Genomic DNA, 72,089 nt, shown 5'->3' with positions numbered 1-72,089 from the left:
CAATATGAATTTACTGTTGTGGATTTCACTGTGGTAAAAGTGACAGACTACATCTGAATGTAAATGATCTCAATATTTTTTTTTAAATTTTTTTATTACTAGTATCCCTCTGATATTTTCTGCCATTGGCAAGCAGAGTTATACAATTTTAGGAATTCAGAAACGCACTAAATCAACTTTCTTCCCTACTATGAAATTTCCACCGCCATAACTTCCTCCTCGTGGCGATGCCAGAATCCCGCTGGACACCCGTTGTGGAGGTGGGCGTATTTTGGGCAGAAAAACAGGGCAATGCAAACTGCTTTGGCTCGCATTGCTGTTGCTGCTGGGGGAGTAGAGCTGATATCTCTGTGCGATGTTTAGTAATGGGAATCAAGGAGGCACTACTTCAAGTATTTCTGAAAGTTCCGCATTGCAAAACAGCGAAACTTAATTTCAGCACCGCTAGTTTCTGTCATAAAATATACATTTAAAAAAAAAAAAAGAAAAAGAAAAGAAGAACAGCGCCTACACCTGCAGTGCTGCCAGTGTCTTTTCCAAGATGTTGAGGTGAGAGAATCGTAATGGATAGGTTAGAACATGCACAAATTATATACCGCTCTGCTCTAAAAGAAATTGTTTCCAGTTATCACCTTCACAGTTCAATCACGCTCACATTCCTCTCAGATGCCTCAACAGCAACGACGATGAACCTTTTTAGTGTTACAGTAGTGACCTATGTCAGGAATGTGATTAGGCAAGTTTGGATAGGCTGTTGAATGTCAAACAGGTTGTGTGGTAATCTCATAATTATCTGTAGAGAACCAAATTATGTTCCAATCACAAAAATAAAATGTAGTGGGAGATTTCAACTCTAAATACAAAATGACAAAAATTCTTTACTATGTCTTATTTATTTCTGAATGCAAGAAACCACCTCCAGAGACCATAAATTCTTTTCACAAGACTGGTTAACTCTTATGAATAAAGTGATGCTTAAAAACATTATTGCACATATATTTTGTATTATTTTAATGAAATTATTGATTTTAAACAATTATTTCTGAAGTATCTGGAAAAGCAGAATGCTCAAATCCCCCCCTGAGTTGAATGTTCTGTATACATAATCAATAGGATGCATTATAAGCGGATGCATCCTGTTCTGTTTTGATTTTCTTAATGAATAAATCAGAATAAATCAAAACGGTATTTCCCCTTTGACATTCAGATCCCATGACCAGTCCAGTGGATGGATTCTTTCCTAGGTATAAATCTTTAAGAAACATACGCATCTCATGTTTACTTTAAATCCAGTGTAAACACAAATGATGTACTTTCACATTACGCAACCATTTCCATACGTTTTGGATCATGCCCAAAGCATAGAGCAAGAGGTGCCCTGGTGTTTCTATATTTACCTTGGTCTGCCTACATTTGTCACTTTTAAATGGTGCTGCCACAAGGAATTGTGGGACAGCGTTATCTGCCTCCCTTTCGAACAGGGAGATCCAGTACATCCTACTCTAAAGAAGAAAACATAGGAAGCGTTGAAGCTCCTTTTCCTCAGCATTTAGAAAATTCAAGCTGCTCTTATCGTGACATTTCACTCAGTTAGGAACCTTCCTAAGCCAAAAAAGACTTTTCAACTGCAACCTGGCTCCAATGTAGTCCACTTTAGGTGATGTGGAGCACTGATTGGCTCAAAGACATTTGGGTGGAGTCAGATGACTAACTAATTGTACATCTAGACATCCTAGAAAAGCTGCATCCATTGGAATGGTTGGGGGACCTGAACAGGTTTGCAGACGAATGAGTTATATTTTTCCCTGTGGCGCTGCTTTGCAACAGCTGTTATGTTGTTGAGCTTGTGCTCCGAACGTGGGGCTGACATCAGATTCAATACCAGAAATATGAATCTGATTAGATATGAAGATTAGGTTGTAAAAATAAGTATTTGCCCGAGTTGTAGTTTAGTGGAGAGGCTAAACAATGCAGTGAGGTCAGCCGCGTTTTACAAACAACATTATAGAAAATATATATTTATATCAACAGTGTTGTAAATCATATGCTCACGAGTGGTGTGGCTGTTTGAGGGCTTTCTGTGGCGGTTACTGGGGTTTAGGTATTAAAACAGTCTGAAGTCTGAAAAAGCTTAGAGGTTGTGCCCAACATAGCACTTTGCCATAATACAGAGAGGTGGTGACTCTGATACAGACACATTCTTTCACTGGTATTACTTCTATTGTGACCACATGTACAGTATGTGTGTTTTTGATGCAGTGTCCACGGTCGGAAATAAAATAAACAATTTAAAAAAAAAAAAAAAGTTAAATCCTGCTCCGCCCCACATTTTTTTTCTGTCCAGCCTCCCCTAAACTCTAAACAAATGTTTAGTCACAAAAACAAAACAAAACATACATTGTTCGGGAAACTACCGTGATATAGAACAAACCGTGGCGTCAGATGCCGCTACAAAGCTAACCTGCAGAGAGGATGACACCGTTTCCCAAAGCTAGCACACCAGCTCCAGAGAGTGGTAATCGCAACTCTCCAGCTACCGTCGCTAACATCACACCAGCGACATGTCTCGGCAAACGAGAAAGTAAGCCGAAAGTCCATGGGCTATTCATTTAACGCTACCGGATGCAAATGTGGCACTGGTACCTGCTTGCCCTCACAAACAAAAGAGCAAATGGGACAAAACAATACTGACCTATTGGTTCTGTGAAACAAAACTAATATGACCCACCAGTCAGAGCAACCTCCACATGCGCTTGCTGCTGCCATTCCAGGTGTTGTTGTTGTTGTTGTTGTTGTTGTTGTTGTTGTTGTTGTTGTTGTTTACTTTGCCTGCCTCGTCAGTCCCAGAAGAATCGCAGCTCCAGTACCGACTTCTACTGTACTGTGGAAAAACAAGCACTGTCACATTTTCAGAATTTTGACACCAGGTTCTCGTGACATCCTTACCGCTTATACAGTCCACCCCTACTCAGACCTGAAGGTTCGCAGCTTGTGTGAAATGTAAACAACTTCCCGAGTACCCGTGTGTGTGTATATATATATATATATATATATATATACTATATTTTCAACCAGCCACTTCAACTAGCCGCACAGCAGATGTCAGGACTGGTGTTTTCTCTGACTGCCTAAGATGACATACAGCTTCATTCCATTGAACATAAATCTGTGTGTGTGTGTGTGTGTGTGTATGTGTGTTCCCGTAAATGTCTGTATGTATACACAGCTGCTGAAACCAGAAAAGAATGGTTTTGTTTTCCAAAGATGTATGCTAGTTTACCCAGAGAGGAAAAACCAAGCAACAAACAACAGCCACAACAAGTCTAAACAGAGGTAATGATTTGTACTCCCTCAGTGCCCCCCTCTCCTCCCGTCTTCTCCCCTCCCGTCTTCTCCCCACTTGCTCTCTGCTCCATATGCTGTCGGCTGGTTGTGGTATTTGTATACTGCAACTCTGTGTTGTTGTTTTTTTTTTTTTTTGAAGCAATTTTTTGAAGCCCTCATGCCTGGCTGGGAAATGCAGAGCATTCATCTTCTGTGGTACATGTAACGTAGACATGCATGTGATTACACACACACAAATCCATTAATTCAGGCACATTTGCAGAAGTAAACAGATGAAAGCACGACTGAACGTCTGCGTGCACACACTCTGCGCCGCCCGATCCCTCCCTTATTCCACTTGTTTACAGTTGTGCTGGTCACCGCAGAGTTGAAGCTGTCACTCAGAATCAGATCCTGCTTTCACATGTGGTGATTCAGACCGCCTGTTTAAAAAACAACCATCATGACTGACAGACTTGGACTTTATGGCTTCACCAGAGGCTTGATTCTCCAGTCCTATTTTGACAGTTGCTTGTACTTCTGATTGTGTGTTTGTGTTCTAATAGTGAAAATGTGACGGTTTTGGTCGGCGGGGCTCTTGTGTGTGACTCTTAAGGGTGTGTCATTGTCTCCAAAGCCATAATTTTCCCTCTACCCCTTTTTTTTTTTTTTTGTTTTGCTCTCCTTGGTCTGCTTTTCAAGTGCGGCAGAAATGCCAAGGAAAATAATCCATAAAAGCGGTGGTAGACAGGACCGCTTCAATGACATCTCTTGAAGAGAAATTGTTTTCAAGAAAGGAATTGGTTCTTCACTAGAAGGAATGTCATCCTGAAGATCAAAACAGATTCCAGTCACCAGTTATTTCTAGGAAGTCTGGATTTTAACCAGTTCATAATAAATTACAGATTTTGAGTCAAAATAGAGACAAATGTTCACTTTTCATTGATGTTGAATGTTTGGGCTGGTTAGCAAAGCATTGTGGGTAGAGTTTACTGATATCACAGCATAGGATCTCTACATTTTCTTTTTTTTAATTCAGATACTTCTGTTGCTGCTGGGACATGGTAAAATTGCAGCTGCAGGGGACAGTGTTGTCTGAAAGCTGAATGTAGTTTCTGGTGTAGGTCTTCTTGAAGTAATGCCAGCCCACACTGCATAAAATTGTAGTTTCCAGTATTATTTCTGACTGAATCACATCATATACATTGTGTAAATGATTCATATATTAAGACGTGACCTCTGAGAAAGCTGGATTCTGATTGGTTGGAAGGTGCGGGTTAACTTTTAGTATTCAGATGGTTTAACCGGCCGTTCAATATTAACGTGCAAGTATGAAACTGTTGGTAAAGACGGCAACAGCTGAGCTTCTACTAAAGTGACTGCAGTTAACTGTCAATAAGCAAACAAAGGGATAAAGAGCTTCTTAGTCTAAACCTCACAAATGTAATTATTTGTTTTTTAGGAGGAGGGGGGAGGCATTTTTGCCCCTATTATGAAAGGAACAGTGAGAGAGAACTCAGGTGTATTACATCGGCGTGAATCTGGAATTCCACGTCGACCAACAACAGGATAAAGAAGAACTAAACAGAAAAATGTGTAATCATAAATGGTGTTGGCTGCGCTGAAGCTGGTAGCCTGAGGGGCAGCTGCAGGGGTAATGATGTGTGAGAGACCTTCAGCATTTACATTTCAGCAATTCGCTATTTGCTGCTAATTGACTGCAAGCTAGTACAGTGCATAATGTATACCTGGACAAGTGTATTATTAAATACTGAAAGACGTTGCTGTTAGAATAGTCAAAATTTGCAGGTCTCTATTCCCTGTTTGACAGATGCCAGAATTAGGCATGTGCTTTTATTATGAAGAACAGCTCTTGTCTTTTTCCTGTTTGTCCTATTTGAATTGAGAAACGGTCCTGTGACTGAAAAACCTGTGTCTTTAAATCCACGTAACTTGTTCCCTCCCTGCTCTGTTTTACAGCTTGTTTAAATCTTCACACAATGACGACAATCCGTTTTTCTCTTTCTCGAACCAAAAAACTTGCCTGTTAGTTGGGCAACGGACGAGGCTGCTGACAAGGACAAACCAGGAGTTATCAAGCCAGCTGAGGCTGTAGTCGTGTTGCTGAGCAGCTTTCTCTGCAGGAGCCGCTCGCACACACTGTGCATGCGCTTGTAAACACACACACTCTTACTCAAAGACGCCCTGCTGTTTGCAGCCTGCAGGAACTCCTCTAATCTAAGTGATGTATCAAGAGAAACAAGCATCTCTAACGTGTTCTTTGCACACACACGTGGATGCACACGTACCCTCACACTGTATACTTTTTTTATTCTGTCCATTCCCCCATATTATGTTACATCTTGTATTGAAAATACAGAAAATACTGCTTTTGAACCAGGGTTATTATTTTAATTTAATACCAAAAAATGTAAGAAAGTAAAACCTTATTAGATCTTCTCAACTTGGTAGACGGAGTTTACAAGGAGAAATTGAATACGGCATTAGGCAATGGCTTATGTAAAGGAAGCTTAACAGGAAGTTTGCTCTTCATGTGTGACTGTCCTCAGATCTGTAACCACTCTGGTACCGACAGAGATATTATAGATATAGATATATGACTACATGTACCAGCATGCATTGAGCGAGGGGTTCCTGCGTGTTTCTGCTGATGAGTCCAGTGTGTTTGCCTAGTTACCCCTGAGCTCTTATCTCATCACTATAAAACAGAGAAAGATAATAAACAATGCAATAAATACAGGCATTACAAAACATCACTCGCTACAAGTCGGCTACTTGTGGTGTTGTTGAAATAGTCAGATAAAAAAGTGTAATGTCTCCATTCCATATAGACACTTTGACCAATCATAACCACAGCAGACGATTTAGAGAAACATCTACTCTGTGGTCATGTGACCTGTTTTACCAGTTTGTTTCTCCCACATTATCATTTAAGACAGAGTCGAGCCTCCGACCGTTACTCACACTGACTTGCCCTCAGCAAAACAAAACAACAAAACCTACTAAATCTCCCCTGTGAAATTCACTGTAGCTTAGTATTAGAATTGGCGCTCAGGCTTTATTACCCTGGCGAGGTTGGCTGGAGCAGCCTGAGCCTCCCTCTGCTGCAATTCCTGAGTAATCAACTGACTACATGTTATGAAATTTGTCTTTACTCTCTGCAGATTCTGCATATATACTTTCTCTTTTTTCAAACTGCATGTGAACTTTTAAAATAGCAGACTGAGTTACGAGAATGTGGACCACAAGGCTCAAGGCTTATCTTACTCAAATTCTCCCCGTAGTTCTTCCATCATCCATTATTGACGTCAGTATACATCAGTCCACGGTGGAAGCAAAACTTGCCACGGCCACATAGACAACCCCGGCAAGTAATGTGGGCATTATGGACATCCCACCCCCGTGACTAATGCATGGAAATAAGGTTTAAAATTGGTTTCCTTTTAATTTTTCTTTCTGTGCTCATCTTTTCCCCTTTTGTTCATTTTCCAATTTAAAAAACAAAAAAAAAACAAAACAAAAAGAAAAACCCAATTTAAAACTGGCTGTACATGCACCGTATATTATCTCTCATTCGGACACTGTTTATTTCTTTAACTTTTTTGTCAGTCTTCGGCTCAGTTCTTGGAACAGAGGGTGAGTGTGTTGTCCACGGTATATTGGTGTTTATGTTCTCTCATTCAAGTTCAGCTATGTTTTTATGTACAGGATGTGCCGGAGCTGGTAACTAGAAAAGAGGAAGAGAGAGAACGAGAGATGGAGGGATGGAGCGAGAGATGAGTCATTTTCTCTGTCAGACACTGTTGTTTTCCACTAAGCCCTGTTATTTTCGCTCATAAAAATCGATGCCAGGTAGTGGGTGGAAAAAGACTCCCTTTTTTTGTTTTCACATTTGGTGTAATTTTATAATGGGGGCAGACTGTGGTTAAACTTGAAACATTTGCATGGACTTGTCCCTACGTAACCCTCCTCTCCCTCTTTATATACACTAAAACATGCATTGTGAGAATACTTGGCATAAGATTCAAATATGTGGTTTGTTGCATTGAAATAGAAATCATAATTATTATAATGCTTCAGTATATTTTGAGCTCCTAAACGACTCCTTCCTTATACCCATAATAATAATAATAATGATAATAATTTTGGCCACTTGGGGCAGTGGAAATACAATGCTGACATATTATCACCGCATAAGGTTGATATGGCGAAGAGTTGTCATTAACATTCATTTGTTGCTGTGTTTCTGGCCACATGAGCGAAATACCTGGCTGCTAAATGCACCGCCATGTTCACAGGAAGTTGCTCATTTTGTCTGTTTGCGGAAGAAGATTGTGCTCCCTGAGCAGGGAGAGCGAACAGCAACGGCAACCCTTTTCACATACAAGCAGCCGTGTGATCCACTGCTAAAATAACAATATTGATTAGAGCAGTCTAAGTGTTATTCTCTTAGCACTTGACTCATGCTTATGGTTAGCACCTTGTCCTTGGATCTAAGATTGATAGTTGGTTGCTAGTTGACAATGGAGGTTGTAGCGGTAGGTTAAATGTTGATCGGATGATCATATGACCTACTTTTCAGATGAATTGTACAGATCGCATCATTCTACTACTACTAAATGTACATATTTAATTTTTTAAATGGGATTTTTTTAAGTTCTATCGCTGCTAACCAGACCATTGCTAACTGTTGAACAGCTAGCCCGCTAACTGCAGCTGGTGACGGTAGTCCTTGTTCTTCTCTGCAGCCACATGTACCGGTTCTCCAACAGAGCAGCAACACGAAGTTACAGTCCGTCCGCGGGACGAAAGACCTCAAACACCGAGTACTACATATGAACTCAACAAAAAGTGGGATTGGCTGTGACACAATTTGTAAACAGAAGACAGCACTGTGGGTGAAGAATAGAGGCGAGGGGGACAAACATCAGGAAGAAGTGTGAAAATCAGAGTAGAAAGAGGATGCAGAGATTTGTGAGTTAGGCCTTTAGCTTTGAGTTGAATAAACAGGTTTTGTGTCCAGGCACCCATATGCACAACCAATCATGTGACTGCATGTTCATCTACATCTGTGGGTACAGGTGTTTTGTTAGTTATTCAGGCTAATTCACCCTGTATGCTATGCTGGTGTGCTGCTTGTTACGTAGCATGAGGTGGTGGCATGACGGGTATGGATCTCTACAGGCTGATAACCAAACGGCAGCAGTATAGTACTTTTTCCTCTTTGGATTCAGTCATGCCAAGCCAAGCACAAATATGCAGTTGTTAGTTTGAAGCATTTGCTATTTTGTGTGCCAAATTAACAAAGGGTAAAAACTGCGCCGACCGAGCTCAAACCAGCACTGCGCCCCTACAGGTCCAACAGGATCAACAGCACACACACCCACACAGTCCAGGGGGAGAAGTGTAATCAGCCAAAATGCATGAAAACTCTTGTGTGGGCTGACCGTGTGTGCAAGGGACTTTAACTGAGTTCATTTGGAGACGTAGCAATCTTTGTTTGTGAAAATACAGAGTAAGGAAGTACAGATTAGCAGTCAGTGTTAGCAGTGTCGATGAGAACGTCATTATCATGTCGTAACTGTACGTTTTGGAGTTAAAACCCCTGGAGTCTGTAAAACCCATTCATACTCTATGACATTTTGAAAAGTAATGCCCCTCAGTCACAGACATGGTGTGACATGTCTCCTCACAGGATGCTGTAAGATTGTAATCTCACGGTAATTAGTTAAAACTGAGCTCAGAAAAGTAAACTTTATGATGATCTCATGGAAGCAGTGAATATTTCATTTGCAGGAGCGCCACCGACTTTGTGCTTGATTGACGGACTCTGGTGGCGAAGAAGCCAGCCTCAGAAAACCTCCTCTGAATAGTTCTCTATGACAGTGAATAGGAAAGAAGTAGTAGTATTAGATTAGTGGCATGAATGTATTGAACTGAGTCAAAATACAGATGGAACAGAACCGAATTAGATAATAGGGGTTTGAATGGAAGCTTATGTCTGTTTTTGGGTCTGAAGGAGCTCTTTCAAGAGGCCATTTGCACTCCGTTAAGCTTTCTGTGAGGGTTTCTTCTTTTAACACAGTGGCTAATCTCTTGCCTGGCTGCTGCTGCTGCTGCTGCTGCTGCACTGTAACAACTTCTTTCCCGCCATAACTCCTCTAAGATTATGTGCTGGCCTCACAATGGCCTCACAGTGGAAGCCATTGTGGAGAATTCATTGGTAATTGTCATCTTTATTTATCGCGCTATATTTCAGGAGACCACACACACACACACACACACACACTTTTTGAAGCCTACACGAAAATGTTCAGGCTCACATTCATTATGAATGCCATGCTGTCATTGGTATAAATGCATACATGTGTACATTACTTCTCTTCTCATCAAGTGAAGGTTTTGTGAACACTGTAAATAGCGGCAACATCCCCAACATCTAAACACGCTGTGAAATCTGCGGATCAAATGGTATGGCTTGGCAAATCGCCCACCAGCTGATTCTTTGTTTAATGATCATCCTTCACATGAGACACACACACACACACACACACACACACACACACACACACACACACACACACGCCTTTATTTGACATGACCTCTACTGAGAAACATAAACATGTTTATCTCTAATAGCGGATATTATATAACCGTATCCTCAGCTAATAGTAAACGGTGGTTTGATGTAAACAAGATGGCGTTTCATCTAAGACGACATTCATTTTTGATCTCAATCCACCACATTACTCTTGATGTTTGTTTTTTCACTTTTACCTTCTCTAAAGAAACATTATTGTTTTTATTCGTTATTCAGCTGACAGCCTTAGCTGTGTATCCTATCTGGATGCAGTTACCTTAACTCCTTCTTTTATGTTCTTTTTTTCTTTCTTTCTTTCTTTATAGAAGTCAGATTTCTCGACTGCTGCTTTTGATTTCTGTGGCACTTACTTACTTCAGATAAATGAAAACACCAAACCAAGTGGAAGAATATACAACAGAACAATGAAAATATTTTTTTTTACCATATATATAAATTATTTGATTATTTTTTACAGTTTTGTACAGTGGAAAGTGTGTAATTTGTTTTTCTTTTTTCTTTCCGCCTCTTTCTCTTATTAACTTACCTTGGAACCAGAGATTTAAAGTGTGGCTGGTTGATCCTCAGTCCCCGTGGACCTATATATATGTGTGTCAGCGTGTGTGTGAATGATCAGGTATCCCTGTGGCTAGCTGCGATACCTTTGCTTGGATTAGAGTCATTAAAAATTGAGGCGTGTGTGTGATTACACCTTCAGGTTGTTGTGAGAAATCTCAAAGTGACACGTGATTTCGGCCTTTTCCAAACACACAAAGCTTCTTTTTCTTATTTCTGAAAGGCAGTGAAGAAGCTTCATTGTATACGGTGCCAAGTGTACCAATGATTACATGTCATTAGAGCAGATAACCCTCTATAGTAGAGAGCCCTAGATTTGCAGTGCTCCTCTATCTGAACTGCATCATAAAATCCATACTCTGTGTCCTAGATCCCTCACGCCGCTGTCCGTCTCATTTATAGCACCCATTATCCGTGCATGCCTGTATTTTTTTGTTTCAAGCTTTATTATGTAATACAGTCTTCAATATGTGTTAGTGTACAGTTGACCTTTTTATAACCTGTCATGCAAGATGGAATTTCTCTTCAAAATATTAATTTACAGACAAGCATATTATTTTTTTTATTTTTAGTGATTTTTGTCACAGCACCTAAAACAATTAATAGATCAACCTCAGTTTTTCTTTCACCCTGCAAAAAGTTCTACATTTTTTTTCTTCCCGGCGACTGTTATTTATCCGTCTTTATCACCCACTGCGTGGTTATTTCGTCAGTGATGATAAAACCTGAAATAAATTATAGCTGATACTGGCAAAAAAAACTCTAGTCTGGTTCTGCAGTTTGAGCTGAAATTATGAGGAACGGTGTCTGGACATTTAACACTCCCTATTATCTCGAAGTCAGGCTCTTCTCCTTCAGTAAGAGGCCCTTCTGCTTCACTGAGTGCCAGGCCCTTCTCCTCCAGAGCTCCTCTCCTTTTAACAGCTTGCCAAGCCACATCAGGGAATGTGAAAGAGTCTGTTTTCAAGCGCAGACTCAAGTTCCATCACTTCAGCTTATTATATGCTAACCCCTTGCCCTGACCCTGAACCATGTCCGCTATCGCAACCTGTTTTTTTTTTTTTTTTTTTTTCTTTTTTACGAGGCGCTGCGCTCACGTCTGATGGGTTTCTGTCTGTCCTGTGTTATCTGTTTGTTTATTTTCTTGTCTAACTGTTGTAAAGCTCGCTGAGAGCACGCTGCTAAATACACTTCAAATTCCAGTGGAGTTTAAATGTGATCTTTGAGTGTGTGTGTGTGTGTGTGTGTGTGTGTGTGTTGTTGCTGAGTGGATGAAGGGGAGGGTGTGTGTGTATTGATTTCACCCTGCATACTTGGCAGTCTAGACAAGCTGGGAGGAGCCCCCCCCCTCCCCCCCCCCCCCCCCTCCCCCCACTCCATCCCCTCCACAATACTGCAGTGGAAGATAAAGTGGTCTTATGTTGCCATTATAACGATTATTACCTGCTCAACAACGATGCTGGCAGCTGCACACAGGGGCCATTTCTGTGCCCAGTGTGTCAAGTCCCAGAATGACAGGAAACTAGAATCGGAAGAGGAAAACATGGGAGGTTTTGGTTTAGCATGCTCGTGTGTGTGTGTGTGTGTGTGTGTGTGCGTGCAGATGAATGTGTGTTGAGTTGTATGTCTCTTTGGGAGGACGGTATTTTAATATACGGCTCTGACATAATACAGAGTTTTAGACTTTGATTTGACGCATTAGTGGTGCAAATTATACCTGTGTCTTTTTTAATAGCGACGCGTGGGTGTGTTTACTGTTCGTTTGTGTCTCTTTCGCCTCAATCCGACGCCCCCACACCCATTAACACGTGGAAAAAAGTACACAGAGGAATTCACCTTTCCACCTTCAGAGAGGATAAAGGGCACTATGGACTGGAGTTGCATACCGGGTGGGCTTATCCTCTGCTTTTGGCTCTTATTGGTTCCTACACAAACGTCCTCCCCACACACAAAGCGCAGCACACAAGGCTTTCAGGTTAGGAGCGAACAGGGTTTGATTTTTTTAAATTTATTTTTTAACATTACAAAGAAAATAGTGATTAATTTTTAGAAAAATGAAATATAGCTTGAGGTTCTTTTTTTTTTTTCTTCTTTTTTAACTCCATTTTACATCTTAACAGTCTTGACCATGTTTTATAATAAACAATCTCAACACGTCTTAACAATTGAAAAGTAAACTTCCTTTCCCTCTTACATCCGACTCCCCCACTTTTCCCACTCATTTCTCTATTGTCTCTCTCGTCTCCTCTCTCTCCTGTGTGTATCTCACTCACTGACTCGAGTCGCAGTGATTGGCCGTGTGGGATCACGTGACCAGTGTCGTAAGGGCTAGAAAAGCTGTGCCGGAAAAGATTTAATCGCTTCTCAATAATTTATAGGTTGTAGGTGCCGCTCCAGATAGGACGGCGTCTGGGTCCGCCTTTTAGTGACCTTGATTTTTGGGTCTCTGTCTGTCGACTGGTCAGTCCACCACTTTGATCTAGACAGAAATATCACAACAGCTATGAGATGGACTGACTGAAACGGTGTACGGTGCAGACATATCCCTGTCGGGGGTGAATTGGAATAACTGAGGTGATCCCCTTGACTCGTTATCGAGCAGCACCATTGGGTCACAATTTTTACTTGTCCTGTTCTTTGTTTTATGACCCAAACAGCTGCAGAAGTAATGACGTTCCCATCATCCTCAGCTGTCATTTTTGTGTAGTGCTAATTAGCAAATTTTTAGCAATGCTGACACGCTAAACTGAGATGGTGAACACGGTAAACATCTGCAAACACATTATCACTGAATGCTGAAAACTCTACAGTCATCAAGTTAAAATGAGCTCGTATGTATGACATCTGTGTAACATCTGTTCATGCGGAAGATGCTCGTGCTTCGTACAGGAGCTGTTCTCATTAGTTTGCGTTGCTTTGCATTGATGCCACATCTCTGTTAACAAACAACAGGCTGTAATTCACTGAACTATCTAACACAAGTAAAGCTTCTTCGGGTTTCTTCCTAAATGGAAGTGAACAGCAAGAGATGGCCTCAGGGAGGAGATGTCTGGTCCATGTGTCATGTGCTTCGTAGGTTTTTTTTTTTTTTTTGTTTTAGCGGAGCAACAAACTGCAATTTCAGATATTTCAGATATGCCACACCAGCCACAGTTAATGGAGCAATTGTCCAATAACTATTTGATATTACTGAAAGGAAACTATTTTCTGACGAGTTTGTTTTGGACACTAAAAAGAATGTGAAATGAATGTAAAGTGAGAAACAGAGTGCTGCCCGGCCACATCCAGCACCTTACATTTCACTGAGCTAATATGTTAGTTTTGGACTGTTGCCTTCCTTTTTTTTTTACTTTGACATGGAGATTTTGGCAGAGCAAAGCCTCTCTCTCTTTTTTTTTTTTCTTTTTAAATATGTGACTGCGACAATGTCATGAAACCACAAGGACTCTGCTTTTTGGACTTTTCTGCAAGTTTTATCTGTAGATTGTTTTAGTTTCACGATAGGATAATGGTAAATGTGGGTTGGAAGAATTGTTACTTTAAGTTTATGCCACAGTATTTTCAATAATTTGCAAAGTAAAGTTGTTAAAAAGTCAAGAAATGAGACTGAAGGTATCAGCGTTTCTTTAATGAAACTTTAAATCTCACATGCTCTCTCCCTCTCTCCCTCTTCCTCTCCCTCCCTCTCTCTCTGCCCAAAGACACTTTGATGTATAATATATATTACATTAGATTTCTTTAAAAAAAAAAAAGCAACATGCTCAAGTTCCCTACTGACTTTCCCGTCATGTCAGTTGTTATCATGTCAGGCTTTGGAATATTTAACCCTTCCAGTAACTGAATTGGACATCAATCAATATGAATCAGTGTGAATCGACATGGCGTTGTTCACTTGGAGACGCTGTGATCCTGCCCGGTCTGAAAAGGTAACGTAGTTTACATTCCTGTTTAATTGAGGCGTTCACAGCATCCCCGGTATGTACACAGTAGAATACTATAATGCCATATATTGCTTTATTTCTCGTAGAATAATTTCTTATGGTTCATGATTCACAAGAAATATCAGGTTGACCGTTAGCTTGGTTTGGTGCATCCACTTTGGATCAATGCTCTAATTCACTGTGGCGGGTCTTGGGTGAGCTGTCCAAATATTAACATCCGTATGGGAAACACTGATAATATGCTGTTTAAAAGTGGTTGGACCGCACGCTACAGATACATTAAACTGTTCTCTTACAAAAATGATGAGTCTGGTTCAACCAGAGTGAATTGTGGGAGTCGCTGAATTATTCAGCCCTTGTTCCTCTTCAGTAAGGGAAGATGCATGAGAGCGGTGTGGTGGAATTTATCCGTATGCCATCAGCGGTGTGTGTACGTCCAGAGGTACAGCTCTCAGCCGTGTCAATCCTCCACATGCCCTCTCATTTTCTCTGTGTCTTAATTTAAAATGGCTAATCTCGGTATGAACTTCCTCAGGCTATTTGAGGCTTAGGGAATTCTCAGTACCATAAGTTCACTGCTCTGCCGCATTCCAGTGTCATGCGGTTCGCACCATTGGCTTATAAGGCCAATTTTAATAACATAAAGGAGTCAGCAGACCTGTCATCCACCTTGTTATTTAGGTCATACGGCTCCAAAGAAGACTGTGGGTATCTTCGGCTTATCAGTGGTTGGATGTCTGATCATTTCGTTGGTATTGTTGTTGTTTGAAGATTATCGCTCATTATCAGACTGATGATAAGCGATAAAATGATAATAAGAGAGTTCAGTGAGGCTGGGAGTGGTTTAGAGATGACCGAACTATACTGGTGCTCTAATCAATATTTCATATTAACAGTGCGTCAAATGCATAACGTGAGAGGTGTTGCTTCACGGGTGATATCTTGCGGCTTAAACAATTCCCTTCAGCTCTACAGAGCGTTTCAATTCTTTCAGCTCAATGTTTTCAGTATTTCCTGCTCATAACTTTACTGTTAACACCTCCGATAAAGCTGCTGTACGCTACCTGTCAGGTGACAAACGGCAGACAAAGGTAAAATGGTGAGGATCAACAAAGATTGGTGCTATTCTGGATTGAAACTTGATTTGGGTATTATTAAAGTTGCTTTGTTTATTGTCAGTTTAGATCAAAACAAAAAGATGAGTCTGCTGTTAATGACCCCTCTCACTACAAACTGGCACGTAGTTCTGGCTTCTATAAAAGGGTGTGTGTGTGTGTGTGTGCGTGTGCATGTGCGTGCACGTGCGTGCGTGCTGCCAAGATGCAGCATTTGTTTGCTCATTTATCTCAAAAAATTCAAAATAGCTGTAATAAATGCTACATCAAAGAGCTCCATCTGCATCTGAAACAAGCCATTGTGTTGATGTCTAACACATTTTTCTCATTTTACATTCTCGGAGAATTAACCGAATTATGGGTCGTAAAACTAAGAGTTGCCGAGTTGCAGAATCGTATTGAACTTTTATAACCTTTTATCACACTCCCTTCGTTTCATGACATCATGTAAGTGTTGTTGTGGTGTGTTCGCTGAGATCGTTGCGCAAGTCCAAGTGTAGAAATGTTTGCCCAGAGGTTCCCTTTGAGTTCAGGGAATCCTTCTTCTTTCTTTTACGTTCTCATTTCTCATTTCTGCTTTCTCTTTTCTTTCCTTGTTCCCTTTAAGTGCTTCTTTATTTTTGAATTTAATCCACATCTTTCACTGCTTAGTACTTTCTCAACCTTCGATATATTTGCTCCCCCCCCCACCCCCCCACTCCTCTCATACCCTTCCCTTAACTCCTTGATGGCTTGTGCTATATTTGTGGAGTTTGCCCTCACCCCGCTGACCCTAATTATCAGGTTAACCATTAACCTTCAGGTTTCACCTTGCCGGCCCTTTGGCCCTCACTCACATTACAGACGTAGCTACAGGCTGCGTTAGTTTGTGCTGCATCAAGTGTGCGAGGGGAGAGGGGCAGAGAGGACTGAAGGGAAGTATCTGGTGTGATGGGAGTGAGTGGGAGGAAATAGTCAAGGTGTTGAAGAACAGGCGAGGTATGGGAGTGTAGGGAGTATGAATGGATATCTGAATCAAGCAGCTTAAAGCGGAGGAAGAGCGTGAAGCAGGGTTTATACGTTTGGACCCAGAGGGATTTTTTTTTTTTTTTTTTTTTTCTGGAGTGTGTCGGTTTGTAAGCTGCTGCTGCTGCTGCTGCTGCTGCTGCTGCAGGGAGGAAAATGAGGGAAGCTCTTGCATAGTAGTGAAAGGTCAGTTGTAGCTGCCAGCGCTGCTGGGTTGTGTTAAATGTGGTGTTATATGTTTTATATAAGATATCATTTGACTTTTGATTATTTATTTCTGTTTATTCCTCTGGGTTTTGCACATGAAGGCAGCTGAAGGTTTCATCTCAGTCAGTGTTATTTTAGCATTAAGCAGAAATCATGATTCATTGTTTGGTTATAATACAAATACACACACACACACACACATTAATACAGTACATACAGCATAGTTTTCACTCTAGGAAGAACACTAGGATGTCACCTGCAAGATACAAATATACAGAAATGTCAAAATAAAGAGGTTATGATATGGAAAGAATATATAAAAATGTATTGTTGCTTTGTTTTTACTGATTTAAGTCATAAACCTGCCTTTAATGAGCAACGTACGAGTCATGTCAGGATGAACCAGAAAGTGAAATTACTGTACTTTTAATGGCAGGTTATTATAACTGTATTACTGGCAATTAAATCAGCATGCATGATGGAGAGACAAACAGAAACCAGACAGGAAGTAAACCACCGAACCAACAGAGAACACTTCATTTACTTTCATGCTGGCAGTATTGACTAAGCCATTCACCTTTATGTCAAAAATGATCGTAAAAACCGTTAAAAAAAAAAAAAAGAAAAAAAAAAAGAAGTGATTTTATCCGGTTATACACAATATAAGTTAAAGATATCCGAGCGTGGGATAGCAGCCAAACGGTTCATGGTCTCTCCGGCAAGCTGCTCAAGATGAGGCACTCTTACGTACGTGGGGAATATGAGAGGGGGGATATGCGCCACTATAATCGTTATGATTGTTTTCATAATGATTGGAAGCCAAAATCGTAATAAAAATAAAAATAGATTAATTGCCCAGCCCTACTTTCCTCTAACTTGATGGAATAGTTTTAATATTGTACGTGCAAATAAAAAAATACCAGTTTGATCCATGACTTATATTATATATTATCTATTATATATTATATATTGGCTGTGCTGGTCAGATTTACTTCTTACTTCTCCCAAATCATCACCTGTTTGGACTTTCTGTCACTCCATCTGCCAACTGGACCATAGTAACATTATATGTGAATGGGGGAAATAAGCTACTTAACACTGTTATGTGTTGCAGTGTGTGTGTGTGTGTGTGTGTGTATAAGGTATTAAAGTATGTTGTGTAATGCTTTCACAGGCTTCATCGGGTCCAGATCTGATGGTAATAGGCAGCATTTTCTGTGTGTTTATCCTTAAATAGCTCAGAGATTATGGCTGTGAGATTGTAGAAAATAAGCTTTTCTATTTTCCTCATTAGATTTTCATTGAATGTAATTAGAGTAATAGAGTGTAGTTAGAGTAATATCCATTACTCTGGGTGGTTTGGTATTGGTGGTTTGGTTGTTCCTCGTGAAAAAAGGCGAATACGCACATCCAGACGCTTTTGCCGCGCTGGTCTTTGCAGGCTGCTGTTGTAACACACACACGCACGCACGCACACACACACACACACACACATACACACACACACAGAAAAACGCTCTGTCTTGACAGCTTCGCTGGATGAACGCTCAGACAGCTTCTTCTCCTGCCGCGACCTTCGCCTTTCCTCCGGTTGTTAACAAGCTGAAGTGAGAAATGGTGAAACTGGAGGCAGATACTGATCCTCAGAGAAAACAACCGATAATTTATCTTTGTGTTGTTCAAAAATATTTAGCTTGGAGTTTGACTTATGAATCAGTTAAGAGCGTGCGCCATATTTTATGCGATGGAAATGTTTCTCAGTGGAATTAGTGGGTGGGCTTTTTTTTTTTTTTTTTTTTAGGACATAGGTCATATATGATGTTATTTACGTTCCACAGTTTTAACTGGAAACAGAAAATGAATTAATTGAATGTGGAGCTTTTAATGCTTGTGTAATTTGTCTTATTTGTATTACCTCAGACACATTTTTCATCTATGTGGACATCTTACAAAAAAACCCCAAAAAATTCCCACTCTCCTCTCTGTGTCTCCGGTGCTCCACCAGCACCTCTCTCTGCTGTCCACCAGATCACACTTTACGTCATCAGAGATCTGGTCTGAATTACTGGCCTGTTTTAATTTGTTATTTGTTTAACTTGGCTCACCTCTGAGGGAAGGCAGAGGCATCTTCAGAGTCACACAGCCATTGTTTCTATGGCTAACATCTAACATAGAAACAATGGCGTTGCACAAAATTTAAATAACATAATGCCTGTGTTGGTATTAAATGTTCAGGCCGACTCAACCACTAGACAATGGCTCCTCTGTGTGGTTTGCAAGTAAAACAATGACCATTTAGAATATTAGCTTTGTGAATTAGCAGCGTGGCATTAACATGAGATACTTTAACAAACCTTAAAATTATAGGAAAATTAGATATTTTTGCATTGCTGGATATGCAGCATTAGGTTTGAGAAACAGTCAGTCCCTCCGCTGGAAGAAGGGAGAGTGGGACTGTGACAGAAGTGGTGAGACGTGACCGAGTGAAGCTTCAGCAGGGAACATGGAAGTACAGCTGAAAACAAGTCAGACCGTGGCTGTAAAACCGAAGACCATTGCATTTCGTTGCTGGAATTTCATTTATTTGAGAAATGTTTTAGTCATTAAATTCAGCTTCAGTCACAGCCATGCGTGGCGAAGACGGTCCGGTCGCCCTTTGTTTTTTTTTTTTAAGCCTATTTTAACATTGCATCGGTTTCCCGTCTTGCGTCATTATCCGCCTGAGGGGCTCACTCGTACACGATGTGGCTGCAGCGTTCCTCTTTTTGGACACACCGTGTCATGCAGCGTCAGTCAATCAGCCGGTGTCCCTTTGCCCTTATTTACATACTCTAGGGTCAGTAATTGATAAGAACGTATTGATCACTCGTGAGCGGCGCCTCGGCTCATCTGTGCACACGTGAAGGGAGAGAGAGATTTTGTCTCGTCGGTGATTAATGGTTTGGAATAATTAAATGATAAATGTGTATGCTTCTCATCCCTGTGAGAAAATCAAACAAAAAGAAACGCAGTGGGACGATGAAGGGCTTTTGTGTGAGGAATATGTTGTCTGAGTATATTACAGCCTCAGTTCTCACTAAGCCATCGCAAATTAAGCTGCCAGGAACAGCACAGGGCAGATCATGTGACACCCTCGGGCCTAGAAAGACTCTCTGCTGCCCGCACACATCCATTACAAACAGCTGTAATACTGCGAGGACAATTTCCTGATTGGAGAAAACTATAAGTTGTGTGACGTTTTTGCCCTGAGGGTGGCACTAGAAAGAAGAAAGATCCGTGCAGTGTGTGCAGTGGAAAGAGTGTTTCATCATTTTATTTTTATTTCCTTCATCCTCGCTCACTCGCCTCTTTGTTTTCTCGTACCTGTATTTCTTCAACCAGCTTCCTTTTCTACGTTTCTCGTTTCCTTTCTCCCCTCCTTTCACTCCCTTTCTCTCTCCCCTCTCTTTTCCTCTCTCCTTTCATTCCTCAGTTCCCGCCTCAATTTTTTTTTTTTCTTTTTTCATTACTTCATTCCTTTCTTTACAAGCTCCTCTCTGTCTCCCCCTCTCTTCCTCTCGTTCCTCCCTCCCCGTCTCCTTGTCAGTCTGCCAACAGACCGACGGCCCGTACGTTTTCATCCTCTGCCTAGAAAACAAGGTCTAAAGTTCAAAGCTGCTGTTGTGGATTGGCGGCAGGAGAGGGAACACAGGAGGAGGCCAGGCCTGGGTCAAAACGGATCTAAATATCGTCTCAAATGTGGAATTTTAATCCAATCAGACGCCGCATTTCGATCTCAATCCGCGTAATTACTTGTGAATTAGATAGATAAAATACAGTTTTATCAATTATAAATTTTACAAGTTTTTTTTTTTTTTCCATTTAAAAAGATTAAAAATTACATGTGGAATTTGTTTGTGTACGTGTGGCAATTCACCACAAACAGCCCTGTGGACCATCAGAGGAGTTCCACACATAATTGGCCAAATAACAGTGTAGTGGTCCGATCCTAAAACACAGTTTATGATCATCAGCCCCACCCCCCAAAAAAAAGTGGAGACTTGTGAGATTTAAAGTGGAATCTCTTTGATATTTGCTTGTATTTACACACATTTTATTTTATTTCTCTTGGTGCTTTTTATATGAAAAATGAAGGAAAATGTATTTTGACAGAGAAGTCATGTGGTGCCAGTGCTTACCTACCACAGGGCTCGTGTGTGTGTGTGTGTGTGTGATTTAATTTCATTAACATATTATTCATTTGCACAGCTGGCTTGTGTGTGTGTGTGTGTGTGTGTGTGTGTGTGTGTGTGTGCTTGTATGTTTATGTGCCTCCATTTGAGAGAGAGAGACAGAAAGAGAGAGTGATCCTCGGTGCCCACCTGTATTTATCGCAGCTCAGCTTCCTTCAGCCCCTGTTATTATTGCTGCTGTGTAAAACACCCTCCCACTAACTCGTACATTCACTGGCTCAACATCCAGACAATTAGCAGCATCTTCAGCACTTCTCCCGCTGGTGAGTGGGCGTGTATGAAGGAGATAAAAAAAAAACCCCTGCTCTGGTCTGGCTGTGAACGGCGAATGTGGTTTTATGTCGTAAGAAGAAAGGTCAGCGTCTTCGACTGGAACCTGTATTTATAGCTAATGCACAGAAGGGGCATTGTGTTACATGTACATCAGAGTATGTTGGCAATGTTAATAATTCATTAATGAGTTATTACTCAATGTTAAGATTTAGATCCATTGTGGTGTTTTGCAGTTTGTGAAATGTGATCCACGATATGTTTTAAAATAAGATATGTAAATAAGTGTGTTGACAACAGCAGCTAAGATGCATGAATTTGTTGCTGCGGCTCCAATAATCCACCGATCAAGCCCACACACTGAGTTTACAAACAAATGAGAAATTCAGGATATTGTTCAGGATTTGCATTTCCATTTTTCAGGCATCTGGACATTTCACAGAGCTCAGACTGAACCTGAAAGCTCAAACATGCATCTTCAAGTCAGTAGATGACTTTGTGGATAACTAAGAGATATATTTCTGGTTTCATTTTGAGCACACACAAGATAAAAGTATCTCTTTTGGTGAAATATTTTGTGCAGACAGCAGACAACGTTGCGGCTGGAGTCCATTTTGAAAAGTCTGATTACATGTAGCGAGTGTGTTTGTGTCAAATTGTGCAGCGAGCGCGTGATTGTTGAGACAAATCGGTCGAAAAGAAATGGCCACTCAGTTGTGAGCATGTTTATGTGTGTATCTGGGCCTGTGTCAAGGGGTGCGCCACATACCAACCAATCAGATCAGTCCCTCTGTGGAGCGTACTTCTGCAGCCAACTGGGATTCTCCCTGGTATCTTTCAAACAGACTTGGCACACACACACACACACACACACACACACACAAATGCACATGCGTGCTCAGAGCCCCCCACCCACCCACCCACCCTTCCTTTTAATGGCCTCGGGCTCATTTGTTCGATGTGCAGGCATCTGGTTGGATAAAATTAGAGCGCTCCCTTCTCTGTCGTCCATGTTTGATGTTTTGCGGCTGTGTGTTACTGTACTGAAGCGCAGTTTAATCTACGGATACTGGCGTTCATGTCTTGTTTTTGCCGTCTCCTGGATTGCAATTTTCTCAGATTACATCATGCAGTTATTTGTATTAAGCATTTGTTTGCTCCCTTTTCATCCTTTTGTGGACACACTTAAACATGTGTATATTATTCCTGTGTTTTCTAGTCCTTATTGTTTTTATCATGATGAAATGTGGCCCAGTTTTTGTTGTTTTGTGACTTTTTTTTGCTGCTAAAAGATTCCATCTTTAGCACAGATTATTACACTGAATCCAAATTAGTATTATTTTCAGGCTACCAGAGATTAAAGGGACTTGGGACGTACCTGTGGACCCATGTTAATCTCACCATAAGCAGGCGTTAGGCACCAACTCAGAGGGAAAAAACAAAAACCAAAACACTTCTTGCTTTGATCTTTGTGCCCCACGTTGAGGTTTGGACCCAGAGTACGTTGTTGGAGCTCCTCTGTGATTTCTTAACTTACCTTTGATGTCCAGGATTTGTGGAGCCGAACGGGAATCAAATACCTGGGGCTGACCCTCTTTTAAAGAGAACGCCCGACCCGGTCGAACCTGAATTTCACTCGTGATTTCTGTCGTCCCGGCTCTGTCCTCTTTGGGTCGGACTATTTGTTTACTGAGCTGAAGTCTTGTGTGTACCGTCCCGTCAGGAAACATATGAAAAGGCCGTTTGGTTTGGTGGTGGGCTTTGGAGTGTGTGTGTGTGTGTGTGTGTGTGTGTGTGTGTGTGTGTGTGTGTGTGTTTGTGCTTGTGCTTGTTAAGCTCTGGCCCGGCCTCTGCTTTGCTGTATTGTACTGCACTGGAGTTTATGGCAGTTAGCTGTGAGTGAGGCCCACTGTGAGGCAGCTGGTGGTAAAAGTAGGCCATGCTCCCCGTTGTGCCGCCTATAGAGCGAGCCACTCTCTATATGTAACAGATTCCCTTTCCTATGGTAGCCTCCTATACTGCTGATCCTCATACAGGACTGGGCAGTACAGTATTAACTGCTGAGGCTTTTTAGAGAGGCTACGTGGACGGGGGGAGAGAGAGCAAGGCCCCTTTTTCAAAGTCTCACAACTTTTTGTCTACCGGAAGGAAATGTTGGTGGAAAATATTTTGTTCAACTGCTCAGCCTGACATTCTTACTGAAACCAGCCGACCAGAGAGAGAGAGAGAGAGAGCAGAGAGGAAGAGCAGCCTCGTCTCCACTCCAGCAACAGATAGAACAACAGGAGTGAAATCTAAGAGCCACAGTTTTCACTTCTAAACGGTTTGATAATATTCACATACCTGTCGACTTGTGCAGTGTGCAGCCGCATTATGTGAGAAAATGTGAACGAATGAACAGATGTTGGATCAGACTTGATTATTACAGGACACAGAGACTCCAGAGACATCAGGACATCCCTACTCGATACACGTGGGTGGTCTTTAACCTCTTTTCTGATTCATCAACATGATAATTCTTCCATTGGTAGGATGTGAGTCATACTGCAGCTACAGCGCTTTCATTTGCACCAAAGCTTAAACAGAAACATAGATGCTTCAGAACTTTTTCCTTTTTTTTTTTCTTCTTCTACGTGTTGCACATCTTCTCAGCGAAAGTCAAAACTCTGAATTTCCATAGTCAGCGTGGGTCTAATGAAAGTCAACACCTCTTTCTTTCTGTAACCATTCACCGATCAAAACAAAGCCGGACCTCTTTCAGACAATGAAGCGATGCTTTATTGATCCCTGTGGGGAAATTGTCTTTTCTCTCGCCTTCTCCACTGGGAGGTCAGAGGTCAGGGTCAGACCCCTGCAGCTGGTAGGGGGTTTGAGGTTTGAGTGCATTAGTTCAGGGACACTTTCAGCGGCCGCAGATGTTTTGCCGGTACGGTGGCGTGAACGCGAGTCCTCAGTTTAGGGACAATCTCTTTAACCTCTGTGCTTCCCTGTTGCCAAGTTCAAACCACTTCAGCAACATGTGGCCACTCTGTAAACATGGGATGTGAAAAGGTGGGAAAAGACGGCAGTAAAACAACACCGCCAAACCTTCTTTTTACTGCTGCTATGGTGCAAGATTTTCAAGGAAGCTTCAGTATGACGGGATATATGCTCTCTGCTGAGTATATATTTTAGTTACAAAGGATCAGCACTAAGAAGACTGGCTCCTCTGGCTTATAGTCTGATAGTAAAATATAAGGTTTCTGTTCACAAACCTCCCTCCTACATTATGGCCCAGGATGTCTTCTATTAGAGCATTTATTGAGACGAAGCAGGAATGGCCAAAAACGCTGATTTGATCCAATTTGTTGTCTCAAAAAAAACAACACAACAATCAGTTTTGTGTGTGTGTGTGTGTGTGTGTGTGTGTGTGTGTGTGTGTGTGTGTGTGTGTGTGTGGCTGGGGGTGTGGTTTCGAAAGCATTTTCTCACGGTGCAAACGGCACATGCAAACAGGCGAAAGGCCAGCGGATCGTTATCAATCACCTTGCTCGGTCTCAGTGTTGTAGTGACAAAATGCTCAATCATGGTGATGATATTCGATGGCACTGGCACAGGTTAATCAATACATTGATAAGTCCACCTCATGCTCCATGTAATGGAAACAGTCACACACACACACACACACACACACACAAGTTTGACAGTCCAAGCCTGTCTTAAAGTTTATTGCACATGCTAAACGTCATCGTTCAGCATGCAACCTTCTCTCCCCTTCTCTCCCGCCGGTGGTAGGCTGCACGGGTTTCTGCAAAGTGGAACATCAGATTTATGATAGGAAGCATGGAGACAAACACAGAACAACACTTTGACTGGCCTCTGAGGGGCACAGAGGGGGCTGGAGGGGAAAGAGGAAAGGAAAGTAGACAGAAAGTCACGAGAGAGCTACACGCAGGTCGAAGGAGGCACAACAGTTTCCACAGTGTCTTCATGGGCAGCAGCGAGTGTTAATTGGTCATCGATACGACAGATATTGGTATTAATACTATGAACATTTCTAAGGCACTAATGTTAGCAGTGGGGAAGTACAACTCTACATTCATTATTGTCAGTTTCCGAGTATATAATCCATTTTATAATTCACAGAAGAACCTAGAATACCCACAAACATGTTTTCACTGTGCACAACAAGCCCCTCTTCAGTGACCTTCACACGTGCGCTGCAGCGAGCGTTCTGTTGGCCGTCACAGCCGCCTCCTAAAATGGCCGATATTATGTCCGAGAGCTCGAGCGGCGTCGCTGCTTTTAAACGGGCTCGGCCGTATTTTGATGCATTTTGTGAATTAAATATTTGGGTCAGTCCTTGTCGAAATAACACAAACTGCGCTCTGTAGCGGCTCGGTAAGGAATGCCGAATCATTCAGTGAATGTTTCTTTCACAGTGCTGCATGGTGATGGGGTCCTAATGGCCGGCCTCGTGGGACCTAGTGTTTACATACTATGAGGGGGGGTTTATGAATTATAACGCGACTAGATGGCACTCGGCTGCTCCGCTCGCCGCCGCCGCCGCCGAGAGGAAAATTACATCAGCATCAGCGAAAAAACAGACAGAGCGGCTCGGCTGTAATCCAGCGTGATTATCCCTCGCACTAAATGTTTCATCTGTTGACATTAGATGTCACTTGTAGCCGACTTTGCATAGCTCTCAGGAGCAACATGGGCAAATGTGTTTACAGCTGAGGATGAGAGGAGAGAGAGAGGGAGAGAGTGATGAGTGAAAAGGGAGGGAGAGACAAAAAGTAAATAGAAAAGGGAGAAAGAGAGGGATGAAAACGGAGAGATTCGGGATGGGATGCTACCAGAAAAATGTGCTTGTGTTTCACAGTTTAAATGGACACTACTGCAGTGGAGTGGTTAACAAGAAAAACACTGATGCTTCTGGACTGATGTCCTGTTTAAAAAATGAGGAGGACTGTTTGTTGCTTTTGTTATGTTTTCACTTACTTGATTCCAAATGTTGTGGTGCACAGTTAAGATGCAGAATTTGTGTATTTAAGCGTTTTCTGTTTTACTTATTCATACCAGTCTGCGAGTGCTCACCCCCTGCGGGCCTCCACTTTGAGGTGGGAATTCATCTTGCGGATTGCATTCAGTCAAACTTGGCAAAAACCGAAAGTTTGCAAAAGTCAGCGTTCAGTATTTTGCAACACTATTGACATAGCATTGAATTTTTTTTTTTTTTTATTGTGTCAACAGCAGCAAGGACTATAGGTACGGTGAGTGGCAGGAGTCACAAGGCTGTCACAGGGGATACGAGGTGAACGGGGGAGGGCTTTCTACTACAAAACAACACGGTTCCACTTGTACATTGTAAACAGGCCGTTCTGGGACAGTCAGCAGCTAATCCTGACCCAGAGGAGTTCTTCTGTCGTGACTTAGTAACACACTATAGAGATACTTTTGTGCTCATGTAGGGACTAAGTCTGCAACTGCAAGGTTATTTTCATTATAAGTTGGTTTGGTCTTTTCATCATAAACATTCACCATTTCCTAGAGCCGTAGGTGATGTCAGTAAATGTCTTATTTATTTTGTGCGTACGGCAGCCCCCAAAAAATCCAAAGTTATTCCAACTTACTGCAATAAAAGCAGCACATTTTCACATTTGAGAAGCACAACCTGATACCAGACACAGGCCTGAAAATAATGAACCCAAAAAAAAAAAAGAAAAAAGTAGTGGTCTTTGACACCGGTCTCCTTTTTTGAAAGGTAACTCTTTAAATTTTACAACCAGAGAGTCTGAATGAGTAGAAGAGAGACTGATACTTTTATTTTGGCATAAAGAGGGAATATAAGGCCTGCAGTAGTGCTTTTTGGGTGGAAAACACTTTTGGAGCCATAGCCACAAGTCTGAACCAATTCTGTGTCAACAGCTGTTGCAGTAATATGAGAATCCTTAAATGCTTTGCACAGATAGAAACAGGAGACTTGGAGCTTTCAAACAGTTCATTCACAATGGTCCTTGCACAAGGTTGAGTCCGGTACAGACCTAAACACACCTAAAGTTAGTGCTACTGAATACAGCTCAAGGAGTATTTTAAAAGGTTCAACAAGAGAGTGTTTGGATTCTTTGCTTAAATAAATGATCAAAGTAGTTTGTGATAAATCTGCTGTTGATCGACTAATCAATTTATCAACTAATAACTGTAGCAGCACATAGAAATATTAATTTATCCTATGCCCTGACTCTTTAGATATCCCCTTGTATGACAGTTCAGGTAGCGCTATAAAAATGAAAAAAATTATCTAAAAATACGATATAAATATTTACCTTCGATGAGGAGCTGTTTAAAAATGCAGCTATTTTTTCACAATAAAATGATTTTTAATTCATTTTTTCAATTAAAAAGTAGAACTAGATGTTAAAAAGTTTTGCATGATTAAGTAATTAGAAAAATAGATCTTCTATAGTTAGAAGCTGGCGTGTATAAACGAACAGTGTCGAGTATTATTTGGTATTGCTGTTTAACTGTTAATGACTGTGCTGTTAATTTTGTCATGGGGGATCACGCTGCAGTCATAATCAGCTCTGTGTTTTGTTGTGTCCCTCATGCACAAGAGATGATGTGACCTTAGCCGGGTAACATGTTTAATAAATCAGTTCTCCAGTGTCCGTGAATCCATGAAGAATCCATTATCCACAACTGAGCTCTGTTTTGTCCAGTGACACCGGCTCTCCTGCAGCTCATACAAATAAACAGGCATGTTTTAATCTAATCTGAACTGATCTACTTATTTCTCATAGCGTATTGGCATTAGGATAAAAACAAAAAAAAACTTTTCTCACTAAAAGTTGTGTGACATGGATCAGTTATTAATAACAGATAATACAAAACAGATGATGGCGACGATGTTGTAGATGCTAATCAATTCGTTTGGATGAAGTTGATCTAAGAAGCTGGGGAAAAAAAAAAAAAAAAGTAGTAAAAGTGTATGCATGAGAAAAACGGAGAGATATAATTACCCGTCAGTCTGGCCCGCTAGAAAGTCTGCCCTCTTTTCTCTACCCATTAATCATGTTGAGTGTGATAAATAAGTAAAAATGCTAATTATTAAGCAGTGTTACAAATGAGGGACAGGTAAGAGAGAACGCGTAACGGGGGGAAAAACAGTAACAGAGAAGTGATTAAAAGAGAAATAACAGTGGAGTTGTTAATTACAGACCCGGAGCTCACTCACAGCGTTGTTAATCAACACCACTAATGAAACTGCAGCTTGTTTTGCTGTTGTTTTTGCAGATCTGCTGAGATGTTTGACACAACGTCTCTCCAACCTGACCCCTCCAACTATTTCATTATTCACCTGCTGCTGCATCAGAGAGAAAGAAAAAGGCTGTTTTTGTGACATGATGACTAATGGTGTGTGTGTGTGTGTGTGTGTGTGTGTGTGTGTGTGTGTGTGTGTGTGTGTGTGTGTGTGTGTGTGTGTGTGTGTGTTTGTGTGTGTTTGTGTGTGTGACATCAGTCCTGTCAACGCACCGCTAACCCACCCAAACACACACACACACACACAAGCATCCACACGTACGCACAGGCCGCTTGTTGTAGAAGCAATACTCCACCTGCATTGAAGTGTGTGTGTGTGTGTGTGTGTGTGTGTAGGTGTTAGTGCGTGTCCTGCTTTCCCGGTGTGGTGTGTTCTGGGTAATGGGACTGATGCTCCACAGCTAGACGCTCCTGGCTCTGTGCGTGTGTGTGTGTGTGTGTGTTTTCTATTTTCCTAGGAACCGGTGGTGAAATTTTTAGCTAGCTGGGATTTAATGAGAGCTAATGGACTCAGACTGTGTTTGTCTCTATCTTTCACTTGTGCTCTCACCTGCCCCCCCCACCCCTCCCTCTCTCTCTGCTCTTTCATTATTCGTGTCGCACCATCCATCGCTCCGCCGCACCAATTCTTTGAATCTCTTTGTCCTTGTTTGACATTAGCCGAGTCCTACTTCTGTGCACGTCAGCTGCCCACGGGCTATATTCTGCAGCCACGTGACGCTTTTCCCTGCTGTGCGTAAGTTCATTGCGTGTACCCCCGCCTCTTTTTGTCCTCGTTTGGTCGTCTTCCCCTCACATGACCTCTTCCTCTGTCACACAGGGGATTTCTCTGTCGTGCTCCTCGGTCCAGGTTAGGGTTGGGCGGTACTGTGAGACATCAACACGGACGAGTACTTGCCCGTCAGATCCCTTGTTTTGCCGGATTATCCACTTTAGGTCTTTGCTGTCGTTTATCTGGCATGACGTCCATGTAAGACAACAGAGTGGCGTCCTGTTTTACTTCATCCACTGTGGAATAAACCGCTTGTTTATCTTGGTTAAGGCGTGGGCCTCACTGCTGACCTCACCTGTGTGTGATGGTCGCGGTACCTCTTCGCTCTCATTTTGGCGCCGATGTTAACGGGTTGGAGAGGCCACGCAGCAGCACCTATCTGATTTGAATTTTTGCTTTTAGATGTTTTACTATGGAAATAGTTCGAAACCCATGACCAGAATAGTCATGGATTCTGTCATATTATTATTTATGGATGGAATTATAGTGAAAATAAATGATCCCCCTGGCGTCGTCCATTGGCCCAACTCTGGTCCACTTCTCTGTTCTCGAGCATAGAAATACTAAAAACATATTAACCATGTTTTGTTGCGTTGGACATTTCACATCTTTGTGGCTTTTGGAGTCTTTTCTTCATATTTTCTGCAGTTTTTCTTTCACCCTCGGAAATGTGTTTCCATTTAACTAAAAAGAAAAAGCTCCATTTAGCACATTTTAAATTTTAGTATTAGTGTGACATGAAAGCCAACACCGAAGAGCACGTTGGTTTATTGTTACAAGGTGTTCACTGTTTACCTGGTTTTCAGTCAGTTTAAATTGAACTGAAATCTGATTGAAGACTGGAAATACCTGGAAAAGCATCACACTGTGGAAAACATTGAAACATCTTTACTCTAACGCTCATATTTTATTTTTTATTTTTGCCTGCATGATATTAGGGGAGTTGAAGTTCAATGTGCATTTCAATGAATATTAAAGCTTTTTAACACTCAAGGACAAACGTAGACGTACATAAGTTGTAGTGTGTATTGTGCAGTGTGTCTGCATTGTGAATCATCCTGTATTGTATTACCTGGTCTCCTTTGTTCAATGTTTCCCTGTTGGCTGCTCCCTCAGCTTCAGAAATGTCATTAACTTTTTTCATTCAGAAATAATAAATTATAATAATGATGAGGATGGTGATAATGATAAAAATAAGTCATCATATCGAAATAACTTGACTTTAAGCAACTAGAACAACTGTTATTTTCTTACGCGGGGTGTCTGCAGTCTGGTCAGTTCAGCTGACACATATTCATAAGATATCATATTCTTCACTTCTTAGTTCAGACTGAGGAGCTTTCATAAAAAGATGAGGATTAGTTTGCACACAGATGGCCTGCCTGTGTGTGTTACTCCACTCCTGTTTATTTCATAGGAGACGGCCAGATGGTGTGAATGTGTGTGGAAAAATGAACACTGTCGAGAATATTTCGGCTTGGCAGTATTAAATGTATCAGTCATTTCTCAGCCGCTGGCAAATCGCCCTCTTTCTGTCATTAATTCTGGTTCCCATTACATTTGTAATTTCATGATTCCTGGTGTGTGTGTGTGTGTGTGTGTGTGTGTGTGTGTGTGTGTGTGTGTGTGTATGTGTGTCTGCCGAGTCATTCAGCCAATAGCTGCGAGATGCAGAGTGTGGCTGTCAATGGCTTTTGCTAAATATGCTAATAGCCTGACACCTGTTTATATAAGAAGAGGAAAACACACACCTCCCCGTCAAGCACACACTCAAACAGTCCCACACAACACAAGAGCAAGGGAGCAAACAGATTATTTTTTTTTTGACTTTTGTTCGAGGTTGGTGAAATTCATAGACACAAACATTTCTTACTTTTGTCTCTTTGTGTCTTTTTTTTTTTTAAACTTTTTGTTTCACGGGAAACGAAGAGGCAGTCCGGCAGCATCTCATGTCGTCTCTCTTTTTTCCTTCTTCAGTGATGGAGCCCATGACGGTGACGACGTCGGTGGTCGGACCGGACGAGTTCGACCGCAACGCCCCGCGGATCTGTGGCGTGTGCGGCGACAAGGCCACCGGCTTCCACTTCAATGCCATGACCTGCGAGGGCTGCAAGGGGTTCTTCAGGTGAGTGTCACCCCTGAGCCTGTGTGTGTGTGTGTGTGTGTTTTGTTTTTTGGTGTTTTTTGGATATATCGGCGCTACAGGAAACGTGTGCGTTTGTCCTCGTATGTGAGGTGTTATTAGCAGCCTTTGCATGTGGAGGAGGTGTTTTTCATCATGTATCTGCATTTGCTCTATACTTGGCATCACACACTTTAACAGTGATTTTTCTGCCAAACTGTAGCCGAGTCAGTGCATCTCTGATTTTCCACCTGTTGTTAGTCACATATCAGATTTTTATGTTCAAGTCTTATCTATATTTAGGTTTTAAAATGAGACTTATTTTCACTTCCAGGCAGCACTGGCCTGAACCTACTTCTTTTTCAGAGAGTTATTTTTGTTGAGTATCTCCACGCTCACGCACTCAGACCTGGGTCATGCACTGATCCTCTCTGTTGCACACACACACACTCGTACAGTGACTTCCCCATTGACCCTGCTGCAGTCGGACTTTGCCGCTATCTATCCGTGTTCTTGTACCTCATGTGCGCACTATACTGTAGATGTGTAACGTAGTTTTTTATTGCATGAGGACCGTCTTTCATACAGCCAAATTTCTAATCAAATGTGATGTCATTCTCCTGCGCTATTGTTGCTGTCATTCTTATTATAATATTACAAGTTTTATTTTGCACCATTGTTGATTGTTCTTTCTTTGCACTGATGTTTTTGCTTCATCTTATTGTCATTGTTTTTTTCCTTTGTCTTGCACTGGTTGTGTGTTGTGTGTGTGCTTTGTATTTGTGTTTTTATTTTTTATTTTTTTATGTCTAGTCTAATTGTCCTTTAAATTGCCCCCTAGAGGGCAAATAAAGTTAATTGAATTGAAATATGAATACATGTCCATGCTGCCATTACCTATAGCAAATGAATGTTCAAAGAGCGTGTGTGTGTGTGTGCGTGTGCGTGTACGGCTGTCTGATGTCAGTACACACTGTCTTTGATGTTATGCTACATGTTTTTCTGTCTGGCTACATGAACATGGATGCAATGTTTTCAGAGAAATATGCGTTATGCACTGATGTCCATAATCCTTTTTTCCCTTTCTCCCCCTCTATCGTGCCTCCGCTCTCTCACGGGACACACAAAGACGTATACAACGCACATGCATATTTCATTAAGGAATCCAAATAGAATTCAGTGATGAAGTGTTGTAATTAATTTTAATCCCGCCAGCCGAAGGGAGAAGATTAAGACATCATCCTTTCAAACGGGGATTTTTATTGTGAGTGGAATAAAAGAGTTCAGGTAGAGTTTAATTTGAAGTTACTGGAAGAAGTTTATGTAAAATATATATGTTAAATATCTATAAATTGGTCTTCCTTTGTACTGAAGTGTTTATACATAAATTGCATCTTGAAAGGGGTTAAAATATTTGCACTAAAAAGTTTTTTAAATGACAGTCTCCTCCTTCTGTCCCTGCCGTGAATGTTTTAACCACCACCAGCGAATAAATGATTCTGAATTAACGAGTGATTCACCTTGAACTTCCGTAGGCGCAGCATGAAGCGTAAAGCCTCCTTCACCTGTCCGTTCAACGGAAGCTGCACCATCACCAAGGACAACCGGCGTCACTGCCAGGCCTGTCGTCTCAAACGCTGCATCGACATCGGCATGATGAAAGAGTGTGAGTTGACCTTTTGAGTTGCTGCTGAGTCCTCGTGGCTCCAGATGGAAATTACAACTTCAGCTGTAAATGTTTTAGCTTCACCAGTTTACGTCTCGTCCGTGTTGTAATGGATTCGTGGCTGTGTATTAACGGTGTTCAGGAACACGGAATTAGTTATGAGAACCACGACTGATTGGATGATTATTTTTATTTTTTTTATCCAGGGCAGTTTCACTTGGACAGTTTTCTTCAGTCGAGTTCACGGTACTTGAAGTGGACCCAGTGTTATCTCTGGCGACACACATGATTTCCTTGAAACAGGAAACGTATTCTTTAAAATTCACATGCTGTCTTTCTGCCAGTATTTGATAATGGAAGGAATGAAATCAATCAATGCAAAAGCTAAACAAGGTGTCTTCTGCTGTTGGTGACGGGCAATAGAATTAAGCTTCGTTATAAAATGGATCAAATAAATGAGAAATGTCATGAAATTGCCACAGAGGTAAGATTCCTAATGGACTCATATATTAAGGCAAAATGTGACCTTTTTTAACCTCTGCTTGACATCTCCTTTTGATGTAATATTCATTTAGGCGTCTGAGTTGCTGCAGAGCTGATGCTGCTCCAGGATCAGTGCTCAGCTTGAAAACCACAGCCATTACTGCATGAAATACAGTTGACTTTTATTTTTTTTATTTATTTTGCACTTGTTTTTTTTTTTGTTTGTTTGTTTTTTGAGCCAGTGCCAAATTTCAACCCAGCTTGTTACACATAAAGCCACTTAGAGGACGGTAGCCCTCAGTCCAGATAGAAGACTTAACTGTAGCTGATGTTAGAACAGCCTGTTTCATGAGTGTGCTGCTGTGTCTGCTTCAGCTTGTCGTGTCTTGCTTTCCCATTTTTGGCATGTTGGCTTCCAGGCAGGATAATAAAGTAAAAACATTTTTTTTCCCACTAAAAATCTAGTATTTAAATCAAAATCAAAGCCATAAAAAACATCAACCCAAAATAAAACCTTCCTAACTCTGATTTAAGTACTAAATGTTTCATTTTCAGTCATTTATTTTACTGTTATTGTTTTACTGATGCTTGATTATTAAAATTATACCTAATGGTCACTGATTATATTATTTCAAATTGCTTTCGAATGCTCAAAAAAATCACATTAAATGCAAGCCGAGTCATTTTTTAACTGCCAGGAGAGGTTAGCACGAGGTCGGCCGGTGCTTAAAGACAAAGAGGAAGAACAATAAGCAACAGAATCGGTGGTCGGGTGTAAACTGATCTGATTTGCCACGAGAAAAGACAGAGAGTACTGGCTATGCATAAGGCCGGCTGTGCCATATGGTAAACTCTGGCCTGGGTCAAATAGTAGCTGCAAATAATAGTTAGTGTATTTTAATCCTGCTTTTATCCTGCCAGATGGAGTTTCCATCATCACCGCGGTTCAGTGTTAATCACACTATAGTAAAATATCTTAACTAGATTAGAATTGCTTTATCATTGAAAGGCGGTTTGACACAGCTCTGCTCATAACCGCGTTGGTTATGCATACAGTAATACAAGCAGAACGTGCCGTGAAAGGAGAATGAGGCATCACCTCGGCCCACGTTAACACAAAATGACACCTTGTCTCAACCGATTCATAACGACTAACAGAGAGGCCGATCTTTAATCTGCACGACGACAAATTATCACATTATCCAGCAATTATTGCGCCATTCTCACTGCTGATTTAAATGTGAAAGACTGAGGAAGCACTGTTTTTTTTTTTTTTTTTTTTTTCTCAAATCATGTGCATTTGGAAGTAACACCGACAGTAGAGCATCAGCATAACCATGACAAGCAGTAGATGACAAGAGGAGAATAAGCGAGAGAGAGAGGAACGGAAGGAAGGAAGTCAGAGGGGGGGGGGCGGGGTTAAAGTCCTGTTCGACAATGGCTCTCTTTCTTCAAAGACATGCACAATGGTCTTAACCACATTTCATTCACAAACAGTGCATGAGTGTGTGTGTGAGGGAGAAACAGAGATGATGCAGGGCAGGGATCATAACAACGATAACAGCCATGTTGACCACAAACAGCCACATGACACTGGCGCGTCTGTGTTTCATTGAGAAAAGATGAGAGACGAGTGAAGGAGGAGGAGAGAGACAGACGGAGAGACTCTTATCAGTATGAAATGGTCTCTGTGTCTTGCAGCTGGTGCACAGGTTCCCGAGATAAAGGAAGCTCACTGTACTCGCTGCTGAGTGTTACAGCTGCTCTGCTTGCCTGTACAGTGTGTGTGTGTGTGTGTGTGTGTGTGTGTGTGTGTGTGAGTGTAGCTAGGGTGTCTTTTTCTGCATAGAGATCTTACAGGCAGCTGTGTTGTTCACATGCTGCACTGTCTGCAATGATAAATATTTTTGCATCGGTGGTAAGCGTAAAGGAAGAATCACTCCAGCGTGGCACGGAGATGAAACGCAGCAGGATGATAGGCTAGCCCATTAGCGCTTGACATTAAAAATCATTATTTGCATTAACTCTGATTAACTGCCATCACATTCGTCGTCTGAAAGCGGCAGGTCTGTGTTCGTCTGCAGCCTGTGATTGAATTGTGAATTGCCAAAAGGTTATTATGCGCTTCACATCCAGGCGTTACATTTATTCAGTCTTGTGCAACAAGTAGCAGGCAGCTTCATATTACACTCAGCTTCAGTTTATTCAAATCAGTATTATTTTTAGTAAAAAAAAAAGAAAAGGAAAATGACTTGGTCTCTTTCAGAAATGTGCTGGTATGACTGTGAGGTCGGCACACTCATGCAATTAATGTGGCTTTGCCCTGATGTGCAAATGATTTCCCTTCCTCCATGTTAAATATACAGACTCCCGTCTTTTCCCGCAGTATGTATGTGTACTTAAAGAAACAAATAGAGAATATAAAGAGAAAACCCTCACCATGCCTTATTGCATTTGCATTTCTCGCTGCAACACGTGAACTGGAGAATACAGAAGAAGAAGAAGAAGAAGAAGAAGAACGGTTAGCGTGAGGATAGCTGGGTATTTTTGTGACTGGAGGCCACAGTCCATGTATTCTTTGAGCCAAAGTGCACTAAGTTTATTTTCCTGTTTTAAAAGAAATAAATCCAGGTTCAGTAGGTCATGGTTGAGGTAGCACCTTTGCCTCGTTTCGAGCCAGGAAAAAGCCAGTGTACCCATGTCACTGTGTCTACTGTGTCTGTGTGTGTGTGTGTGTGTGTGTACGTGTGTGTGTACGTGCTGAGGACAGGGTGACTGTGTGGCACTGAGCATCGATTGGTTAAAAGTTCAAAGCCTCACATTAATGTTAGAGTCTTTGTTTCTGGGCTGGAGTTGAGTCACACAAGCCTGTGGTGTTAATAGAGGAAACGTGTTTATTGTCACGATCGATCTCCGTGTTTTTGTTTGTTTGGGTTGCTATTAGTGAGTGTGACTTCTGTCCTGTTACCTGTTGCTCATCCGCCTCCTGTTTGTGTGTTTCATCAGTCTCACTTTAAATCTCATGCCAGCACTGACACCAGGCTTTCTGCTGTATCCTGGAGACCCTGATATTAGAGACATAGATACATCTCCGTTAGGATAACTTACTCGGTTACTAAATAACTTCGAATTGCATGTACACCTGTGTTTCTCGGTGGCTTCTTGAGACATTCTAAGTAAAATTTCCAAATGTGAAAACAAATGTATTTATTGTTTTCCATGAATAGCCCTTCGTTTTTTAATGGTAGACAGTTTGTTATGTTCATGAACGGATCTTTGTTTTTTACAGTTATCCTGTGTTTTTGTGGGTATGTGTTTGTCTGCCTTTACACCATCCTCTTTTAAATTGGCAGCTCTGGCTAAGCTTCACCAGCATTCAGATTAGAGCTGTGTGTGTGTGTGTCTGTGTGTGTGTGTGTGTGTGTGTGTGTTTGTGTTTGTGTGTTTGTGTTTGTGTTTGTGTGTTTGTGTTTTTGTGTGTGTGTGTGTGTGTGTGTGTGTGTGTGCCCTCTGTGAGCTGTGCCAGCTGAGTGCGTAGTAAACACCCCTACGCTGTCCTTGTTTGACAGAGGTTAGAGAGATGCCAGGAAAGGACCTCCCCGCTTGTGTGTGTGTGTGTGTGTGTGTGTGTGTGAGAGAGAGAGAGAGAGAGAGGGGGAGAGTGTGTGTATATTTGCATGCTCGCTGTGTTTGTCTGTCTGCATGGGTGTGTATTTGTAACAGGATTAGAATCACAGGCGAGTTTCTGAAACGTTTTAGCCTTTAGATGATTGAATTCCCGCCCTTGGTGTCTTTTGAGTAGCGGAGCATCTCCTGTGGTGCTGACCTCCATTTACCTCCCTAATTCATATTCTTCATCCCCTCTCTGACTCTTTTGTATTCCGTCTCTTTGACAGCCTTTACACCTGCATTAACATATTTTGCCAGATGCTGGATTTAATGCGGGATAGACCAAACCCATGTCAAACAGAGGTGTGGATGGATCCGAACAACAAAGACTTTATCCCCCGCACACTATTTAGCTAATGCATAGACCTCCTTAGTTTTCAGATTTAAGATTGAATACGAGTAATCAATATTTTCTGTCGTTGCTGAGACATAATGGTGCGTCGCCTCATGCGCCCCACGCCGTCCGACCATTCACATTTCCACTGCGATCTACTGATAAGCCATTTGGCGTCACACTCGGCGTGTGTGTGTGTGTGGGCGCCCTGACGCCTGACTGACCTGAATTTACCTCTCGGAACATCACAGGCCTGGTGCGGGCGGTGGTGGAAAAAAATCTTGGCCACACACCAAATCCAGCTTGACATATATCACACCAGATCTGAGCGTTAGCAGCCTCCATTGTATTTAACTGGTCTGTTGACTGGTTAATGAGTAAGCCCGCTGTGAACCTCAGGCCTGCACAACGCTCTGCCTTTTCATCGTTGTCATTGTGGCATTACTGGTGTTTACCAAACTAATATGTTTTTTTTTTTGTTTTTTTTAATCACCCCACCCCCCACCCCCACCTCCACCTCCAGCCCTCCCTCACTGTTTGCCTTTCTTTCTGTCTTCCTTTCTTCGCTCCTCTCTGCCATTCAGGGCACCACATCGCCACATCCAATCAGTCGCTGCCCAAACAGCAAACTCTCTTTTTGGTAAACTGCCCCGTGTCTGCCAAGCACTGTGGGGTGGTCAAGATGTTCCTTTGATGGTGTGTTGTTTTTTGTGGACTCCTGCCTTAATGATGCCATCCAGGGCTCAAACTTGGCTGGAAACTGACTGGTTCAATCATGTCCCGGCCTTAGAATAGCTGCTTTGACGGCCTGTGCCAAATTCTGACCAAACTGTGCCTATTCATGATCAGGGCTTTGAGCTGCACCACAAGGAGTGGTTCTAGGCAGTCCGCTCCTGGCTTGGGACTGGATGGACATTGGTACGGAGCCACAGCCTAATTAATGATGGTGTGTTAAAAGAGATGAGAGCCAAGCAAATCCTTTGGTTAGCTAAGCAGTCAGATTCATTCAGTTGCCTTTTTAAGCCCGTGTTGCCAAACTGTTGTTGTTGTTTGTCTGCATCACCACATCATGCGGTTACGTAACGCTGCTTCTGCGGTTGCAATCCAGGGTGCAATCACTGAAAATCCACTTCAAATATAGTTGTTTACAGCTTCCAGGAAAACAACCAGTACTTAGTATGAAGTGCATGATCCGAGCGCTGTTTAATTTAGTCATCCATGCCATCTCATTGGTCTCTTAAATTAGCAGTTACTGTGAAGTATGTATTTATTTGGTGCATTTATTCCTTTGATCCCAACATGCACTTAACGTTGTGAAGGCTGAAAGCTGCAGCCTTGCCACATGACAATGTGGATGAGCGGATGAACCAATCAGAAATCGCTGCATTAACAGATTAAGACGATAAAACAGTTCAGCCTGTTGAACCGTTTCGAGGACACAGCAGTTTATTCAGAATAACACAACGGTCGTGAACAAGGTCGCTATGCGGCTATAAACCTGTAAAACCTAAACAAATAGCGTAATTTGATGGTGCTAAATTTGATGTGTGCAGAGTATGAATGGTGAGACAGTTTCTCTGTAGCTGCCCGGCCGTCAGAGTTGCCGTCGTATCTGTGTGTTTTGACCTCATGACTCTGGGCCCGTCTCCCTTTGGCAGTCGTGGTTTGTCTGGCAGTCGTGCTGTCTGTCTGTCCGTCTGTCGGCACAGTTGAGCGCTTCACGGGTAATCGGTCACTGTGGCACAGAGTCAAAAGGATAATATGGGCCGAGGCATTCGGAGGTCAGCGCATTACTCCGGCAGTGACTGCAGGCCTCAGGAGACTAAGTGTAAAACACCAGTGAAGTGGTTATTTTTCTGTTGTTGCTGAACAGTATTTCTACTTTCCTGTGTGCTGTTATTAGCGTGCTACAGTATCAAGACGAAGAAGAAGAACTGTGGTATGAAATGTGGTTCTGCAAATATTGTTTATCTTTTTTTTTTCTTTTTTTTTTTTGATCTAATGGTAAATATTTGCTCTGAATATGTAAGCTCCCAGTTCTCCTAGTGTGGTTTCCTTTTTCTTTTCTTTTTTTTCTTCTATATTTTCTGTACAGTTTCCTGTGTGGCATCAAACACTGACGGTGTAACACTCTTCCTGCCTCTTTCTTTCTGGGCTCAACAGAAATGTTGTGCACTGAACCATGTAGTAGATCAACATCTGCCAGAATACAGTGTTAACGTCTCATACTGTATATAGTAGTAATGTGCATATATAGAGTGTTACAGGACCAAAGCAGATGCATCTGTTTTCTCCATCAAACACTTGCTATGTATGATCTCACAACTCAATTAAACCAGTGACAGTAATACACTGTTAAAGCCTGTTTCAATTTAAGTAATAAGTAGTAGTACAGATTTTTTTTTTTTTTTCAGATCACCTCGTTACAGATGTCTCATTCACACACTGAACGTTTGAGCCTCATGTTTTTCATTTAATATCAAGTCTTCAGTCACAGCTTGTAATTCAATGTTTCCTGTTTCACGCCATCGGCGGCCCCCCCTCTCTGCAGCACACATCCAGATGTAGGTGTGTTTTTAAAAAAGACAAATCTTACACTAGGGGAATAGTGTGTATCACTCATGCTAAACTGAATCAAAATAATTTACAGAACACACAGTGGTAAGTGTTGAAAACAGCCTCTCCACAGCAACAGTTTGAACGGAGCCGCTCAGAGCAGCTGTCTGCCATTAGACCTCTTCCAGAGACTCCGTCTGCGCTGGGAGTTCAAAGGAACGTTCTAGAAAGGCAAAAGATTCGGTGACGAACTCGCACAGAAACTCATGTCGACTCACCACAGCTGTATTTTCAGTCATTCTCACAGTGCTTTCACAGCAGGATCGCCATTGTTTTCAGTTCTGTCTTGTTCTTTTTTTCTTTTTTTTTTCATCATTTGCTGCAATAAGTCAATGTTTATGTGTAAGGCCAGAGGGAGGAGTCGACACTAATTGATCCCCCCCTGCATTTTTTTTTTTTTTTTTTTCCAATAACATCATTTTAATATGCGGGCAGTGGAGGGCTCATACTGTGATGCCAACGCTGACAAGGCCAGTGTGGTTAGTTAACATTGCTAACATTTTTTTAAGATGTAGACATTTTTATTGTTTGTCTGGAAGTCCAAAAAAGATTTTATTACAGCTCTGACATTTCTGGAAATATGTTTTTATTATGGCCAAAGGGGTCAGATTTTTTGGCATTTGAGCAGGGCGGCCTCCTCTATATAGACCACTCACTATAAACAGTGTGCCTAATCCATTCTGCACTGCTGTGCCACTCCGCCTGCAGTCTTTACTCGTGCAGCATGAATAAGGCAATTTAATGTCCAACACCAGTTACGTAAGCCACATAAAGAGGCAGCAGACACGACAGGCCGTCTCCGCGTGCTGCACTGAGGAGATGTATGTTTCATGTAACCTTGGAGGGTAAGTAAGTGGAGCTTACATGAGATCTCCCTCGCCTTGTTTTGAAATCTAACTTTGTTTTACTGCTGATGGTGGCAACGAATTCTTTTTATTCTCTAGTTCAGTGTGAAGTTGAGCTATAGTTAAAAGGACATGCCAGGTCCCCACGACGTTTGCTAATAAGTGCTTTGTAGATAAAAAAAATAATGCTGTGTTCTCCTCTCTCTCTTCACAAACACCCGTCACATGTCAAAAATGTTAGTAGTTTATTTTTTATCTTTTTATTTTTTTTTTAATCTAACACTTAAACACAAACGCCGTGTCACCCGTCTTATACTGTTAAAGCTCCTCCGGTGTCACCCTCTGCTTTGTCAGCTATTATTAGCTTTAGTGTTTCCCTCTGTGTCACAACATCGTAACGCAGACAGCGTGAAGAGCACGTGGTGTCACTACGCTATGTGGCACCATGCATTTGGACTGGTGCATGTGTTTACTTCCACTGAATCGGATGCAGTGAGATGAGCCCGGATCAGTTACAATCAAGTGATATCTGTGGTTTTAATTAAATCCAAGATTCGTTTGCAGCGTTCACTCTGTTGGCTTCCTGTTTCCTGATGGATTCAAACAATTAAAAATACGGATTTTTAATGTTTGCATTGTTAAACTTTACTTATTTGACTTTCTGTCATTCTTCCTTTGTTCTTTTTTTTTTCATTTTTCTTAATATGTCCTTTCTTCCATGCTCTATTCCAGTCATCCTGACAGACGAGGAGGTTCAGAGGAAGAAAGAAATGATACTGAAGAGGAAGGAGGAAGAGGCGGCCCGGGAGGCGATGAGGCCACGGCTGAATGAGGAGCAGGCCCGGATGATTTCCTGCCTGGTGGAAGCTCACCACAAGACCTACGATGCCTCCTATTCTGACTTCTCCCGCTTCAGGGTGAGTCCATCACAGGGTTTTCTTTTTCTCCTTTCCCAAAACCACGCTCACATTATCGCTGATGCGGCCGAAAATCGCAAATTTGAGGCTAAACGCTAAAGAGCTCAAAACAAAAGAAATGTCACGATAGGATATGGATACCATCTGCTCCGGTTCAACACGACACTTGAAGCCCTGGCATTCTCTCCATTATTGAGTCAAAGTATAGAAGTAAATATTGCTCCAATACAAAGACAGTAAGTTGTTCAGTCAAATTTTTTTACTTGGGTCAAAGTACTGTAGTACTTCGTTTAAAAAATACTCTCAAGTGTTCAAAAGTCTCTGAAAATAAACAAGTAGAAACGGTAGAAACTGTAGAATAAAACACTTAAACAATATGATGCAGAGCTTACAGAAAGGGCCAGACGTCATTTGACCAACCACAGCTTTAAAAGCAGCAGCTACCACAAGCTGTCAGTTTAGTTCCAGATAAACTTTTAAACGAGCGTTACCTCCACCTCGACTCGCGTTCTCGTCTTTACCTAATGTCTTTGTCTAATAAGAGCAGTGAAATAACACTCAAGTAAAGTACAGATAATAGAAAAATATACTTAATGTACTAACTGACTGGAGGAGATTATAATTACAGCTACAGCATCAGGAAAGGCCACGTTTGATTTTCATTAGAGAGGCGGAGAGTGTGTTTACATCACATCTTCTGTCAGTGATAACTAAGCTCCAGCTTTTTGTACAGAGTGAAGAGACCGAGATGGCGTGTGCATTTGAATCAAGTGTAAAAACTTGAATGCTCTGGAAGGGTACAGCCACACCTACATGTTGGTCTCTTTGGTCAAAATAAACTTCTTTTTACAAGTGAACCAGGGTTTTTCTAAATAAACGTCGCATAAACACACAAGCGGCTGGTTTACTGGCCGGTGTGGTGACATGCAGCCCCAGCAGGTTATAGAGATGTTGAAGGCAGAGAAACTAAAAATTCAGCACGATGGACTCGACTGTACTGTTTGGCGTAATTTATGTTCTCTGGTGTTCGCATCAGCTGAGATCACACGAGTCACACGCACGCACAGGAGGCGGTAGTGACAGCCAGATTTACGATTGATCAACATATGTATAGCACATATTGCGGAGTAAAATGACTGCACTGTGTGTGAAAGTAAAGGCAGTCAGAACCCCATCCTGTGATCTTGAGATAGCTGTAAATAACGTCTGTAACCACAGTCATATTTCAGACCAACACGTCAGCAAACACACGCCTGTGTGTGTTTTCAGTTTGCTCGACACCAGTAACACGAGTCACCGAAGGCGTTTATCCGCCCCGACAGTGGCGTCGTATTTTCTTCCTCCGCGTCACGACTCTGAGGTGTGCTCTGAGACGACGCCCCCCCCCCTCCCCCCCTCGTGTGACCATAACATCACAATTGGGTCGTCGGAGTAAATGAGATGGAGGATACAGATTGGATGGAACATGAAAGTCTCAAAACACTTCTCCCCGTCTCTGTGATTTATTAGCGTCAAGTGTGATCCTGTCGCACACTGCGCAGCAGACAGCCACAGCCACAGCCACACTCCCCTTCGGTAGTAAATACCAGAGTTTTTCAGTCGTGAATGTCACTTTGAACTGAATGTGAACCCCTGCAAGATGAAGTGCCCAGTTAATGCTAAAAAATAAACCATGCAACAATTTCTGATCAGACTGAAAAAAAAAAAAAGAAGAAGAAAAAAAAAAGAAACCGAGGTGTGCTTTAAAGATAAAGATAGATAAAGTGGGTACGCTACTTCAGAAGGACACGACCGTGGCGGTGAACTGATGTTTTCATAAAAGACACACTGTGTTGTAGCTTGGTGGAGAACTCTTAACATTAGTCTTTGAGTAAATATTAAAAATAAGCCAACACACATTTGGATTACAGAACTCACTTCCCTCATTTACTTTAAATTATAAACGATCAAACGGAGCATTTGTTCGCATCATCAGGTTTTCTACAAACCTGACAAACACCTCTTTTCTTCTTCTTAAGTCAGATTCTTATTCTTGTATCTTATTGTTTTATTTCTTATCTGGAGTAGTTTGTTTGCATGTGTTTGTTTTTGTTATTTTATCCATGTGAAACTTTATTATTATTATTATTATTATTATTAAGGATCAGGAGCCCATCAGTTGTGAATGTATTCCAGTGAGGATATTAATAATTGTGTCTCTGTGTGCGTCCGCAGCCTCCAGTGCGTGAAGGCCCAGTAACACGCAGTGCCAGCAGAGCCGCCTCCCTTCACTCTCTGTCTGATGCCTCGTCTGACTCATTCAACCACTCTCCTGGTGAGACACACAGACTCCTTCTCCTCCTCCTCCTCCTCCTCCTCCTCTGTTTGATGGCTCTCATGATTCAGGGTTAACTTTAGCAAAGACACAGCCCTGAAGAAATCGACTGAGTAAAAAAAAAAACACAAGTAAGCAGTAAGTCTGTGCCCACTGTGTCTGCCTCTGCCGGAGAAGGCCCATTCATTAGAAGAGAAACAAGCAGACATGCACATAGCAGAACAATAGGAAACTGCATTTCACGACACGAGTTTCCCTGACAGATATGCTAAGACCTTTGTGTATTTATCCGACTATAGTATTGCCCTAGTTGTGTCCTCACTCCTGCTCTTGAGGAGTTTACCAAAAAAAGTTTGTCAGATAACTAACTCTGTGTGTTTGTTTGCACCAAGATGCCAGGACGGAGGGGGGAGCAGTGTGATTCTACAATAGGATATGTTAAATATAAATGTTTTTATTTGTATTTTATGATGTTTAATGGATGTAACAGACATTTCAAGTCTGAAAAAGTATGAAGTTGCCAAACAATGATTTGTTTTCCTTTTTCTTGTATTGTTTCTTTTAGCTTAAAATTATAGCTTGCTATTTTGAGATGTTAAACAGCATCTCAAAATAGCAAGCTATAATTTTAATCAAATTCTAAGAAGAAATTTGTTAATTATGTTTTCATAAAATACTAAATAATTCATCTCTTCACTGCTGTTTTACCTCGACGCTTTGCTATTTCTGTGTGTTCAAAATGTTTCCTTGTACTCACTTCCTTCCCTCCCCTTGCTTTCCTCCTCGGCCCTTGTCTCCTGATCCTTTCCTCAAACAGAGTCAGTGGACACCAAGATGAACTTAAGCAACTTGTTAATGATGTACCAGGACGGCGCCAGCAGTCCAGACTCCAGCGAGGAGGACACCAAGCTGTCCATGCTGCCCCACCTGGCCGACCTGGTGTCCTACAGCATCCAGAAGGTCATCGGTTTTGCCAAGATGATTCCAGGCTTCAGGTACAAACAAAAACACACCGCACTAATTGAGCGTAGTCAAGGAAGTACGGTGGTATATACTGAGGTCGGGATAGTGTAGCGGCACATATTGATGTCTGATTTTTTCTTCTGGAGGAGTCACCGCAGTCAGAAGCTTTTTAAAAATGTCTGAAATTTGACCACAGCAATAAATCATTCACACAACGTCAAGTCAGCTTTACTTGTGTTTACACGGTTGTTAATGCATCTCAGTTGATCTCATTTAATTCAAAGCTTAAACAACAAAAGAATAAATCTTTCGTTTGAGTCACTGATCGAGCAAAAATACCAAATATTTAGTGTTTCCAGTTTCTGAAATGTGAAGTTTGGTGCTTTTTGTTTGATTTAAATGATGCTGTGTAATGAAACATCACTTTTGGAAAATCATGACGGAATGATTTTAATTATTTTTTAGGACTAATCAGTAAAATGATCTGCAGATTGATCGATAATAAAAGAAAAAGTCTCTTGGAGACACGGCAGACTGCTGAAGCTGACCCGTAGGTCGACGGGAACACCTCTGATTGGCTATAATCCTCTGGTGTCATATTCCAGCCATCTTGATAATTAAACGTTATTACCCCCACCGCCGCCGCCGCCGCTCTCTGTTTCACTCAGTCCTGTTAATAATTTGTTGACTAGTTAAAATTCTGCTGCATCCGACCAGTAGCTCACACAGACACCGAGGCTAACAGCCTGGACGAGCTCTCCGCCCACACGCAGAGCACAATGATTTGCTGCCCACATGTATGCGGCATGTTATTGGGCGAGATGCTATTATGGCTCCCAAACAAACAAGCTCCTCCAAGAAACCGCAGGAACAGGCTGTAGCTTTATAAATACATGCTGAGCGGAGAGATAAGTTTATAAATGAATGCACAGACAGACACTGTGTAATAAAAGAGTAGAAAAAGACACAGCTGCTGTATGGATAGACATAATGCAAACATGAGTGTTTGCAAACAGAAATGGAAAACAGATGATGTGCAGACAGCTTTGTATTTACATCCAGTTATTCTACTGCTGACCTTGCTGCAGTGCACCATGGGTATATTGTTCAAATATTTGGAAGCCAAGTGTCGGCTGTGTGTAGCAGGGTTTCTTTGTTTACCTTGAAGACGCTGCGGATACATGACAACACGGAGCTCTCTGCAGCTCGATGCATCGACTGCAGGTTCTCCTATTCTCTCACCCTGGAGCGGCAGATTTACTCTGATTAGACCTCGGCCCTCGTCTCGTCCCTGGGCCTTAATTTGAGAAGCACGTGTTGAGCTGATTTCATCCCCACGTTCTCATTTAATAAATGGTGGTGGTGGTGGGGGGGGGGTATTGTATAACTGAACAGCATTCGATTTCAAGATTCAAACCTTAATCGCCCTCTTCTTTAGTTCGAAGCATTTGACAGGCATCGCTATCTAAAAATGATTTGACTATTTTTGATGCTGTAACATGGCAGTGATTCAAACTAGACCTTTTTTAAAGTATTTGCTTAAAAGAAATATAAGAGAAGAAAAGAGCAGGCTGTTCTGTGCAGCATGAAATCAATGAACGAGACGACAAAATCTTATTTATTTAATTATCTTAAGGGCAAAAGTTGCACTGTGCTCTGTGTGTGTGTGTGTGTGTGTGTGTGTGTCTGTCTGTGTCTCTGTGTGTGTGTGTGTGTGTGTGTGTGTGTGTGTGTGTGTGTGTGTGTGTGTGTGCTTTTGTGGCCAGACATAGCTAAGGGTTGGAAACGCTGTTGCTACAGTAACTATATAATACATTCAGTATGCATGCTGAGCTTATTAGTCTCCCTCCCTCCCTCACACACACACACACACACACACACACACACACACACACACACACACACACACACACATTTACAATTGTAGGTGGTTAAGGACAGCTCTCGGACAGATAAATACCTGTGTTCAGTGGATCTCAGCTACTTTGCACCACTTGAAATTTTTTTTATTTTTTCATTCAGTGTTTATCTGTGGGTGTAACAGAACAGTAATTTGCTGTAGCTACGTCACAACACACACACACACACACACACACACCGACTCCATGTGTGTGACAGCTCCGACATATGGAAACTCCAGCTGTTTCTTGTGTTTTTCTCTGCTTTCTGTCTGCTCCACATTTCTCTGTACAGTCAAGTCCTGTTTGTTTGTTTGTTTGTTTGAGTTTTTGAAGTTGTTTTTCTGCTTCCACTGTGGCTGCTATCTGAAACTCCTCTTTAACAAAATACACATTATAAAACGTTATTCTCTGGCATGTTCATTGTCACTAAAGGAGCTACTTCCACGTTTTGCTATTGCTGTATAGCCAATGTTAGCATTAAGAGATGTTTCAGCAGTAGCTCATACTGCATCTGTGACTGTGTGTGTGTGTGTGTGTGTGTGTGTGTGTGTTCAGAGAGCTGACGGCAGAGGACCAGATTGCTCTGTTGAAGTCAAGTGCCATTGAGATCATCATGCTGCGTTCCAACCAGTCGTTCAGTCTGGAGGACATGTCCTGGAGCTGCGGAGGACCCGACTTCAAATACTGCATCAGTGACGTTACAAAGGGTTTGTTTCATCTCACACACCGTTACAGCTGTGTCTTAACTGCACTTACATAAACACACGCAGCGCAGCGACATGTCTGGACTCCGATACACGACTGCTCACTCACAGCGCGATGACTGTGATTATTGATCACACACATCTCTCTCAATATGCTCCTCTTCTCCGTCTTTTCCTCCTTTAACGACGGCTCTGGAAGTTTCCATGGAGGCTGCGACATCGAGCACTGCACCGGTAAAATGTGACTGTGCGCACGAGCGCGCACACTCTCAAGGAGAGAAATGTGTTCATTGTTGCAGCTGATGACACGGCTGTGATGGGTTTTTTTTTTTCCACCTTATATAACAGAGACTTACAAGGATCACCCACGCACTGCTTTTTCTACGCACACTTGCACATTACTATGAGGTTTTCACTTCAGGTTTGACTTCAGGTGTTTTCATGGAAGCAATAAAGCGGCCACAAACACACACTCGCTGCTTATTCACTCACACATGCAGGACAGGAAGTGATGTTCTCTGTAAACACAGAGAGAGAGAGAGCAGTGGTTCTTCACTGGAGCTCACCGCTGTGTAAAATGTGTTCTCATTCATAAGCCAATAGGAAAGCACAAATATATGTTTCCCCGCCTTGGTGCAAGAGGATGTAACCGTCTGTGTTCGCTCGGTCCTCTGTAGCGGGTCACACTCTGGAGCTGTTGGAGCCGCTGGTGAAGTTCCAGGTCGGTCTGAAGAAGCTCAACCTGCACGAAGAGGAACACGTGCTGCTCATGGCCATCTGCCTGCTCTCCCCAGGTACTGCTCCTGTGTGTGTGTGTGTTTGTGTGTTGATGGCGTAAGTGCATTACCAGCTGAGCCAATTTTAAAAAAAAAAAAAAAAATTTCAAGTGAGATTGTCGGCTGTCTACTAACAACACCATTTCATCAAAGTACGAACAGTGCAGCACAGGGTTTGGGTTGATTGAACCAAATGTGAATATGTGCTTGACGCATGAAGAAGCTTTTCACTGACGACAGAAATGAAATGTTTGCGAGGCTTCAGTGACGAGTTGAAGAACAGGGACTGAACATAATCACTGAATGAGGCCACTGGGAGGCAAGGCTGCTTCAGGAATATGTGACGCAGGCTCGTTTCTATCTGTATTTCAAAGGCTGTTTGTTTTCTCTGACACTAATCTGAGTCATTCGGTCAGTGTGGTATCCAAAGTTTCTGAATAGCCTCCTGCCTCAAGGCTGGAGGAACATTATTCCACTGCAGTCAAAGCACCTAAACTTTCTACATAAAAGAAATGAAGCGAGTCTCCTTGACCCTTTGACCCCTATGATGCAGTTTGTGTCAGTCATGAGAACACGCAGTCGTATTGTCAGCAGTATCTCTCAGTATCACTCTGGTCAATATCACAAAATGCTACTTAATTACAAATCCTCTCCGTTTCAAACAAATATATTTATTTTCAGCCAAAGCCGAAGCTGCAAATCTGAATCATCAATCGAGTTTTTTCCTCATATCATCCGCATAAGTAGTTAGTGCTAACTGTAACCGCTAGTAATAAGTGCAGCATGATAAAGACATTTTGTTTCACACGATCAATTAATTTTTTTCTAAAGCTCAGAACGTCCCTTCAACGTGCTTCTTATATCCCGCAAACACTGACACTCTTATTGGCCGAATTTATCCTAAAAATAATAACATGTGGCATTAACGCTGTGTTTGTAATGACCAAGTGAAAGGCCTGTAAATAAAGGTAAAAACCAGGAGAAAACTGTATGTGGGTTCAAAGGGTTAAGGCCGAATAAAACACTGAGAACGTGTTGGGAGCACAACGACCAAATGGAAAAGAAGAAGGTAGATGTGATGTGTTTATGGTGTGTGCTGAAATTATACATTAGTATATACAGTTTTGTGTGATCCGTTTTAATTATTTTAAATGTAGTTACATGAAGTTTAACAGTGAACGTGTCGTCTCTCTCTCCATCCATCCACCTCAACTTCAACCCGCCTCACCTTCTCCCCGTGCCCCTCTCTGCTTGGTTGTCTGCTTGCCTGCTCCTTGGCTCTTTGACCTCCCTCTTTACGTTCCACCTCCTCCGTCTCTCCGATGGCAGATCGTCCAGGTGTCCAAGACCACGCCCGCATCGAGCAGCTGCAGGACCGCCTGTCGGAGGCGCTGCAGGCCTACATCCGGGTCAACCACCCGGGCGGACGCCTCCTCTACGCCAAGATGATCCAGAAACTGGCCGACCTGCGCAGCCTGAACGAGGAGCACTCCAAGCAGTACCGCTCGCTCTCCTTCCAGCCGGAGCACAGCATGCAGCTCACCCCGCTGGTGCTGGAGGTGTTTGGTAGCGAGGTGTCATAGCAGAGGAGGAAGCAAGCACGTAAACAAATACACCCTCATCACACACAGGATGATTAAACAACCCTTACCCTTACCCTTACCCTTACCCCCCCCCCAGAACACCCCAGCCTTGATACATCCCTGGACATGTGGGAGAAAGATTAATATTCAGATAGGTAGACAGTAACCTTCACCTCCTTCATCATTGGCCCACCCTCCTCCTCTTCCTCCTGGCCTCCAGGAGCAAGACTCAGATCAGGGTTCAAGTCACCTGAACGCGCTGTGGATGTCTGCAGCGCTGGGATAGGGTTTGCAAACACAGTACCGCATTACATTTCATTAGGTCACACGGATATCCTGACACACTGACATCTGGAACAGCTGGACATCCTGATCCTCTCCACGATCCACAAACTCCAGATTTGCCTTTTCTCATCACCTTTCCCCAGACATCACTTCTAGATTCCTGCCATATTTTTTTTTAATTTTTAATTTTATTTTTTTACAGCGGAGACAGCTCGACGGATGTGACCGCCACATCCCTTTTTTTACCGTCATCCTCATAACATTGCTTCATGTTCACATCATCGTGACGACAGACAGGTATAGATACACAGATTTACATCGATTAACCATGCTGGCACTTGTGAGGTACAGATAAACTGCTAGCCATGTTACTACACTAGTGTTAGATAGCTATAAACTATTGTTGATTTGCAGTTTGTTTGACAGCAAATACATCCAAATATATTAAACATCCGCATAGCCAGCCATGGGCAAGCTTACAGTAATGTAATGGAAATAATACTTGGTTTCACTGGTTTTAAAAAATACTCGGTGAAGATGGGAGTCTGGCGGGTGTGTTTTCCTGCTTAGCCCTGTGTATCTGTGTAGGCGAGGTCTCAGATGGTCCGATGAAGTGAAGAAAGGAATTTTAAGTAGGAATGTTTCAGCGTAGGAATGGTGGGAGAGGAAAGGTGAGATTCGGAGGAATGAGTAAAGGAGATCGGGTAGATGGAGGGAGATGCTACGGTTGGAATTCCCTGTTCACAAGACAAAAGGGAATTTCACAAAACAAGAATGTATGTATAATGCTATATAAATATAAATGATACGTATAAGCTGATATATATAAATATATATATATAGAAATATTTAAGAGAGCAAAACATGGTTGCTTCCACGGAGGCAAACAGTTCTGAGTGTTGTATAATGTAGAGGATTCGAAGGCCCCTCCTCAGTTGAGTGTGTATGTGTACTCTTTCAAAAGACAAATGTATACACGCATAAAGAAAGCGCTGAGAAGTGTGCGAGGAGTCCTTCTATTTTTGTGATGTGTGTACAGTATATGAGAATATTGATGGACCACAAGGGGGTGTGTGTACAGGCTCTGACTGAGGGTTTAGTGCAGGGAAGCACTTCACTGTTGGATTTTTGTCGTTATTGGACCTGTGAAGTTTGTAGACTGACATACGCAAACACAACGTCATATTTCGTGGATAGCGATTATCCAAAAAAAAAAAAATATTTGTCCGGCTGGTTAGATTGCTGCTAAGACAGTTAGAGCTAGATAGTTGGGTAGAAAACCAACTACCGGCTGTTGCCTCAGGGAAAAGTTTGTCTGATGATATTGTGTACTTGGTGTTTACGGTGTGTGTGGCGTAAGCTTACAATCATGAGACGGAGATTGTTTTTGAAGCTCTAGGCATCACTGTGATTTCTAATCATACTAAATAACAGCATAAGTAAGCTAAAAGTGAAACTTTTTAAAACGGATTACTACAATATTTTCATTCCTAAGCTTCTGTTCAAAAAAACACAAAAAAAAAAAAACCAACAAAAAAAGAAAAAAAAAAACTCCTCTTATGAAACGGTTTGCATTATCGTACAATGCATTACAGATCATTACAGTCAAAGTTGACATACCCATTAAATGGCAACATTTTTAAAAAACACAGAATCCCCTGTGTTTAAAACATTGCTTGATTAATATCAGCCTTAAGTTCAGTTTGTTTTTCTTTCTTCAGGGCAAAGTGAATATTCTACAAATGGTAGCAATATACAGTAGTTGAACATTGTATAGCCTGTATAGTGTTTTTTGGAATGAAATCCTTCAGATGCTCTTAACAGCAGGACAGAGTTGTAAAAACATGAGAAAGAAGAACTTTTTTATATTCAGTATAAAATCAAGCCTCATGCCGTTTTGTCACATTTATATCATTTCAACACCAGCCGCATAAGCGAGGTTTTAGGATGTTACTTTTCAACATCACTACATATCATATCACGTTTCTGTTGACACGGTGCATGCTCTCCCCTCACGCAGGCCTGGATCACCCCCTTGTGGACAAACTTTGTAAATACCACTTGCTAAGTCTGTACATAGTTAGAGATTAATGTAGGCAAAATACTAAGAGAATTCAATTGTTGATGGCAAGATGCTCTGGAAATACAGCACTATATGCAATTAGGAGATGGACTCTTATGTTGTATTTAACTAGAATGCACAGAGGTGGCAATCCTGGTTGAAGTGACTGAGTTGTTTTTAGGGAGCGCCGAAGAAAAATGTCGGACTCGGGTTTGACCAGTTCGGCTTTTTGCAAGCTTGATATTTCCGACTGGAAGCGCTGGGAGCCGATATTCACAAATTCGAATTTGACCAATTTCATATCGACAAAAGACAGAAGAGAAGAGCAGGTTTTCACAGACCGACCCAAATGAAAAGCAATCTGGCCAATATAGTCCCCCAATGAAAGGGCCAGCATTGGTCCAACCCTGTTTTGGATGATGAGCTCTTAACCGAAATGAACATTAGTGCAATGATGGGACTCAGAAACCTAATGTGTCGTAATTTGCAAAAAGGCTTTTCACGTGACTGAACATTCCCAGTGGTGGTTGTTGTGTTGAGCATTCCAACTGGCTGAGTCTCACGCACGATCTACACGCGCAAACATCAGTGTGTGAACATCCTTAACTGTCCGGCAGCCTTTTTTTCTGAGGGCGCCCAGCAACTCAGTGTGTCACCACAGGAAGTGTCCCCTCTGTGCGTTCCAGGCTTATGGATGTACGTCTTTTTCTCTTTTCTCTCTCTCTCTCTCTCTCTCTCTCTCTCTCTCTCTCTCTCTCTCTCTCTGAAGTCAATCGATAAGCTTTTGACAATTATACAGTATATCCATAATATTTTTCATTTTGGTGAAAATCTTTTTTTTTTTTCCTTTTTTTTTTCTTTTTTTTCCTCTGTTTTCTTTTGTTCTTTTCAAGATTGTCAATTGTAATGTGTGTCAGAGTTTGCTGTCTAGCTAGTGCTTGGCTTGCTGCGGTGGGACGTCATTTTAATGAAGCAGAGATGAGCAAAGTGGACTCCTGGAGCCTTTTCCAAGCGCAAATGAACAAGCTCCCCCTTCCCTTGTTCCCCCTTGAGTTCAACTGAGTGTATACAGAATAGCCCCTTTTTAACTAATGATGTGGCTTCACCTTTCTTGTTTGGACAAGGGAGGGACTCTGGCACTCATTCTCCTTCCTTTTTTCCTGATGGAATAACAAAAGACTTGTCATTGCAGCCATGTTATACCTGGATGTGTAGCCACGCAGTGGAGCTACGTCTTTGTTAATGGAAAGGCAGTCCCCAGCTCTGTATTAAAAAAACAAAACAAAACAAAACAAAAAAAACAGCTACATGTACTTTCCCAGAAGCAGGATGTCAAACACAGTCAAGTGTTCATAAACTAACACTGCCTCAACTGACTGACACAGGATTTAGCCAGTGGCAAACTGTCGCAGCAACAGCATGGGCGTGCCTCTTCATTCGTCACCCAACCATCTAACCGCCTCTTCTTCTGCAATAGCCAATTACAGCAGGATTACTCTTCATAGCTTTAACTCGGCAGCCAGTCCGGCTCTGCTTTTTATGGAAAACTGTGGCGCACCAAGGGCTGATGGGAGTCTGAGATTTAGTGGAACAGGCTGCTGTGAGATTGGACGTGTGATGACATGCATGACGACGCAGAAAGAAACGGCTCCTTTGTCCCCGTCTGACCCGGAAACAAAAAAAACCTTTTCGGATCAGACGTCCAGAAGACTGTGTAGAGTTCGTAGACTGTAGGAGATAAAAAAGTATTTTTAAAAAACGAGAATCGCCACAGGCAGATGTAGTGACGTGCTGTACAGGCAGAGTGTGCAGTGACTGACTGAGATGTCTCCTCCTTAACCCAAAGCGTGACATTACCTTTCTCACTACTCTGTGTCTCGCATCGCAGCTCTTGACATTTTTAAAGAATAGTTGTTGAATGACATATATATATAAAAAAGTGGACTTTTTACATACAACATCAACACCTACATCATCTGTTTGAAAAGGAATGCAGGACGGGGTGATGGGGCGAGAGTCTGCTCAGCTGTGAGGGTTCTGAGAGTGAAATTATGTAACTTTGCTATGCTGCTGATGGGACGCTGATTTTCCTCTTATTTTCCATTATTAATGGCTAAAAAGTTTTAGGTCGTACATGGAGAATGTTAAGCCTGCAAGACGGATCTGACTTAGTATTTTTACACTAACGGTTAACACGAGGACTGTAGCTGATGCTAGAAGCCATTAGCACTCAGATGGACCCAAACAAAGCTGAAGTCTCTCTCTCTCTCCTCACCCCTCCTCCCCTCAACCCAGGTCAGCAGCTCCACCTCAGTAGCCTTACTTACAGAAACCTCACTCAGCTGGAAAACATTTAAACAGATACCTCAATAATTTACAGAATGACTTTTTTACAATAGCTTTTAAGGGAACCAAACATAAACTCATACCACACACATACACTCAGACAGACACACTACAACTCTTTCCTCAATCTTTGCAGTGTTTTTACGTCAAACATACAGTGAACTAGTTGCCAGTCGTTGTATGAAGAAGAAGATTGTCCAGTAGAATCCTGTTGCCAGTAGACCAGTCAGTATACGAGTGGATCCCAATGTTTCTAAATGTTAACTGTCACTCTGCTGTTTTTTCTGCTTTACTCACTTGATCCTCATCTCTGCCTCATTTCTGTATTTTTCTGTCTTCGTTGTCTCTCTGTCTCTACAAACAGATGACGTGCCGCTAAGCTTTGGCGCTGCGTTTAACCAAACATACTACCTCTCCCTTCCGCACATATATATATATATAGATATATATATCTATATATCTATATATAGATATATATATTTATTATTCTTTATTTTTTTGTCACAGCATGATTTTATTATACAGAAAACATCAGTTTTTATTTTAACACTAATTTAGAAAGGTTTTGTGTATATGTACAGTATATTCCTTTTTATCTCTTTTTCTCTTTTCAAATGCTGGATGATTTTTTTACCTCAAAAATCTCAATATAAGCCTACAAATCTTAAAGTCAGTAAATCAGAGGCCTCTTTAGCATCGCTTCACCTGGAGTGTGTAAATGCATATTAAAATCTCTGTACGGAAGTAAGGCTACGTTCACATAGCAGCCGGAAACTCTCTTCAGTCTTTATGTGACACAGATGTGATGTTTCCTAATCATTTTTGTTCAATTTCCATCTAGACAACAAAGACACAAGTTAATGTTGTGATATACCCCAGACACGTAACTCAGTAAATCTCAGCCACAGTTAAAACTGGAAGACGCATCTGGAACAGAAAGGTGTTAGAAAGTACTGAGAGTTCAATACTATCACCTGTATAAACTTGGTTTATAAACTGAGTTTGTAGAAAGACAAGGACGTAGAGGAGTGAAGTTAATTCGCTCTCTCAAAGAGAGAAATTCATGCCACTCTCATATTTGAACGTGAAATATAAAGTTAGATTCGGGAGCTAATTAGCTTAGCTTAAAGAGTGGAAGCAGGGGAAGCGGCTAGCCAGGTAAAAAAAAAACAAAAACACTTTAGCTTTTGTACGGGGGAAACAAAAGAGATATAATGTTCAGTTTTGAGCCGTAGAGGTGCTGGTAGACAGGCTAGCTGCTTCCCATGTTTACTCGAAGCTAACTGTCTCCTGGCTGTAGTTTCATGTTTAATGTTCATCTTCTCATTTACTATGTCTCTCAGCAAGAAAGCAAATAAGCATATTCCCCCAAACTTCCTGTAGAGGCCCATATATTACATTTCCTGTGTTTTATTTGAAGTGTTGATCCATTAGAAGATATATTTGTAGTTTTAACAACCAAAAACCAGCTCAGTGTAGTTTTACATCTCCTCTCTCAGGCTTCTCTCTGGAGCTCTAGTAAAAGCAGGCCGGTGAGCCAATCAGAAGAGTAAAGATATTAAACAAGAAAAGCAAAAAGGAAAATCTGCATCAAAGCAGACTTTAAAAAAAAAGGATTAAAAGAGACAGCTTATCCAGAGCATGCTGGGATAGAGATAAAACCTGCTATGTGAATGTAGCATAAAAACCTCGGAGTGGATGTGAGTCGGTGGCAGGCGGTCCTGCTCGAGTCAAGCAACGGCCCTCAAAAATACTTTTGATGCTACTAAACCAACAGGCGCCGCTGTCGTAAGGCGCCACCTGATTCGGCCAGAAGACTTGTTTGTTGTGTCCGTCTGATGGCTGGCACTCCACGGAGCTGCCAGTTGTTCTCTGGGCTTCTCTGTAGAGCTCAAAGTGGCGGGTTGCTGCCGCACACTTCAAAACATCGCAGGCTTGTGCGAACGTTTTCAGCTTCACACAAGCGTTCAGAGACGAGAGATGGGGAGGTCTCTGCATCGATTTCATACTGACTCAAAATAAAGGGAGTGGTAGTTTGACTTTGATAACTGCTCTGTCCTAACATCTAAAATGTAAAAAAAAAAAGTAGTGCTGTGGCCTGGACGTAACAACCAATGCAGTGTTGTCCCTCAGTCAGCTTCGCTTCTGTATCGCGGGTTTCCTGTGTGTTCCTCTCTAGCTGTAAGCTTTCCTCAAAGGTCTGATAAGGGTTTGTAACATTGGGATCCCATTTTAGATGTTCTAGATACAAATAGTGCATTTTTTTTTTTCTTTTTCTGCTGAGTCTCACACACCCGCTCTAGCCCAACCTCAGCACTCTGCCTTCTTCTGACCCCCCCCACCTCTAACTCTGGTTTATTTGCTGCTCTCACTCAGCTTTCAGACGAGCAGGCCTTCAAATATATATGCTGTGAATGACACACCAAGCCTTTAGTGATCACTCTTTGTATTATACTGACTTAACGAATCACGTATCTGCTCACAGCATGTGGAAGCTGAGGCTCCTCTAAGGTTCATTTATTACCATCAGCTGCTGTTGATAGAAAAGCTTTGGACAGATGTGGAAATTCACAGATTGATTGAGTTTAATCAGATCTTAAAGTATTTGATATTTTAATGATGCAGTTTTATTGTGTTAAGATCGTATCTGATTCATGTCCTTTTGGGAAAAGGAGGAAATAATAAAAAGTGACACCCAATTTGCGGATATGACAAAAAAAAAACAAAAAAAAGTAATTTGAAACAGATACAAGTTTATTTTTTGATTAAATGAAATTAGTTTTATCCTGAAAAATGATATGAAATTCAACAGAATGAAATTTTTTTTTTTTGACAGACGTTTCAGTGGGTCTCAGTTTGGGAGGTGCCTCAGTTACTGTGGGCGGCTCCCACTGAATCATTGAACCTGAGGAGAGCAAGTAGATGGAAAGTCAGCTTTTCTACTGTCGCGACAGATGGATGGTCGTCGTTCATCTGTCGCTCTGATTGCGTTTCTCTGCTACCTCTTTGAATATGCGCTTGCTCATACACACATGCACTTAAAACAGCTGCACTCGAACACAAACATACACTCATACTGACTGACTGAAAAAGACAAGACACTGAACACGGCACACAAACATACACACTCGGATACACACACAAACACACACACACACACACACAAACACAACGCACACTTGTGTGCACTTCTTTCTCCCTCACCAGCAGTTTTTGCCAATGATGCACTTGTGTTTTTGTCTCTAAATGCTCTGCAAAACGTGTGATGTCGAAAAATGATTTATTGTCATCATCTGTTTGTTTTTTCTTTTTTTTTTTTCTTTTTTTTTAAAACTCTAATCTATATATATAAAAAAAGACCTGGGGTAGCCAGGTGCTTAGAAATAAATTGAACATTAATTCATTCAGTACATACAGAAAGTTTCATGTCTTTTTAAAAAAAATAATAAACATAAATGCACATATTGCTCAGCTCAGTTGAACCTTGGTGTGCCTAGAACCCACAGCCTTATTTTGGGACAATATCAGGGGTTTTAAACCAGAATACAGGACGGTCCGTCTTCGTATTACTGATGTTAAGACAGTTTCATTGAGTTTTAGTAGCTGTTTTTTCCTCTCTTCATATCCACACATTTGTTAGTTTCTTCAATTGTTGTATCAACAGTAGTTTGCTTGTGGGAGGTGCGTGTGACTGGGACGTGCTACATCAGAGTCTGCTGTCTGCTGGTTCATTCAGTGCTTTTATTTATTCCCCTTCACTGGCTCTTCAGTGACATTCGGTTCTTGTAACGCCATCCTGCTTTCTAAAAACGATTAAGTAAAAATCCCCCTCTAATGAAACTTCTATATTTTATTTAATTTGACTTAGTTTAATTTCGTTTTCCTCAGATTGTCCAGCAGACTGTGACCTCCCATAGCACGACCTGCTCTCATCATTAGGAGAATACACACACACAAAAAAACAAAACGTTTATAATCATAGTTGATCTCAGTAGAGTCCCAAGATAAGAACCTTTATCTTCACACATGCACACCACATCGCAGTAAAACTCACCAGACCTCAGTGCTTCTAGCAGAAACTCATCTTTTCAACATAAACAGTTGCCATGGCATCGCTGTTGATGGCAGCATCAGCAGCCCTATATGAGAATAAATAGTGTTATACATATAGTACCTTAACCAATGTCTCTCTTCGTGGTTAAAATCACCGCCTGTTTTTTGTGTTGCTTTTTTTTTTCTTTTCTTTTTATTTTTTTTGCTCTTCTCTTTGAAGTTGATCCATTGTACTTTGATTACATGCATTGTATGTAGTAAAATACTGATAATGTTTTGGGGAAATCACAAATAAAACAGCTGTACATAATGATGCAAAACACCCCCCCCCCCCCCCCCCCCCCCCCCCCCCCCCCCGCCGCCCCGGCTTCCTGTTGTTTTTGTGTTTCTGTCTGAAAGTCTGGTTTGTTGGGTGTAAAGCAGACATGTGGATCGCAGAGAATAAGGTTAAAATTCACCCAAATTATGAAAAACCTGGTTTTGAGATATGTGTGTAAACAGAATGTATATTATCACATTCACAGCATTAAAAAAAATTACAATCAAAAATCAGTAATGTCTGTCTTCAGAAATAATGTCTCCATCCCTCCTAATAATCCATGGATTGTTTTCTAAATGCTGGAGATTAAGTCACAAAATAGGACATTTCTTCCAGGAAAGACACATTGTTGTTTAAATAATTAAATGTCATTTTATATTCTGTCAGCACCACAAGTGAAGTTCTTTTAACCTCATTGTTAAAATTTCCAAAAAGTTCAAAATGGGGAATTTTTGTAAATGCACAGAGAAAAAGACACAAAACCTGATCCCTGCACATCAGCTATTGAAGATGGTATGAGGAATATATCTATATGAGTTTAGTTAATTATTTACAGTATACATCAGTCTCAGGCTTCCCTTTGTTTTCACATGTTTATATTAATTTTTTTCCCCCATAGTTTCATATAGTTGATGTCATTTTTACTCGATGAACTGCACTATTAAGTGGTTGAACGTGCACATACACGCCTGTGGCCAGTAGAGGGCACTAAGATGTTGTAGTCATGAACAACTGATGGACTTTTAGAAAGGGGTCTCTGTGGGCGACAGCGTTCATGCACATACAAGAAAAGCACCACTACCCATGGTTTTCTATTTCATGGCTTCACAAAGTCACAATTTTGAATTCTTAAATTTCATTAAAAGCATAAACCCACGAAATTTCAGATTTTGAGAGACGGGTGATATTGGAGAACAGACTTGTTCAACAAGACATAAATTGTGGAAATTAAGCTGTTTAATCTCAAATAAGCAGCTTCTCTGGATTGCACTGAATTTCAAACTGAATCCTAGTCTGAATCCTGAATCCTAAATTTTCTCACTTCACCTCATTTTTCTGCGTTCAGCCTCTCTCCATCTGTTTTCTCTGTGTAATATCTAATACTGTGGGTGTGTGTTATGGCAGTGATTCCTAACCTGGGACCACCCGTTTATTTATTTCACATCTTTTCTCAAGTTTGAGGGGGTTATTTTTTTTGTGTGTGTGTGAATACTGAATCACTTTAACCCCTTCAAGCCTCTAAAAGTCCATCAAATAACAATAACCTCTCTCTGAGGTTGAACTCAAATCCACATTGTAACTTTCGGCTAGTGTTAGATATCATGATATGACTCAAAAAGTTATGACACAATTTAACTCAAATGTGTATAAGGAGTATTTGAGAGTAAACAGCCAAAACTGATATTTGTTTATTTTCACAATAACATTTCATGAGTTCAGGTTAAAGGTATTGTTGGAGTAATTTTCCTCTAATCAAATAGAAGTGTATCTCTAATGAAACTTTCATATTTACATTTTTTTGTTCCACTCAAAAGTGTCGTCCACAGCTGTTCACAGACGCAGCAGTACTGTACAAATCACTGTTAGACCTTCAACAACAGACAAAGTGGCATTCGCTCCCCTCCCTCTCTCTTATGATAAGACATCCGCTGCGGCACGATGAAAGGGAAGAGAAGAAGATGTGATGCACAGTGCATGATAGATGGGGTTTGACAGAGAATAATTCAACAAGAGCTGCCGAGCTCAGACGTCTGAAAGTGTAATAATCATCTCAGACGTCTCTTTGATTACAGACAAATTTGACACTTTCCTAATTTGCTGTGTTATGATAAACCCCCCCACTCGACCGGGCCTCCGAGCGGGATGAAACAAACGTCCGAAGAGTTGTTTGCAAACCCCTGCATGACCCAGGCCCTGGAAGCGGGAGGATGACAGAGTGCTGGGCCTGTCTGTGATGGGAGTCATCCAAACATCATTAGGGCAATCTCCTCCATGTGACCGCGCAGGAGGCTCCTCACATGCAGATGTCCTCTCTCCTTCTTGGAAAGAAAGACCAAGAAGGAAGGATAGTGAGAGAGGGGAGAACATCATTGAGTGGCTAATGGGAGTTTTTGAAAGCTGATGTTTGAGTGATTACTGACTGGTTAGCTTTTAATTAGACCAATCATGTTACAAAGAGGTTTTGACTGATATCAGCTTAGTGAGTATTTTCCTTTGTTTACGCTAATGACACATCTCCTCATGGTTTGATGACTGTGTTCTCAGGCTTGAAATAAACTGCAGCCATCAACACTTCCACTATATTGCGCTCATTGCGGTTTTCATAATAACTGTTTCTCCCATATTAAGTTCTCCTCAGACCGCCGACCAGATGCTAATGGCTCACGCTGCTGTGTGTTGATTGACTATTATATCACTGGCTTTCACAGCTCATATAAAGAGAGTTACAGTTACGGATGAGACACAGAGCCAAAGCGTCTGAAGTGTCTCTACAGTCACATTCCTGCATAATTACAGATGCAGCCATGTTGGGAAACAGCTCTGACACACACACAGGCATGCAGAGGCGTGAACACACACACACGTAAACTCATTAACTAAAATCTTACAAACGTCATAAACTTAAATGATATTGAAACCCCGTGAAGCTTTCCATAGTCATATCCTCTTCTTTACTTCTTTACAGTTAAACTGCAACGAATCAAGACTTGGATGGACCACGATGAACATAAGTGGTGTTTCCTTTAACCAATTGCAAGTTAAACTTTTTGTCAGTAGACAGAGGAGGGGAACATGTTGGGTTTTTTTGATGCAAGTACCGTCGGAAAAAAGCCACTGATTTATTATCCAGGGTCTTTAAATTTGACCATTTTATACCAAAAAAAATGTATTTCTTTACCCTTTAATGAGACAATAAAACTTCCCCCAGAAATCCAAAGTGTTGCTCCAATTATTAGTTTATTAAGGGGCTTATCTGTAAGGTTTCTCTACCAGTGCACGTGGTTTCCTACCTGGAGCAGGTGGTGGTGATTGTCACTTAATAAGAGCGTTGGTCGTCAGACAGCAGCGCCACGTCGTCAGGGCAGATTGGAGGCTAAAGCGACGAGAGGTGGCCGCGGCTAGCTGGTTAGCATGCTAACTCCAGTTGAAGAAAAGACGTGATAAAGACAAAAGTTAACAATGGCGATGCTTTCCACCTCTGGAGACAGCTGTTGGTGAGTATAGGAATGAAGTTTGATGCTGAACTCGCAGTTTTTCTTCCAGACTGGTAAGTAAACAGCTGCTAATGCTAACGTTAGCTAGTAGTAGTAACTAGCAAAACTTACAAACGGCTTCTTTTTTTTCTTTTTTTTTTTTTAAAAAGGATAATTCACTGGCCACTGTGATTATTTAGCTAATATCATGAGTAAATAGCGCATTTGTTGGGGACTATTTTCAGCAATGAAATAATACACATGGAGTGAAAGTTGAGCTCTTTTGGCCCCAGGACAGTGAATACAGATGTGATTGAAAATAAACCAAAATCCCTGTGTTTCTTCATCACTGAAGAAACGTGTCCCTCAGTGCAACAGTGGAGCTCACTGGTGTGTTTTTTAAACATTTTTGGACCACAGTTGAGCTCTGTGGCACAGAGGATTAAGATGTAGAAAGCTTGGGATTCACAGAAAATACTTCATCCTTCAGTTGAATTCGTACAGATGGCGTTAATGTAAAGATAAACTCTAACTGAATCATACCTGCTACTTCACAGATGCTCAATACGGATTATATGTGGGAGTAATAAACAGAAAAACAGACACATAATTTTTGTGTGTTACAGTACATTATAAACCAAAAGAATAAAATATGTATTAAATGTATTATTAAAAAGACAATATTGGCCCTGTGTATCGTTCCTCTCCCCAGAAGGGAGTCACCTCCAGTATTTCTTACTTGTCTCATTTTCAAATCACCATTTCCCTGTGCTGTGCAGCTTTTCCCAGTGGGGGAGGAATGTTTTAGTGGATAAGATTCTTGTTCCTCCAGCCAAGTGTCCGACATCCACAGCTGTTGCCACAGACAAATGGAGAAGGAGTGGAATCTTCAATATAACATTTATATTTATGCCTCCTGTTTCTCACAGTTAATCAGGTACATACTCAAATAGCCTGCCATCTTTACACAATAAATGTATCAGGGGGGTAACATAGAGTGACCCCCCCCCCCCCTGCTTCAAACAGTGAAACTCAAGCCTCTTGTTCACTTTCTCTCCTCCGTCCTGTTGCTTTGCTGAAGTGATCTCACTGATTTTCAATGAAGCTGTTACAACCAGTTTGTCTCTTACTTTTTTTTTTAAATGTACAGTATGTTTTAAGATGTTTGCAAATTCAAGATAGCGTTTCTGTCAATTTATATAATATATATTATAGAAATGAAATATAAACTATAAACATAATTAGCTGAACAGTTCAGATGTTGCTGGATTTCATAGATACAACTTTGTATAAATGTTTAATCTCCATCCACAGCAGTAGAAATTGTGGTATCTATGATTCTCAATTTCCTAAACTTCCATTTCCGGTAAATTTTGTCGATTGTCGAAGAGGGCATCCAATGATTAAAAAAAATATAAGCTTCTACGATCTGCACACTATTAAATCATTCATAGATCACAGTGTTCAAAGGTCCTTCCAGATCCAGCAACGTCCCCCTGAGATGTGAGTGGTACTCACTTTAGCTTTAGACTTCCACCTTAAAGCTGCATTAATTTTTTTAATGTTGACATGTCCAAAGTTGCCGTAGCTAACATCATGTCAAACCCTTTAGCATTCTTTTGGAGTCATGTTTCTGGCCACCTGATCTGAGTCCTGGCCCCTGTTTCGATCTGCACCAGCTCTTAAAGAAAATATCCGGCCCTGTAGACGCTCAGTGCTCCACTAAGTTTAGCAGCTGGTCGCTAACTATGTCTCTGTGCCATTTTTATGCTGGGTGGGTTTAGCAGATCTGAAAATAGGTGCCTGGAAAAGTGATTGTTGAGGGCAGTGGGACTGAAAACAGTAAAGTTGAGGGACATAAAACCAAAACAATGAGCTGCATGACGCCAAAAAGTCCTATAGAACTGAAGGGGAACTACAGAGTTCCTGCTCGGTTCATCACAAAAAAATAACTGCAATTCATCATTAAAAATTACAGCTGTAGTTTTCTAAACCTTTGGATCTACAATGTCAAATAAATTACTGTAGATTTGAACACTCCCCTTTTTACCATTGAATATTACCTGTACTGTATTGTGGCTTTAAGAAAACTGTCTCTGTCTCTTACGCCCTTTCTTTTCCAAGCATTTACTGTAGCTACATGAACATAAGGACATTATATTTATGTAACACATTTGTTCCTTTGCTTTTACACGAATTTCTCCACTTCTGAACTCATCGTAAGTGACTCTGAGTAGAAGCTGCAGCTAAAGGTGACGAATATGAAAGTGAAAGTTTGAGTGTGAACGACAGGTTTTCTGACCCAGCTGATTTTTTTTCTTTGGAAATGAAGAGGGAAATAAGGGGTTCTACTGTAACAGGAGTAGAGGAAGAGATAGAGAACAAGATGGAGGGAAGGAGGAAGAGCAGTGAGGGAGAGGAAGTGTTGCCGAAGACGACGGAGGAGAAAAAAGAAGAGGGGGATCATAGGGGAAAAAAGAGAGAGAGGTTGAGGAAAAGGAGGGAGGTGTTGGGTGAAAACAAGAGGGTGGGGTGCATAAAACAAGGAGGATCATGGGGTTACAGAGAGAGAGAGGACGAGAGAGGTTGCGGTAACACTGCTGACGCACATGTGAAACATGGAGGGGAGGGAGGGATGGAAAGGAATCTCTGGCAGGGATCACCAAACCTCGAGACGAGGTCAGAAAGCCACTGGCGACATGACGCACACACACACACGCACACACACACACGCACACACAAACACACACACACACACACACACACACACACACACACTAGAGTCGGGGTAGTAATAATAATAGTAATAATAGTAGTTTAATAGGTGATAATCATCGATGAGGTATGATCGTGAAAACCACAAGGAGAGAGGGAACAGAGTGGTGAACTCAAAATCTCTCTCTTTCACCAAGCACACACACACGCGCACACACAGATACACACACACACACACACACACACACACACACACACACACACCTTTCCTCTTTGAAGGTAGAAAAGTAGAGTGGTGTTGGTTACTTTCCTCTGTGTGTGTGTGTATGTGTGTGTGTGTGTGTGTGTTTATGTGTACATGCATTTTGACATTTGCCAGTGTGTTGAATGGTTTATGTTTTGGCTGTTTGTGTAGCTGTGTTTGACAGATTCGCTGAGCGTTTCTATTGTGCAGCTTTCTACTCCTAATAAATCACACACACACACACGCGTGCGCACGCACACGTACACACAGTTGTATGTTTGTGTGTTCCTCTCTGTGTCTCTGAATTGCTTGCGTGACCATACAAGTGCTTTTATTTTTGCATAGGTATGTGAATGAGTGCATCAGTGTGTTTGCGTGTACAGTGTGCGTGCAAGTGGGACGGACGGAGAGTCTCATCGGTATGTATACAGGGAACGTATGTATGTGTGTGTGTGTGTGTGTGTGGTTGCATGCTTATGTGAACATGTGTGTTCTGGCCGGTCGGAGCGTGGGAATGTGGTGAAGGATTTCTGTGGTATTTTTAATGTTTGTTATTAAATATTACCACAAGGGACCACGACCAAGCCCCAGACACTCCTCCTCTGCTTCTCCTCGGCCTTCTTTCTCTCTTTCTCTTTCTCTCTCTCTCTGTCTCTCCAACCTTCCCTCCTCAAATAACAATGAAACCAAAAAGGCTCACCAGTTGGTTTAAATAAATCTGACACTTAAGTAACAGGCCAAACAAACTAAGTCAGAACCAAACCATGGTAGGGGTAAGAAGTTAAAACAACCAGGGTAACACAAGACGGTGGACCCAAAGCAGAGACACGCAGCAGCAGCAGCAGGTGGAGACGTTAGCATGATGAACAACAGGTCAACTCACTCTCAAGCTTTAAAGGAGAGAGAGAGAGAGAGCCATGTCATGGCAGGTGTTTCGCAAGCACCAACTGAGACTGAACTGAGAGTTATGAGGTAGGAGGGGCAAACAGGAGGCGAATATTGGATTTACGTTCACCAGGTCGCCAGTTGCGTTTCTATTTCACCAAATGTTTTAATCACAGACTGTATATGAATATAGACGCAGCCTCTGTGATGTCACCCACAGGTTTTCTGAGGAGCGGTTTTGAAGCTCAGAGAGAGCTGTCTCGCCGTTGGCCATCTTGGCAGTGCATGACTCCGCCCCTAACTCCCGGCTAATCCAAGAAGGGGCGTGTGTGCGGAGCCGAGAGTCACTCAAAATAGCCACGCCCTCAATCATGCAGAACTTTAAGCCTCAATAAAATTTAAACGGGTGAGTTATATAATCTTTTTTTTTTTTTTTTACAGGACTCGTTTTTTACTGGACAGTCTCGCTTTTTAACATTGGAGTCTATGGGGATTGACTCACGCACTTGTGTGTTGGCTTCATTTCTCGGTCTCAGAGGTTGCACTTGGTTTTAATCCGCATTGAGACACGTGCTGATGCTCGTCACTGTCAGAGCACTCTTGGTTTCTTACTGTCGTTTTTACACAATGGTTCGTTTGGGGATCAAATAAACGAGATGTGACATGTTGAATTTATTTTATTTTTTTTACCTGGGCCACCTCTTTTTAGCTTTTCACCTACAGGCTCTAGCTTCAAATTTAGTTTACCTTCAGTCAGTGAAATATAAAGTTATGTGGTGCATTACATGAGTTAGTTTCATTAGTGTAACTTTTTCTTTTTTTTTTGTAAAGATTTATTTTCTTCTGCCCCCCCCCCCCTCTAAATTTGATCTTATGATGATCTAGTATCACGAGTCCCATGGATCACAGTGGGAGTTAGTACGCTGAGAATAGCAGATGGGGTGAGGATGATGTGTTCAGTTGTAGTCATAAAACTGGGAGTACTGAGAACAGTGAGAGCAGTGTTAACTTGTCTACGCAGAGTAAGCAGTTTGAGTATTTATCTGATCCTCCCTCTACACTGTGGATCTCTCTATCAGATATATAACCAACCAGCTTGTGAAATTAAACTGAGTCACTCTGAGGTGATCATCATCTTCCCGGTTTTGCCCTCATCTATAGACTCATACAGTCATAGGGGTCCTTACTAGTTTCCCAGAATGTCTGTCTACAAAAATATTTCAGATTTGCCTAAAAATTATGATGATGTTTAGCCACAAAAAAAAATCTTTGTCGTAAGAGTCAAAATCAACTTTGGTTTGTTTACAAACTATATTTAGGAGCTGTGGAGGTGAAAACATTAGTGTGTGTAATCCATAGACCTGTTTCAGCATTACTTTGTTTTGTTCTGCTGCTTCGCTTCATTCCTCTGACTGCAGTTTCTAGCCGTCTGGCATCGAGCTACATTATGCTCTGTTGTCAGGGAAGAGAAGTTCAAGTTTTGGGTGGAGCTGACAGATGGAGGGATTCATACCATACAGTAAAACTTTTTTTTTTTTTTTACTTACCAAATGCAGAACTCATTATTTCTCTTTCCCTCAGTAGAGCTCTTCCATCCTTGAACTCTCACACCAGCTACACTCAAAAATGTTCTGTTTCTGTGGTCGTATCTACAGTTTGAATCACAAATGTGATCCAGCTTGACTTTTCTTTTGTCTTAACTGGATGGTATTCGTGTCCATGTAGTAAAGCATGCGGTTTATTTCCTGCCGAGGCAGATATACGGCAGAGCAGAGGTCATATAAACAGGAATTCAGAAATGCATTGCCGGAGGGCCTATTTTTAGTTTAATATGATGACTTTCATTTTTTTTTCTTTCTTTTTATCTGTTTTTCACAAACAGATAATTTTAAGGACACGAGGTAACTTTTCTTGTTAGTCTAATAGATGATCTTTCTTCATATGTCAATATATTTTTTATCTTATCAAGATCAAGACATTTACAGCACGTTTCCTTGTCATATTTATTTCATTAAGCCACACATAATATGCTGCATTAATCATTTTTATATATCGGCCTTAAGCGTACTTTTCCAGTGTTCATCCTGCGTTCTTCAAACTTTTGACAGGAGTCTTCACGTTCCCCCATCAGCCCCTGTTTTCCTTTTTATGTCACCCAATTCCATCTGTTCCCAACTTTCTCCATTCGTCTGTTTGTTCCCCTCATTTCCGACTCGCTGCCTCTCAGCTATCTTTCTTCTTCTTTTTTTTCATAAGAAGTATGTGAGAGCGCAATCACGGAGACTCCAAGCTTTTCCGCACAAGCAGCCAAATTTATCCTTGTGGTTTTCCACATGTTTATTTTGGGTTTTCTTGAGGGACGACATATCTGCGGGAAAACCAAACGGCCCGGAGCGGGTGCTTTTCCTCTGGGGATCATCTCGGCTCAGCGTAAAAATAGGAAAGTCTTTTTTGGGAAATGGAATTAAGGATTGGTGAGCGACTCCCCAGGGTCCCGCTCTCTCTCAAAGCTGGAAGAGGATGGGAGAGATCATCACTCATTTTTTTTTTTCCTTTGTTTGTTTGTTTTGTTTTGTTTTCTTGTCTCTTCCTCTCTTGAGCACGTGAAAACAACAATTTGAGTCGTGTTTTTAGACACAATGGAGAAGCACCGCAGCAGCCGTTCGCCATTTTTAATATCACTGTAATTTCCCAAAACAATTAGCACCAAAATATCACATAATTACTCTACACAGAATTACTTTAACAGGATAAACAAATCACTGTCTCCTCCTCCACTTATCTCCTCTCTCTGCATCAGTATGTAAATCTGAGGGGATTATTCATCTCTGGCATCCCTTTCAAAAACTCGTCTGCTCTTTCCCTCTTGCTTTTTTTTTTTTTTTCCTGCAGTTGAACTCGATGGCTGTCATTGTAGGATGTGTGTGTGGGTTGGGAGGAATTCTGGGATAGGAAAAAACCTCCTCCGCTCTGACTTCTTGGTTTGACCTGTGTTTAACATGCTGTCTGCTTTGGTAATCTACTACTACTACTACTACTGCTGCCTCTGCAGACATGGAAACTGTTCATCTGCAGGGTGGGCGACCTGCTCAGATTGCATCAGGTTTTGTTCACCTGGACTTTAGTGCAGCTGACCTGCGGAGGCCTTGATAATATCCGCCTCTGCCAGTAAGGCCTTCATCCAGCGACTGTCATTGATATGATGGAGGTTCCTCCCCGCAGAACCTTTGACCTTTGATAATTCATTCTTCTCTCAAAGGAAGTAAAGTAAGTTTTCCAACCAGTGAAAAAGTATCGTAGCTCGCCTTGCCATGAAGCTGTCAACACACCAAAGAAGAATTTTATTACTCTGAGTTTCTGTGGAGAGTTTAAGGTCAAAATCCTGCAGCTAAACACTGAATATTTGCTATTTATCAAAATGAAAATTGACAAATTACATCCCCATCTCCCATAACTTCTCCCTACTCCCAACCCTCTTCCACTTCACCTTACTTACGACTTTACCTTATTGATATTTGTCGAAGAGGAAGAAGCATAACTCTATATCCGTAAGGTTTAGGGTCTGTGCACAAATTCACAGTGTGCTTAAAATTTGAATCTTTAATGGACAAATCACCTGTGAGTGTGAAGGTGAAACAGCTACTTTCAGTTACAGTAATATTTGTTATAGTAAACAACAGGACAAGTGGAGGTGGGGCAGTAATCAGTACATTCTAGGGAGCTAATGAGGGAATGGGGAACAGGTGAGCATGTGGGTGTGGGGAATCAGGTGCCAGGGTGGCTGGGGTTACTTCAGGGTGCGAGGGAGTGGCTGGATCTGAAATGACAGGACAGTTAGAGGAAATGACAAAGGGCAGGGAGAAAATGAATGAAAAGCAAAAAGCAAAAATGAATGAACTTTGACAAAAACTGAGGTGATCATTTCCCGACTCATCCCGCCTTGTCCTGAAATTTCTGCTCATAAATACATGGGCGGATGACATGAAGAACTGTGAACAGAAATTTAGCTGGAAACAGAAAGGGGGATGTCTGTGGTTGGCAGCTCTCGTTCTGATGGCATCAGCAGATATTAGAATGATGCAGAGCACAGATATGTGGTGAACTAAGGGAGAAGTGTGATGCATTGAGAGCACAGGAGAAACTGCAGTTTAAATACACCAACCCCAGGAATACATGATTCTTAAGGTCTGATACGGAGACCTCTCCGGCTTACTTTTACTGTACTAAGCAGCTTCACGTCCACGTCAGCACTGACCACAGCTTTCATCACTCAGCCGGGCATTTGGGTGTGGCTGGAACTCAGCAGGCTGCTGACACTGTGACTAATTAGAAACATGTGCACATAGACAAATATAAACACATTTATGCTGCACAAGAGCGCACATACAAGAGTCCTCACAGACGAGGCTGCACAGTGTTTGCAGGAGAAATTCATGTTCAGTACATAGCTTGATTTATGTTTTATATACAACGTGGTTGTGTGAAGGCTGCAGCGAGGAGTGGAACCAGAAACCTGCAGAACATAGACTCAAACCACCTAGAATCAAGACACAGAGTCAACAGAGCGCGTTAAAGTCTTATAAAGTGCTGTTCGTGAAGTTTTGTATGGGATCACGAGAGCATTATAAGCACACTGTGAGTAACACATGACTGTTGAAAACTATATTTAGGAGCAGTTGCTCGAGGTCCAGTACTCTACAATGAGATGGATTTTGGTTCTTAAAACCACAAATGTATTTTCTTATGGATCGACACTTCAAATTAAACACAGGAAATGTGTAAAATATGAATCTGTTTGTTTCTGATTATTTTTTTACTAACCAGTCACTGTTGCCGATCCAGCTACGTTTTTACTGTACAGACATGAGAGAGGTATCACTCATCTGACTCCGCGAAGCTTATTTCCTAAAATGTCAAATTATTCGCGAGAAAAGAAACTAAATGGCAACATTAAAACAATATGATGCAGCAAACACTATAGAGACACAAAGCCAAGTCAGTCAACTCCATCAGTCAGTCAGTCAGTCAGTCAGTCCAGGTGAACCGAATATCCCCGACGACCCAACTCTGCTCCCCGGACTCCTGCGAGGAAGAGCTTCTCCACGAAGAGTCACACCACAAAAGTACAGGTGTATATGATAAAATTTACTTACGGCTGAATTCCATTTAGCTACTTTGCTGTCAGGGCCCTGGTGTTGTGCGTGCTGCCTCACTGTCATCCTTAATGTTATTAGTAACACCTTTGTTCTTCCTGCAGAGACAAGTCAACATGTTCTTCTGTGAGAAAAAAAAAGCTCCATGGTGCAGATGAAGTGGACAAGATGCATCTTCACATTTTATGAGGTATGGACTGTTTAAGTCTTATCATACAGAAAAATACAATTTTAACACGTTGAGATAAATTTGTCTTGTACTTTCACCTTTTGTTCAATCAAGAAAAAAATTGATGCGAGAATCAGTGGTTTTAGAAATCAAGTGAGATTACATCACTCCCATCTTTTTTTTTTTTAAACTCAAGAAAACAGTTTGTGCAATCACTGAATTATTTGTTTAGCTGTTTTTATCATCTGTAGCCGACTCTAGCCGTGCATTCTTGGAGTTCCTCTTCTGCAGGTCAGGACAAGGTCTCCGGCCTCTGACCTGGTCAGAAGATTAATGTGTTTTGGTTTCGAACTGCTGGACACATTGAAGGGTTTAAATTTTCGAGGACAGATATCTTACCAATTATGGGAAAATCTCTGGATCAAC

General features: G+C 41.6%; 1 protein-coding gene across 2 annotated transcripts; it reads left to right on the top strand.

The window, feature by feature from the left end:
• Positions 1 to 31,321: 31,321 nt before the first annotated feature.
• Positions 31,322 to 50,238, top strand: LOC111230693 (vitamin D3 receptor A). 2 transcript variants are annotated; one of them, XM_022757508.1, is made up of 10 exons: positions 31,325 to 31,470; positions 33,003 to 33,133; positions 41,813 to 41,997; positions 44,212 to 44,311; positions 44,575 to 44,590; positions 44,959 to 44,964; positions 45,157 to 45,306; positions 47,731 to 47,882; positions 48,557 to 48,673; positions 49,985 to 50,238. In XM_022757508.1, exons 1-10 carry the CDS (start codon positions 31,325 to 31,327, stop codon positions 50,236 to 50,238), a joined length of 1,257 nt encoding a protein of 418 aa, XP_022613229.1. The 2 variants fall into 2 exon arrangements, with proteins under 2 accessions (XP_022613231.1, XP_022613229.1); XM_022757510.1 differs by lacking the exons at positions 44,575 to 44,590; positions 44,959 to 44,964 and having other exon boundaries at positions 31,322 to 31,470; positions 45,129 to 45,306.
• The last annotated feature ends 21,851 nt before the right edge of the window (positions 50,239 to 72,089 follow it).

The sequence above is a fragment of the Seriola dumerili genome, unplaced genomic scaffold, assembly GCF_002260705.1.
Source record: "Seriola dumerili isolate Sdu_G_001 unplaced genomic scaffold, Sdu_1.0 BDQW01000278.1, whole genome shotgun sequence".
Classification (NCBI taxonomy): domain Eukaryota; kingdom Metazoa; phylum Chordata; class Actinopteri; order Carangiformes; family Carangidae; genus Seriola; species Seriola dumerili.
Note: the sequence above shows the minus strand (reverse complement) of the source record. Positions and strands in the feature narration are given on the sequence as shown.

Excerpts from the sequence above, each read along its gene's own strand:
- LOC111230693 (XM_022757510.1), top strand. The coding sequence starts at position 31,325 with ATGGAGCCCATGACGGTGACGACGTCGGTGGTCGGACCGGACGAGTTC. Across the intron at positions 33,134-41,812 it reads CATCGGCATGATGAAAGAGT|TCATCCTGACAGACGAGGAG; the intron begins GTGAGTTGACCT and ends GCTCTATTCCAG. Across the intron at positions 48,674-49,984 it reads CATCTGCCTGCTCTCCCCAG|ATCGTCCAGGTGTCCAAGAC; the intron begins GTACTGCTCCTG and ends CTCCGATGGCAG.